The sequence below is a fragment of the Euprymna scolopes genome, chromosome 6 (genome assembly GCF_053919585.1).
Source record: "Euprymna scolopes isolate OS-2025 chromosome 6, ASM5391958v1, whole genome shotgun sequence".
In the NCBI taxonomy this organism is placed as follows: domain Eukaryota; kingdom Metazoa; phylum Mollusca; class Cephalopoda; order Sepiida; family Sepiolidae; genus Euprymna; species Euprymna scolopes.
Window position 1 is genome coordinate 141071678 of NC_136487.1, and position 72089 is coordinate 141143766.

At 34.2% G+C, this 72089-nt stretch overlaps 1 protein-coding gene across 1 annotated transcript; it reads right to left on the reverse strand.

Moving 5' to 3' along the window:
- Positions 1-13530: 13530 nt before the first annotated feature.
- Positions 13531-41453, reverse strand: LOC145278007 (uncharacterized). Its single transcript, XM_080130181.1, has 2 exons — positions 40944-41453; positions 13531-27135 (listed from the first exon to the last, which is right to left on the reverse strand). The coding sequence occupies exon 2, from the start codon at positions 27127-27129 to the stop codon at positions 25747-25749; it is 1383 nt and encodes a 460-aa protein (XP_079986307.1). The 5' UTR covers positions 27130-27135; positions 40944-41453; the 3' UTR covers positions 13531-25746.
- Between the last annotated feature and the right edge of the window lie 30636 nt (positions 41454-72089).

Below are 72089 nucleotides of genomic sequence, written 5' to 3' on the forward strand. Positions count from 1 at the left end.
TTTGCTGCTGACTTTAAATCGCCTACTCTTCTGGTTTTGCCGGTTTTTCTTTGATAAATTTCAAGAAAATAATTCTGCAATCATATGCAGATAAGAGTGCAATAACCTTTTTTGGTCTTTATCCAAACCAAATGACATAAAGTTTTATTATGTACTTGGGTATTAGGTTTTAAAAAAAAACAGTAACCCCAAAATTACATATTGTTTTAACAAGAAAAAATACATTTTAACAGCATAAGTAAAACTGAATAAGTGGCAGTTTTTTTTTTTGTTTTTTTTTTTAAATAATAAAAAAAATACATCCAAGCCTAATCTTTGGGCGGATATTATGTTTGAATTTTTTTTTTAGTTTGATTGTTGGTCCTCTGACAAAAGAGGGATTATACCTAGTAATTCACTCCTGTTCATTTGTTCACACTTTTCTCAATAACCATGCTTTGGATTTTTTGGAAATTTTGCACAAACATTAGTCATTGTGAAAGTAAATTTTTGCCAGAATGGATTTTCTGGGATAACAATAGTTGCCCCCACCCTAGGAGACATTATAGTGGCAAAATTGCCTCCAAATTGTCCATCTGTTCATTTGCTTGTACTTTTCTCAATAACCACGCCTTGGATTTTTTGGAAATTTTGCACAAACATTAGTGAAAGTAATTTTTTTTATTTGTAGTGGGGGACTCTGTATGCTTTGCTTATTTAATGTTGAATTAAAACACAAACACTAATGGCAAATGTAACTAGTTAAGAATTTAGTTCAAAACAATTTATTTTGGCTTACCTAATCATGTGTGACATATTTGCATTAAAAACAATTCAACATTTAGTATTTGATACAAAAGAATGTAAATTTTTTTCGTTAGCTAGAAAAAACTTGTAGCATAAACTTCGTTTTGTATAAAACTATAGAAAATATTATTTTCTTTATTTTTTATTGCCTCATGTGTGGACAGGAGGGTGGGTGGATGGAACCACAAGCTCGTTTAATGTTGCTTTGCTAGATGGCTGTTTGTTTCTTCACTCTTTTGCCTTTTTCTCTGGACTATATATGTGACCTCCTCTCTGCAGGTGCTCTAACCTCAGCAGCTGTGTGTGTCAAATTATTGACCTTTCACCGCTGGCGACATCCATTTGACAACCTGACCCCAATCGTTCAGTGTGTTTTGGCTACCAGTTGTCATGTGTGCGTTTGCAAGTGTGCACCTTCAACATGCGACACTGTTAGTCATTTGTCGGCCATGTTATTTCTTCGGGAAAATGTACTCATATTTCCAATTAAATTGTTTTTTAACATATATGCTGCAAATGATTAAATAGTTCTTCTAGAAGTATTACGGTTACGGCTATCTTATTCTATTAAAATAAATCCACCAGTTACTTTTAACCTTGATAAATTGTTTTTCATTAGTAAAAAACAATCAAAAAGATAACATGGATGATTTCTTAGGTTAATCGATTTTCCCCGGCAAAGCTGGAGCATGAGGAGGTAAGTTAGTTAGCAAATAAAATCAAAAAGAACATGAATGATGTCAGGTTTTGTTATGATTCTGGACACACATAACTGTTGGCGATATAAAAGTTTTTAAAGGAAATAAAAAATAATTTATTTTGTCTTACTTACTCAGGTGTGAAATATCTGGGTTAACTCTTTATGACCTGGTTGAACTATTTTGTTCAGTTGTAAATAAATGACTATAACAGCATAAATGAAGTCGGAATTGATTCAAACATGCCTTGTAGTATTAGTTTAGTATCTGGGTAGATGCCAGATACCTCCAGATTGCAACTGTCCATTGCTTACGTTCAGTATGCCGCCATCTGTCGCAGAGTGGTAAATTTCATTTGTTGTCATAAACACACATTTTTCAAGCACTATGATTAATAATCAAGATAAGTTTATGAAATGCAAAAATTCTCAGTGGTAGTTTAACTATTGAACTTCTATTACGTTATGCTGTAGTTCTTTACTTTTTTTAATGGTGTTGTCTATTTAATCTGTTAAATAGAGTTTCAAGTTCTTGACGAATGTATATAAGACAATAAGTTGTTTCCCAAAAAACACTTGACGTAATTTTATAAAAAGGAATGACAATTTATTTTCTGTTCAATTCTTTCTTAATGTGCTATGGAGAGAGAGAGAGATGGGGCGTGGTGGAGTGTTGTGCGTGACACAAAATGACAACTGGCCGTCTCGGTCCCCGTTTTCTCTCTAACTGACTTTTCCTTGGTTGGCATTTGTTTTTATTTACAAAAACTTTAGATAGGAATTTCATTTTTCCGTGCCGCATTCCACTGGCCCTTATTAAATTCGTCCAAGGCCAAATTTTAATATGACTGTTTTCAAAACTTGTCAGTTGAAGAATATTGATTTCAAAGTTTCTGCACACTTCTTGCAATTGTTATGACTTTTGATGACATTTGTTGGCTTGAAGATTTGTCAACAATATTTGCGTGTGTGCATCCAGCTCCATATGCGTGTGTGCACAACCAGCAATAATTCCGGCGTTGCCCAGAATACTATTCAACACTTCATAATTTTTCCAGTTTGAAGGCAATCATAGTATCATTACCCTTTAAACTAACTAAAATCAACAATATTTTTTTAATCATCTACATCATAATTCAGGTCAGAAAGGGTTAAAATCGATAATGCTTCTTCAGTATAGAGTCGTAATCAAAAGTCAAAAAAATAAATTTTCCTTAAAAACCAATGGTGTCTACTTACTGTTTTGTCAATTTCAATTAAACACAATGTTATGCCGTAATTTAGTTAAATATTTACATAAAACAAGTATTTTCACGGTTTCATAAAAGAAAAATTCCACCATATTTGCGATATGTGACGCAAACACAAAGTAAGTAACTCAGTTTGGAATGTTAATCTGTTTATTATTTAAGCAAAACTTGCAAATTTCTTCAAAAACTATTTTTATTAATAACTAATTTTCTACTTTAACGTTTTTCATAATTTTTGGATATGTTACTAATTACAACATGGCAGTTAAGTGGATGAACTGGTTTTGATTGAAATTCAATATTTTTATTTTCGATCTAATAATGAAAAAGCACCAAATCAATTCACTCTTTAATAGAAAACATTAACCTGAAAATTTTCTTTTAAATATCATTTTTTTAAGCAAACATCTCACACATGATTAGATAAACCAAAATTTATTTTTATTTACTTCCTTACCAATGCAGGAAGATGTGACACAAGCTCAGAAGGTGGAGAGAAGAATTTAAAGGAGGAATACTTTGAACTATTAAAAATTACCTGCATTCCCTGGTAGGTGTGCCTTAGGCAGTAAGCAATAAATTTACTTCGCCCAAAAGATGGGAGACAATGGCCTGGGGCAGTGGACCTCCTTGGATTGCACAGGACTGGGAACAATATTAATAAACAGGAAGAAGACATTTCAATAATGACCTCGATTGTCGGCTTTGATTCTGGAGGGAAAATCCCCGGCTGGACTCTGAGAAACCAGTTGGTACTAAGTTTCCAATTGTATTTTCTTTTAAAATCTTTTATGTTCCTATTTACTTGCCTCCCCACGAGGGCAGAGTTAGACACAAGTAAGTTGGTTTTTAATGTGGGGAAAATCCAGCTCCCAAAAAGGGCACTATCGGTAGAGACAAAAATAAAAATTGTCTTAATACAGAAGGATTTCTCTTCCATTGACTGACGACAGAAAAAGTGAAGTGTAATATTAGAACAGATACTACACTTTGTTCCTTTGCCAATGGATATGTTTGCCAAACTAATAACTGAAGTAATAAAACGATTGTGTAATCCAAGTAAATAGAAAACATTGAAAACATGCAACTCTGTTCATTTTTTTTTTACTTTAGACATATAGTTGTTCTTATTTACTTGGCTCCCCTTGAGGGCAGAGTTAGACACAAGTTTGGTTTTTAATGTGGGGAAAATCCAGCTCTCCAAAAAGGGGTACTCTGGATAGAAAAAAAAAAATTATCTCAGTCATGAAGGATTTCTCCTCCACTAACTGAGGACAGAAAAGGTGAAGTGTAGCATCAGAACAGATACTACACTGTGACTTTGTCCCGAATGCCTCACTCCAGACAAAGCATATTACCACTTCATCATGAGGAGCTATGATTTGGGATCATATCTAACAGGAGATTGTGATAATTTGAGCAGCAGTCTGTTCACATTACATTTAAACTTCTGCATGCCAGCACAAAACATTGAGGAATTCAAAATTCTAGTAATTCAAGGATAGAAACTATTAGAATAGAAGGCTTTCTGGCATCTAGGGACCTCAACAGTGAAGAGGTGGGATTTTGCTGCCTGTCAAGTTAGTTGAGAATATGTACGTCAAAGGGGCGCACGTGCTATGAGTTCATCAGAGCACATTTCATTAAAGTACTTGTAAAACAAGCACAGGGATGCAACACTTCGGTGATGGGACATGTTATGTCTGAGACAGTTACAAGGAAATAAAAAAAAAGGAAGAAATACGACTTTTTTTTTTTTCAGTTTTAACAAAAGGTATTTATTACTGGTGCTTTCCAACAAAGTATTGGATATTGTTTTAAGCATCTTAACAAAATCCTGCCATCTTGACACATCTTTAAATCTTTCATACCACTACTGGGCCACACGTCCATCTCACACCAGCACGCACTTTTTTCTATCCTTATCATGTGGTGCATTTTTTATTTTTATTTTCTTTCCCTTCACTGTGGCTCAGTTATTCGCATGCATCATGCTGTTACTACAGTCTCTCAAACAGCAATCATTTTTTTTATCGAATCATATTACACCTTTTTTTTTTTTTTTTGTCAAAGTATTAAATAGTTTTTATATGGTGTTTTGAAATAATGCAAACAATAGATAATTCTTATTTCTATTTCATTTTTAGTGGAGTTGGGCATAAATTCTACATTTATAAATGCCTCTTGTATTACAGTAACCCAATTTTATATTTAATAAAGAAAATTAAAAAATTAAAACAAATGGTTTAAATACTTAAAAATAGTTTGTGTATGTGTTTTTACATTTAATCTTTTTATTTTTTTTTGTTTGTTTAATTTATGTTTAAAATTTGAATAAAATATGTTCTTTTAAGTCTTTGTTTTGTTTTGTTTGTTAATTTTATTCAAACATAAAGAGAAAAAAATTGATTAAAATCAAGTATTTAATAAAATGTGCAAATTTAAATTTTATTTCTGATTGATAATTTGTGTTATTTGGATTATTCAAACTACTGATTCCATCTTGAGTGTTATTTTCACAACATTTCAGCTGATGTAAGCTCCGACCTTCTTCAAGTGTGTTTTTTTGAACTCCGGAATCTTTCTATTATACTTAGAGAATTTGCACAAAATTTCAAATGGAACCCTTTATTAAATCCATGGGAGTAGCATACTCTCATTCTGTAAGCCATGATCAGGTAGAAGTCCTAAGTAATCTGTAATTGAATTGTGAGTATTGCTCACACTGAAGATTAAACCTCCAACCTCTAAAAGAGTGTCACTTCAAACTGAATTTTACCAAATACTTTATCCATTACACCATCGATCCTTGCAGATTCTAGAGTTCAACAAAATACACCTGAAGGTTACAGATTACATCAGTCGAAATGTTGTGAAAATAACACTCAAGATCAGAATAGAAATCAAAATAATCCAAATTATCAATCTTGATCTAAAAAATGAGGTCAGATTTTAATGTTTTAAAAATAAATTATTTATTATTTGGGATTTACACACAAAAAAAAACTTTAGTTTTTTCACAGATGAATATTAACATTAAGGGAATCTCAGAAAATGCCATTCAACACTATTTCAAAGCACTTTATTCTAAAAAAACATATTTTATTATATTTAATGTATTGACAAATTTGTTTAAAATGATTTCAAAAAACAAAATCATTACAATCACTATCTGAGAAACCATTTTTCAACATGACTGCATCTTATTTACATGCTGACTAATGCATTCTGGTCAATATTTTAAAGTAAAATGAACTTTAAAGTAAATTATAATTTTATTTGCAGACTAGAAATACAATTTACGACCAAGAGTTCATTTTATCCAAAATGTGTGCATACTAAGTCTGTTTCAAGATCTAGTTCCTCCACAAAAAATAAAACAATATGCGATTAGAATACATCAATAAACTTGTAAACAAAACGTAACCATATTGAAAAATAGCCTCTTAGGGTCTATCAAACTGGGGTAATAATATTTTTTATTACATTATTATACCTTTTTTTGTCAAAAACTTTTAATATAATAATTTTATGCAATAAGGTGCTTTTAAATAATGTCAATTTAATCTCACCTTGTCCATATTGTGTATGGCAACTTGAAGATTTCATTTTTTTTTTTAAATGGTTATAGTTTCATCTGGATATATGAGCAAAAATATATTGAATTTAAATGAGAAGATGGTCACACTTATTTTTTTAAATACAATTTAAATGAAAAATTTTGAAAAACCTTTAAGTGTTGAATATAATGATAAAATCATTTTTATTTATTTTTTATTTTGCCGATATTTCGCTAAAAATAGCCTCATCAGGGTAGGTAGTTTGGTCCAAGAGTATATTCTTTTTTTTTTTTTCTTCATTTTGGTGTTATGGCGAAGATAATCCCTTGGAGTAGAAGGGAATAGCAAAGTTCATCTTGTTCAGTAGAACTATGTGTGTTACGCTCCGGTTGTCGAGCGGAAGTTTAAATGAGAAGATGGTCACACACTTTTTGAAGCCACTTATTTTTTTAAAATAAAATGTAAATGAAAAAATTTGAAAAACCTTTAAGTGTCGAATATAATGATGAAATCATTTTTTTTTATTTTATTTATTTATTTATTTTTTGCTGATATTGAATTTGTATATAAGAAGTGATTTCATTTTTTCTTTTTAGTTTTTTTTTTTTTTAAGTTCTCAGAAATCAAGTGACCTCTTCCTTGGAGCTAACACATGATCTTTACATGAGATACATAAATATATAAATATTGGGTAAATGTGAAAGAAATATACCCTCTTTTTTATTTACAAAAATGGTAAATCTTAGAACTGTTTGATCTGCCAAGGGAAATAATTAGCAGTTTTGCCTAATAAGAAACTTCTCATACTTCCCTTAAAGTGACTCAACTTGAGCAGTCTTTTTTTTTTTCTTTACTTCAGTCAAGATTCTCTGAAATCTTTCTGAGGTTAACATTTGATCTTTATATGAGACTAGCTGGACGCCCGGTGTTGCTCGGTCGTACAATACGCTTAAACATGACGTTTTAATTTATGCAGATTGCATATGTATTATTATAGAATCAAGCCTCTATTGATTATTATATATTATGAGGAATAATTTGCCCGGTGGACTAATTCACAAAAAAAAAGAATAAAAAAATAATCATAATGTACTTCATCAAATTCTGTCTGATGTTTACAATATCACGTTAGCTGATATTTCGGCTTGACGATGAATGCCCTGAAAACTTACTTCTGATTTATATTTAGTTTTAAAATATGCAAACAAAGAAATGATTTGTGATGATTTTAAATGGTACTTTTTTCTTTTATCATAAATTGAATTCATTAATAAGAAAAAATTAAAATAAAATGGTGAGATACACCCAGGCTTGAACATGGGATCATCCGATCTGTAGTCGAATGCTCTACCACTGAATTGTTTCCAGATGTCAACAAATCTGGGGGGTTTTCTAAGAAGAAATTATTTGTTGGGATTTTATTATCTCCCTTGCCGGTGCAACCTAAAATAGTTCCCCTGCAAAAATTCTTTTTTTCTTTTTTTTTTTTTTGATCTAAAGGAAAAACTACATTTAGGATCAGATTTTTTTGATTTTTGTTACTTATCGGACGAATTTCTGTATAAAACATATCTAAGAATACGGCCAGACAAATTACCTTTGTGTGAAATTTGCAAAAGATAGGCTCAGCCATTTCGGAACCTATGAAGGAAGTACGTCCAAGGATGGAGTACTGTTGCCACGTTTCGGCAGGAGCTGCTAGAAAGGACTTGAGTTCAAAATAGACTTCATAGCCTCATAGGAAATGTCCTTTTCTCTTCTCAGCAACCTCTATCTCACAGAAGATAGTTGCGAGTTTGTCTCTGTTTTATTGTTATTTTCATGGCAAGTGCTCGACTGAGCTTCAATCTATAGTTGTCCCTCGCCAAACTTTCACAAGAAACACTCATCTAGCTGAAAACACTATCAATAATTCCCCCCACTCTTTATCTGTGCCTAAACCTAAATGTAGATTCCATGAAAAAAGCTTCTTTCTTAGAACTGCACGCCTGTGGAACTGTCTTCCGTTTTCCTGCTTTCCAGCTGACTACAATCTGTCTTCCAAGTCCAATGTAAACAAGTTCTTGATGAGCCATTCCACTTAAGTTAACAAATTTACCAAATTTCCATTACTAACAATTACTATATTGTTTAATTGACTACTGTACACTCTTAACCCTTATCCTCGAGTGGTCTTTGGGCCTTGATAAGTGGTGATGCCTATGTAAAAAAAAAAATTCACACACACACATTTATATAATAGTAGAGATACCTAGTTATTTGAATATTCCATTATAGTTCTCTTTACCTTAAAGTGGTGAAGAACATTAATTTTCCTCTCCCTAATTAACCATATAAATATGTTGTAATATCTTTCTTGTGGTATATTGGTCTTATCAGATTCCATCATCATCATCAAGTTTCATTCTATCTTGAGATCCATTGTCGGGCAGTGTCCAAAGCATTCTTTTTTTTTTAGATCTTGAGAGGCACCACTTATCAAGGCCCGAAACTCACTCAAGGATAAGGGTCAATGAATGTAAAGTGTGTCAGGTCTACATCAGAGGAGACCTTGCTTAGAAGGCAATCTGTGAGGATGTATGCAATAGTCTGCATGTTGGCGCCGCAGTGACACCAAGCACTGTACTGTACATACCCCCAGGTTGATCTGTATTTCGGTAATCTCTTGGGCTTGGTTGAGTGTTACCCACTCTTTCCGGAGAAGTTCAGAGCCTGCTGGGGGTCTTTTTTAATATAATATTGGAATGTTTAGTTTAAATAAACAAATAGATATATGATTACCAAAACAATGACTGACCTGGATCTGATGTCAGAATCAAACATTGAAAGAGAGATCATATAATCATGACACGGGGTTAGTTAAGGAGAGTTAGACAGATGGAGAGTTAAGCAGTTTGCCAGTGGGATAGAGTTGTTTGTCTGTCAGTTGTAGAAGCATTCAACTGGCTAATTAAAGTGATGTAGAAACAACAGAGAAATATATGCAACTCCGGGTTAGGGGTAACTCACAAAAATGATTAAATATTATATAAATAAAATATAATATTGTGTTATGGCGTTTTCCTTCAGAGGAAGAAGTTAATTTCAGAGTTTCAAGTCAAGTACTAACCAACACCAAACAAGTTAGTAGTCTGTTTACCAAACTGTTTGTTTGAATGTCGACATAAGCCACATTATACAAACAATTATATATGCAGCACGTTTATATAGATGCTATATAATATGTACTGTTCTGCATGCATTATACTTGCATCATAGAGCTACAGATATATATACACATCATATAGATGTTAACACAATAGACTCATTACATATACACACCACTATTCAACATTATGCTATCTATATATTAATAGTATAGCATGTGTGTTATTTATTTTGTGTGTCACGCTTACATCTGAGTGACTGTCGTTTAATTGTTATGAACTTCCATTTCTTGTAATAAGTAATTTTACCAAGAATTCTTCATAAGTTTTGGTTTTGGTTTCGATTATAGCTGAAGGAACCAAGTGATATTATCCATATACAATACTGTTTCACAGCTCATCAGTGCGGCTATACATATATATATATATATATATATATATATATATATATATATATATATATATATATATATATATATATATATATATATTTATTTGTATACATATATTTTTATCATAAGCTTTGGTTTTGGTTTCCATTCAGGCTGATGCACCGAAGTCATATAGATATTTATTTATTTATTTTTTTTTTGAAATTGCAACTTTATAATATCTAAAAATTGATAGAACATTAACTCTATAATAATATATATGAAATCTGAAAGAATTAAAATATCATATTTAAGCATACTTATGACCAGGCTATGCCGAACGTCCCTGTTAACTTAGATAAATACTTTCGCAGTTTTAACAAAAGAGCTACAATAATATCAGAGCGTCTCCATTTACACTGAACATCTACAGAATGCCAGCATCAATGTATTACATATGAATGAGTCCCCTGTGGAATTTCCATAGGTCTTACTAGTTATATATTATTAAAATAGATTTCCTTTAATGTAATGTGCAAATGAGGTTACTTCTTGAATGTAGATTTCCTCGAATAAATAGTATATAAGAAATCATATTGAGATAAAAATGTTTAAACGTTTGTTTTCAGTATGCAGATTAATTTAAGTGTGTCTTTTCTACATATTAATCAAATTGTGAACAAACAAACAGGAATGCGACTTTATTATAATAGATACGTAGATATTTGAATATTGGGTAAATGTGAGAGAAATTTTTTTTTTTTTTTTACAAACATGCCAAGTCTTACATATGCACATAATGCTTTTATCACACAAACTGTTGTCATCTCTCAACCTAACATTCTGGTGGGCAATCTCTAACAATTGCATTCCCAAAATTAAGATGGCTGAAATATAGTTTATGTAAATATGGAACACAAATCACTAAGCATGAAACGAAATATGAAACCATATAGAAATATTTGATTTCAAAATAATATTTTAGTTTTAACACTTCTTGTTTTATCATGAAACAAAAAAAAATAAAAAAAATTATTTTTTTACATTTCTTTAAATAATGTTTGTTACCATGAAACAATAAAAATAATAAATATAAAAATTTTTTTTTTTTTTATTGTTTCATGTTAAAAAACATGAAACAATAAAAATATTAAAAAGTTTCTTTTTTTTTCATTTTTATTGTTTCATGGTAACACAAGAAATGTTAAAACTAAAATAATTTTTTAAAATAAAACATTTCTATATGGTTTCGTATTTCGTTTCATGCCTAGTGACTTGTGTTCTATATTTACGTCAACTGTATTCATTTCCGCCGTTTTAATTTTGGGAATACAATTGTTAGAAATTGCCTTCTGCTTTACCAAATGCTTACAAGTATTGTGAAAAACTGTTCTTTGCAACCTCGTTTCCACAAACTGAGCAGAGAAACTTCCCAACGCAACTACTGATCATCATTTGGGTGTTGGTAACATTACCTCTCAGACCTTTACTTTGCTCTTTAACTTAATAAGTAAACCTTCCATTGTTTCACAGACAAATACTACATCAGCAGCATAAAGCATTTTACTGACAACCTGTACAAAACTCCATGGATAATATTTTTAAGACAGAAATACAATTAAGAGCAACAGTCTCAGTAGTAGTAATTTATTATTTTTTTTTTTTTTTTATCTTTCTTGGCAATGAACTTCAATTTCCTACAAAAGTGGGAAATTTATCAAACGTTGATTCATTTTTTACAAAGAATCACTTCTATACAATGTTTTCAAAGTTTAATATTATAATACACTCACAGATGCTCAAAATGTTGTCCATGCAAATCAAAGAAGTGAAGTTTCTTTTGTATATAATCTTTGCGCCTCAGCACTGCTGGAGTTCATACCTTGGCATTAAAATCAACAATCTAGATCATTCTTGTAACAATGTTTTCTCTGTTGATTTCGGTATGTTGTCAGTTCTGCGCAGTTCTAGATCTACCCTACCAAGCTTTATCTTCTCTTTCAGAAAGGATTAATTTACTGCTAATTGCCTGAGGAATTCCTACTGGAAAATGTTGATATGACTGTCCAGCCATTTTTTGTGGGTCAGAGTGCTTCTTCTTGGGAGTGTTGGCTTTTCAATCCCTCTAAAATTCAAACTTAAATAAAATAAAATGTAAACAAAATAAAATGTAAACAAAATAAAAATAAAACTTAAAATAGATTTAAAGAAAAGAAAATTTAAAAGAGTACAATTACGAATTACTCAAAACTTGTAAACCAGTCATGAACGAGAACATGCTAATTCAGTGGATTAAATACAGGGTTCCGTTCAAAATTCTGATTACAACATAATATAACATAACTAGAAAGTCAAAAGTGAGTTTGCAATACCAGTTAAAAAGAAAATAATATAAAGACTAAATCCAAAATAAATCTTTTCTCATCATTACTAGCAGTTCAGCCCGGCTTTGCTCGGGCCCTATGTACTGTTCATAATTTGCCCTACGTGTGAATACACTTTATGTAAGATTTCAAATGTTTAGACCAAAATTTGTCTGAGTAATTTTGTAGAGATCGCAGAGGTCAATTTTTTAAAACTTTGACCCCTTAACATTTATTATTTTGGTCTCAAATCAAAATACAAAGTTTTACCTATGTTCAAGTTACCTACATCTAAATTTCCAAGTGTTTAGACCCAAAATTAGTGGAGGAATTTGGTAGAATCTGCAAATCTTTCAACTTTGACCTTTTGGCAGCAAAATTTTTGCCCCAAAATTGATTAAAATGCTTGCCGCAGGTCTGAATACCCGTTATGTATAAATTTCAAATGTTTAGACCCAAAATTGCCTGAGTAGTATGCTAGACACCGCAAAGATCAAATCTTTTGGACTTTGAGCCCTTGGCAGCTCAAATTTTCGACCCAAACCAATTAAAAAGCTTGCCCGATCTCTGAATACCCTTTATGTAAAATTTCAAATGTTTAGACCAGAAATTGGCTGAGTTATTTAGTAGAGACTGCAAAGGTCAAATTTTCTTTAACTTTGACCTCAATTTTGACCCCATAACATTTATTTTTTCGGGCTCAAATCAAATTAAAAAGTTTGATCCATGTCCAAGTAACCTACATCTAAAATTTCAAGTGTTTAGACTGAAAATTAATGGAGGAGTTTGGTAGATTTTTCAAAGGTCAAACCATTTGACAGCCAAATTTCTGGCTGAAAACCAATTAAAAAGATTTTCCCAAATCCCAATAATTCTTATGTCAAATCTCGAGTCTCTAGACCGAAAATTGACAGAGTTATTTGGTAGGGAAATGCACACACACACATTTTCACTTTTATAGATATATAGATATGTCTTTCTCAATCTGACTAAATTGTTAAAATAATATTACTACCTGATATTGGTGGTATAACCTTTTTTATAATGAACTATTTCAATCTTTTTATTCTGTCTCTTCTTTATAGTTGTCAATAAACAAAGAGAGAGAGCGACAGAAAGAAGAACGATAGATAAGATACAGAATAAGAGCAGATTCTTGAGTTCAACAGAAAAGTTTCCAAGTTGACAAAATACACCTGAAAAAGGCAGGAGCTTGCTATAACTGAAACATTATAGAATAACACACAAGATGAGAACAGTAGTCCAAATAATCCAATAAAATTTACAACCTCAAACTTACCACTTTTCTAGCGACCACCCTGTAGTTAAAAAATAAATAAATAAATAAACAGCCAAATATTTTTCATTTTTGTTTTTTTTTATTGTATTTTATTACTAGTAGATAACATTTTAGAAAACAAACATTGAAATACACGAGTAGGAAGACTTGAATTGAATACATTAAAAAACCACTTATAGTGATTGATGAGATTTATAATCATTTATAACATTTGGAAAATATTAATGAATATCTGTTTATCATATTTACACAGTTGCCACCTACTAGTGTTGGAACGATTAATCGGAATAGGGAAGAAAAAAAAAATCAAAGTTTTTTTTGTTTTTTTTTTTGGAGTATTGAAAAAAAAAAAATGTGTCTTTCCAATTCAAACTGATTCATTTTTTTTTTTTTTTTCATGTTTAAAACTTAATTTTCCATTGCTGGCATTAGTGATAAAATAATAAATATTTATTGATTTTAAATGAATAGTAAAAATAAAATCTATAGATCATCCCCACCTCCAATTTTTATGTTTGCAAAAATATATACCCATATTACTTACATACATATGCCCATACTTACTTACATATTTGTTATGGTAATCTAAGATGGGGGGGAAAAACTATAGCTAAATATTTAGTTTTAAAAGAATTGTAATTGATAATTGTATGAGAATCAGAAATTTAGAACAGACTCGCTAATTGTATTGGAGTCGGGAATATCGAACAAAATCAGTAATTGTATCAGAATCAGAAAAATATTGGAATCGTCCTATCACTAGCTGAAATGGAAATGAATTTCCCATCTAGGAGGCCATGGTTCACTGGTGGAGGAGAGGGGTGGTGGTGGCAGTACAAAACTTTTTTCTTTTTTTTTCCTAAACAACTCCAACCAATTTCAGCTAAGATACACCTAAAGAAGGCTGAAGGGTACATCGGCCGAAACATTGTGAAATAACATCCAAGATGGAATAATAATCCAAATGTTTGATTCTTGCTCTGTAAATAGATATTTGCTGAAATATATTTTTTAAAAATTACAGAAAAATTGTGTTTTTGTAACAAATTAAAATCGGTGAGGTTTGGCATAATATTAGAAAGTCACTGGATATGTATCAGTTTCTTGTAGCATAGGGAAAGGTTTCATTTAAAGTTGCGAAGTAAATCAGCTTTCCACAGTTAAAAGTTAAATACAATTTTGGATATATCTACTTTCAATTGCAAAAGGATTAACAAAAAAAAAAAAAATCAAAAATCAAAAGTAAACAAGCATATTAACATTTTGATAAACTCTGTGTAATGTTGAAAGAATGACACCGGATGAGTGGTTAGTGAATAACCGTCTTTGAATTCAGCTTCAGCCATAGAATAAGTAAAAGGCCGATGCTAAAAAAATTTCTTTTTTAATTTAGGGTGGAAAAAATAGTAGATCCCTCTCTAGAAATTAAAAAAAAAAAAATTTGGCAACGTGGAGTGAGAAAAATAGTAGTTTCCTCCCTTAAAACAAACAGAAAACAGTCACATAGCTTGAGATGTTGGATGATTGCATATATGATATGGTTATTGTTCAAAAGATCACTTCTGGCAAACAAAATGGCTGCCTAATGTTGGATTTTATGTAAAAACGAAAATCAAGTGAAACTGAAATGAAATATGAAACCAGCACACTCATAAAAAAAGAAAAAACGCTTTTAAAATATCAAAAAATATTTAAATTGAATTTTTCAGACCTGTGAAAGAATTACAGTACAAATTTTTTTTTATACTTCAATTTTTTAATTATATTTGTATTTTTTATGTAGTTGAATTATATTTATTTTTTTATGTAGTTGAATTATATTTTAACAAATACTTTTTTCCAAGTTTAAATTTCCAAAAAATAACCATAAAAACACTATTAAGTATTGAATTCTACATCATCTAGTTTCTACAGATTATAATGAAGCAGAATCAGGATACACTTCAAGCTCTGCCAAGGATCAAGAAGATCAAAGTGAAATTAAAACTACATCTCTTTTGAGTCTGTTTGATGAATTAGCTTCAAATAAGTCTACAGTAACAAATTCAAACTTAGAACAAATCGAGATCGAGTAAAAGCTGGAGACTTCAACTGCAAGTACAACAAAAATGCAGGAAGCACAATCTAAATTCAAAAGGAGTAAATGTCTTATTCATAAGTGCACAAAAGAACCTTATTATGTAGCTTCACAAAAGGTGATGATCCATTTCAGTGGTGGAAAAAGACACAAGAAATCTTACCACTGCTGAATAAACTGGTGTCAAATTATCTAAGTACATCATTTTTATCCATGGAGAGTAAGAGGCTCTTTAGTACAGGTGGTAATGTGTATGAACCTTCAAGGAATAGGCTGTGTCTTGAGAATGGAGAAACGCTAATGTTTCTATATTACAATTTTAAATACTGATGAGATTATGAGAGCAGAGAAGACAGGCAGCAAAAAAAAAAAAAAAAAAAGAGTAGAAGCAGGGGCAGAGCAAAGGTAATTACTGCAGCATGCTCCAGTAGAAGCAGGACTTCAGCTTAGTTATTCATTTAAGAATTGGAATTTGTACTTTGTAATTTCATTTAATAAAGCAAAAAAGCAAAAATCCATAATCGCAGCATAGGTAAAGTTAAATTGGCAATTACTGTGTCAAAGCTATCAAATGAGTCAATTGGCAGTGATGAAATGTTTTAAATTTAATTGGAAAGAGAAAAGTAATTAATCAGAAAAGTGGCCGATAAGGTTGATTGCTGATTAATCTGTGCATACCATAACTGAGGGATTTAAAATTAAAACCACATCACAACATTACACACATCTCATGCTTTATATGCTATCAGATATTTTGGTCTTGTGGCTAGGAGCAGAGAATAGTATCTGTTTTGATGCTAGAGTGAAGAAGAAATCCTTCTAAACTGAAGTTTTATTTTTTGTCCCAATCCAGAGTGCTCTGTTTTGGAGAGCCAAATTTTCCCCACTGACCTTGTGCCTAATTCTGCCCTTGAGAGGAGACAAGTAAACAGGGACTATCTTATGTTTCCATGAAAAAGAAATAAAAATGAAATCATTAGTTTGGTCAAATTTCAGGAAGCCTAAGAGTTTTAAAAGATACAGTGTCTTAGCATCTAACAAATTATGTAGAAGGTTTTATTCCATGCTTTAGCAATTCTAAGCATGATTTTTTTTTCTTTTATGGAAATCAATCCAGACATGAGGTCATTTGATGTAAGGAGAAAAAAAAAAATAAAAATAAAAAATGTATACCACTTTTAAGATCAAAAACTAGCCAGCAATAAATGTTACACGGATAGATTCTGAGCTAGAAAACAGTAATTCTTCCCCCTTTGTCAGAAACATCGCTCATGGAATGTGAGCATTAAAGGACAAAACAAGGAAAATGAGAATTACAAGGTTGCCGAAAGTAAAGCCAATATCTGCTTTCTACTCTCTTTTTTTGAAAGTCATGGCATCTGTACTATTTTCTGGCTTTGTAGGTATGTCCGCATGTGTTAGACACAAGGAGATCAAAACGGTGCTCTGGATTGTTGTAGCAAGATAGTTGACAATTTTGTGGGTGTTACCAAGTAAGATATGAGCAACGTATCAAAACCTGAATAATGAAACAAAAAAATACATAAACGGTTTTTTGTGAAAGAAATAATTATAAATTAAGCATAAGAACCGAGAAAAAAAAAAGGGATGAGTAATTTTTGTTATTTATCCTTTTCATACCCCATCATCTTGATCGTTTTTATCACGTTTTATGATGGTTTTGTCCCAGAGATAACTAGAACTTTGTCTAAAGTGTGCTGAGGTTCTAAGTTCAATCCTGGTCAAAAGCAGCAGGACAATTTAAGGAGTTAACTGGAAGAATTGCACAAGAATTATAAAATAGGATGTGGATCGCGTTCAGAAATTACCAATTACAATACAATACATGGTGAGACGGAACACAGGCCTATACTCCCGAGATAATAGTCTCTCAATACACATCATCTCAAGATTTGTAGTCAAAGCTAAGTGGGTGATTCCTCCAATGTTTGTCTAGTCTGGTTTTGAAGGTATTGAGTGACTCTGCAGATACTACTTCTTCCGGCAGCTGGTTCCATACGTTCACCACACGGGAGAAGTGCGCTCGAACAAACCCAGCTGCCCCCTTCCAGTATTGCTGCTTATCCAAACACAAAGAATGCTCACAAGTCCACGTATTCCTTGATTCGTTATTTTAAAGTCTTCCAATATTCAGATTGTTGATTATTTAGAGATTAAAAATTTACTTCAACTCCTAGAATTCTTACAAAACTGACTCTGAATCTTTCTAAAAACTCAAATTCTGCAACTATATGTAACCCAATTTAATAAAGACTCAGGTTCAAAATTTTATACCTCTTTTAGAGTTCAACACAACACACCTGAAGATAGCCAGAGTGCAAAATGGTAAAAATATTGTGATAAAAAGAAAGGGTTATAGTCAGCTAACGTACTTCCTAATTTTCTGCGGAGTGCTACCGAAAATGGTGACAAGGCAAATCAGGCCCTTTGCTTTTATTATGTATTGAATACGTTTTTTTATGGTGTTTGAAATTTTGTTATTTTCATTTCAATAATTTCATTTGTTATTTCGATTTCAAGAATTTTATTTTTATTCTTTCATAAACATCTATTTATTATATAAATTCAAATAAAATAAACTTATTTAAAAAAATTTTTAAACTTTTATTTTTATAATTTCATAAACATATATTTCTAATAAAATTTCAAATGAAATAAAATTTATTTTAAAAATTTTTTTTATTAAAAGTGCAAATAGAGACTACTTCTGTTATTTTTATCTGTATAATTTTGTTAATTTTTACTGCATACTTTTCAATAATTTCCTTTTCTTATATTTTATTTCAATAAGTCACTTCACAATAGAAATACTGAAGACAATAAAAGTGAAGGAACTGATTTGCCTTGTCACCACTTTTAGTAGCACTCTATTGAAAATTCGGAAGTAGGTTAGCTAACTTTAACCATAAAAAGAGTTTTACTAACAAAGAAAAGGCTTCCTTCAGTCTTGACAGACTATGGAGACCCATGGTAAGAGTGCCTACATGTGAAATTTTTGTGGCAAGAGTTGCGCAATCTCCAACCACACTTCTCCTGGGTCGACATTGTTGAATACCAGTGGCAAGTGGAGGTTCAGGGCGATTGAAAACAATGCCGAGATAAGCGGAAAGCACATACAGTGCTTAGAATTCCCAAATGGTCACCTGTCTGGTACTAGCCAGGCTCAATGTTGCTTAACTTTGGTGATCTGATGGGAACTGGTGTGTCAACGTGATTGTCCCGTATATAATATACAACAAATAAGGTACAGACAACTGCTCCTGCTAATTCTCCATTTGTTTGATATATAGGCACGTCATTTAAGTAACCTAGGATCTTTATGTCCAGAACAACAAAAAGCAATCGATTTGAAATTTTAATTTAAATGGACCAGCATGCTGTTTTTTTTAGCTAAAAATATTTGTAAAAAATAAACAAAATTTATTTATTTATTTTTTTTTTTTCCTGACTGATGGGCCGAGATTTGGGGGAATTAAATAATTTGCTAATATATTTATATTTTATTTTCATTTATTTTGGTAAACATTCACTATTAAAAAAAAAAAAAAAAAATGAAAAATACTATAAATAAAAAAAATTTACGAGTTTTTAAAGTAAACATTTTTTTTTTAAACTTAAGGCAACTCTTCTCAACCTTTTCCCCATCATTGATCCCTCGGCTTTATGTATTTCTCCATTTACCCCTTACTCCTATACAAAAAAAAAAATTCATAGCCATCATAAAGTGACAGAAAAACAAAAAGGTCAAAAAGAACCTTTTTATTGTTTAGGACTTTGGATTTTGTGTAAAATTAGTATTATACATTCGTATCACAAAAATAAAAAATTCAAATCTTTTTCTGAATAGAAAATTATGAAGTTTGTATTACATTTCTTAGACATGACACAATCTGAAAAGAAATGATTATTTTTAAATTATCTTTATTTACTTTATTTAACCCCCAACTATATAATTTTTTACCCTCTGGTTAAGAACCTCTGACTTAAGGGAACATTTCTTTTTATGTTTGACATATTGGTCTACCGACTTAGTCGGATGTGGACCTTAGAATTCACCCTTGTCTGTTTGGTCCCCAAATTCTCAATAACTACTCATTACATTTTTCTGAAATTTTGCATGAAGTTATAACTACCCAAGGGAGGAAATGTAACATTCTTGGATTTTTGATAAAAATTCTAGTTGCTTCACAAGGGGGTCAAAATGACTCAAAATAGCACTTTTCAGGACATGATCTTTTCTGGCCATTAGATTTGGCTGAAAATTACCCAAAAGCAAGATCACATGGATATACATCTGGAAACATAATATTTGACCCTAGGAAAATTCTGGGGTTTAAGCCCAAGGGTGTTTTAGAGTTGAAAAACACCTTTTGGGGCTATTTTTTTAATTTTTCTCCTAAAATTCAAGGCATCAGTTGGGGGATCATAGTTTTTGGCTTGTTTTTCTTTTAATATTCCTTCTAAGTCTAAAAAAAACTTGTTTAAAAAATTTTTTTAGCAAAAACAAAAATATTTGTTGTGTCTAAATAATAAAACCATAATAAAAACAAACAAAATAAAAAAATAAAAATAAAAAAATAATATAAAAGTGAAACAGTTTACTTAACATTTTTCTGACTGTTATCCCCATATTTTTTCGTCTTTTTGTTGTCACATCAAGGCTATAAGGCACTCAAAAATAAGGGTTATTGAGATAGATTGACAGTTGAATGATGATGAATATTATGAGAGGATTAGAAAATACTGAATGGAATGAATAAGATTTGATGACCATTGAGAACGGTTCAATGACAAGTGTTCATGATTATGTTGCAGTTCTCAGAGAAGTAAAATCCAGGGCACACACAATGTTTGGGGTTGGCGACTTGTTGGTTGGACCATGTTTGGTCACATCAGGACTTGGATACTTTCTGGAGTGATAGGAATGTTCCCCTATTTTTCCAGCAACTTAAGCAAAAAAATTGGATAGAAGTCTTCCATTTTAGATCAGTCCTAAATTTTGATAAACTCCCAGCCAAAATTCATAGTCATCATAAAGTGACAGAAAAACAAAAAGATGCTTATCAAAACCAAGGGTTTCTCCAAAGAGAAAGAGCCATTCATTTTAACTCAACCATATTCACGTTTCGACCATTGTTCTACCTGAGCTTCATCGCATGTCTTTTACTTTATTTTGGAAAAAAAATAAATAAATTGACAGCACTCCCATAACATTCACGTTATTAGCTCAACATCTTAACTTCGACATGTTCTCTTTGCTGCCAAATATTTGACCCTTCTCTTTCACAATTTGTCCTTATTATAGCCACTCCTCTCATAGGTAAATTATATTTTGAAATTAGAATAACCTTCAAAGAATTTAAACTGAACGTTTATTTAACCTACTGGGGTAGGCAGTTTTTATTCCATCTCTCATGCCTTTTAGATATTTTCTATCAGTTGACATGTTTTTACATTCCATCACCAGGAATTGAACTCATAACTTGCTTTAGAATATTTTTTTAACCACTGCCTTTACCTTGATGAAGATCAGAGAATATAAAAACCGAAACACTGTGAGCATAGCGACGGCATAATCACGTTGACACACCAGTTTTCATTAGATTACCAAAGTTAAATAACATTGAGACTGATCCGTACCAGATGGGTTGGCTGGTTGTTTTTGTTTTACAGCATATCAACCCTTTTCGGGTTATTTAATGCTGAATCCAAAGATTTTGAAGAAACATTTTTTTTAATAGAATATATTTGTTGTTTTCACGTCGGTTTCTATTTAACCCATAGTTGGAACCCTAACAGGTACTACCACTCCGGGTCAGAGTGGACCTGGGAGCAATGGTAATTAAAGGGTGGCTCCACACTCCCCAAAGCCCACAAGCTGGGGCCTCACCACTGGATATAGTTTAAGGTCATATCCAGGACCTCCATTGAGGGACTTTTACCCTCTGCAGAGGAGCAGTTGGCATATTCTAATGCCCCACCGACAGGGCCGTACCAGATGGGTGACCATTTGAGGATAGTACTGTATGTTCGAGAATGGCAACTCATCTCTACAAAAAGAAAAATACAATAAAAAAGAACTTTTGCTTCCTTTATTTAGTCATTCAGTCTTTGAGCGGTGTTTCTGACAAAGGGGGAAGAATTGTTTTCTATGCATCTATCACTTATTGTTGGATAGTTTTTGACCCTGAAGTAGAATTTATTCTTTGGTTCTTTACATTAAGTGGTTTCATGCCTTGTCTGGAGTGATTGAACTCAGAACATCTTGGTAGAACTCACTTTAGAATATCTTTTAACCAACACCTTTATCATGATGAATATAACAGAATATAACAACCAAAACACTGAGCATAAGGACAGCATAATAAAATTGACACACCAGTTCTCCATTAGATCATCAAAGTTAAATAACATTGAGACTGGTCTGTACCAGATGGGTGACCATTTGGGGATACCAGCTGCTGTATGTATACGGCACAATCACATTGACACACTGGTTCTCACTAGATAACCAAAGTTAAGCAACATTGAGCATGGCCAGTACCAGATGGGTGACCATTTAGGAAGGCTAGGCGCTGTATGTACCTTCTAAGAAGGTTGGGCGTAGGGCCAGCACCTTCACCTCGAAAAAAGAACTGCTCGCTATAAAAGCATCTACAAAGTTGTGGATGGCCTATGCCCCTCCAAGGGCTCAAGGCTATGGATGGGTGGGGGTGCTGTATGTGGGAGGATTGCTGCAAAAACAAAAACAAAGAAAAAGCATTCTCACTTTCTGTCCATTACCCTCACATCTGATGAGCAATGTTTCTAACAAGGGTTTGGTACATTTCGGCGCTGCCGTTTCGGCTTGACCAATCGGGAAGAATGATTCGGCGTCAAATTAGCATTTCATTATTATAATCAAAGTTTTTTTTAATATTTTTAAAATTCAGTAAACAAACTTATTTTTTTCTTTGAATAAAATTGAAATAATAATTATTAAAAGAAAAAAAAAATTAATTAGATTTAAAAAAATAAAAAACCGAGTTTATTTAAAACACAACACACAAAAACAAACAACAATATGCTTGCCAACAACGAGATTATATTTTCATATTGTTTTTCTTAATTAAAAAAAAAAGAACTTAAAAATATGAAATAAAATACACATCAAGTGCGCTTGAAAGCCAAATCACAACGTAATAGTAGGAAAATAAACAAATATTTTACTTGTTTGAAATTTATAGCATAAATATATTTCGGAGCTATACTCCATCCTCAGTATATTGTTTTCTTTCTTTTTTTTTTCTTTTCTTCTTTCTTGCCATGTTGTAAAGTTGGAGAAAGTAAAATATTTGTTTATTTTCATAATATTACATTGTGATTTGGCTTTCAAGCGCACTTGATGCATATTTTATTTTATTCAAATTAAATCAACGTTTCTATATGGAACTCACACCCTTGATGAACTTAAAAGTATTTTTTAAGATTTTAATCCTTAAAATATTAATTAGAAAATAATTAACCAAAAAGTTTTGCAAAAACAATTTTTCTTAAAAACAATTAAAGTGATATATTTTCATATCGTTTTTCTTAATTTTTTTTAAAAAACTTGAATCTTTATAAAAAACGTGACTGTTGTGGTTCATGCCGAATTGTCTCCATGCCAAAACATTCCATTCAAACAAAGAGGGAAGAATTGCTGTTTCTTTGGGTCGCAATCTTTTTATCTAACACTTATCATTGGCAAATTTTTTACCTTGCAGTAGTACTATAACTTTTTTTAGCTTCTTACACATTAAGTGGTTTTATGCATTGTTTGGAGAGATTTCCATAAAAAAAAAGGAGCTTCTACATTATTGGGACAAGATCTTGTAGTCGATAAATGGAGTTTTCAGTAATTGTCTGTATTTTTGAGATGTGGGGTTTTCATTTATTGAGATTGTCGGACTGACTTCCTCATCTTGGTTGTTATAGTCACATGTCCTAGTGACATATGGCCGAGTGGTCCTAGACGTTGTATCAAAGTTTACAGTTACCCAAAGATGCTGAGTTCAATCCTGAACAAAGGCAGTGAAAAGTAACATTCAAAACAGAGAATCAGCAACTATGTCCCAGAGCCTAGCTGGAGTCCGAACACGGTACCCCCATAATAATAATAAAGGGTTAGGTTCGAGACTCCTAACAAATGGTTCCCCAGTTCAATACAAAACACCTGATGAAGGCCGGAGGGCAAAACGGCCGAAACGTTGTGACTATAACAACCAAAATGAGGAAGTCAGTCCGACAATCTCAATAAATGAAAAAACACCTCATCTCAAAAATATAGACAGTTACCAATGAACTTTTCGACCAGTTTTTGTTGTTGTTTGTGGTGTGTTGTTTTTTGTAATTTCTTTGTCCGCTTCTGAGTGTGTATGTTCTTGTCTTGGACTAGGAGAAATGTGTAATTGTTCGTCTATGAATGCAGGTTTAAGTCTGTCTATCGCAATAATTTGGACATAGTGGTTTTTTTTACTGCGTCGTTCCTGATAAAAAAAAAGGCCGGAGGGCAAAACGTCCGAAACGTTGTGACTATAACAACCAAGATGTGGAAGTCAGTCTGACAATCTCAATAAAAGGAGTTTTCAATGGTTTCAACTGATTTTTTTTGTTAACTCAGTAAGTTACAATGGCAGCTTCCAAATTTTGCAGGTGAAATTACCTGAATATTACTGAATTATTAAAAAAAACAAAAAAACAACTTTAATCGTGTTAGCTGCCATCTTTGTTTAATTTGAACAGAAAATTACCTCCCTGTTGAACTCTCCTGTGTTTTACGATTGTTTTCATCAAATTCTATTTTTTTTTATTTTATTAAATAAAAATTTTTCTACCTTATCAATTTTCGTAATTTTTGGATATAATCATTTTAAAAATATGAGGAATATGTAGATACCACTATTTTCATGTGAAATTCAGTTTTACGATTTCTGAAAAGCTTGTCCCAATTCTGTAGAAGCACTAAAAAACTTTTTTAAATGAATAAATAAAACTGTATAAACCAACAATGTTATCTCCCCTGACTGGGAACCATCTGTGAATTTAATATTTCCTAAAAACTTCCTTCCAGGTAACAACAACAAAAATGAGGAGGACAGGCTGAAAAAAACGATAACTCGTCTCACAAATGTCAAGAAAGAATGTACACCCGCCCTCTACATACAAAAAAAAAATAATTTTGTATGCATCATATTTCAGAGAAATAAAACTATAGAAAATGTATCAAAAAAGTTACTTGTAGGAAAATAAAAAAAAAGTAATAATTAAAATTATGATGTTTATAAAGGATGAAGAATAAGAAAGAAAGCACAGGAAAAGGAGGAAAGAAAAGACAAAAAAAAATCAAATTAAAAACTGATGAGGGAGAGGGGGTATAATAAAAGGAAAAGAAAGATGAAAGGAAAAGGAAAGAAAGAAAAATAACTGAGAAAAAAAGGGTAAATTGAAAAAATATGGCCGCCAAGTTCGTGTTTTCCATAAAAACTGAAAGAAATCCTCACTTCACATATAAATCAGAAAAATAATTGTTTTGTAAGAAAAGTTGGCTTCATTCAAAAGAATTTTTTTCGTATTGAATGACGAAATCCATCTTTTGAACATTTCCATCTCCAACCATCAACTGACTGCGAATAAAGGTTCAATGCGCATGATAAATTATAGATTTGACACCTCAAAGAACTGGTTATTGACCGACACTTAGCAATCCATTGATCATTTTGAAATCATCAGCCAGCTTCATGACAAGTTGAAATATTGTTATTTCTTCAGTTCGCATGAAATTATTTTCACAAACATCATTTACAAGACTTGTTGGATGCATTCTAAGAACTCAGCGGCCATTTTCTTTCTAGGCCAATGTGTTTACACATTACGAAAAAAGATATGGAAAAAGAAAAGTGAGTAATATAAAGAAATAAAATAAGATGAAAGAAAAAAGATATGGAAAAGAAAAGGAGAAAAAGATATAGAAAAGAAAAAGAAAACAGTCATGTAAAGAAAAAAAATGAAAGGAAAAGATAAAAATAAAAAAAAAACAGAATAAACAAAAAAAAAGAGAATAAAAAAGAAAATATTTTTCCCATAATGCCGCTGAACAAACAATTTCTGATTGGTTACTTTTTATTTTTTATTTTGTTGTTCTAGTTATTTATCTGTTAATTTGATTTTTCTGTTAATTTTTTATTCATTTTTTTCATCCACTTGCTTTGTTGTTCTTTTCTCTTCAAGGTATGGATACCTCGGATGTGTTTGGACAACGTCGACGAATGCGTAAAGGATCGGAGGCAGAGCTTACACTGGAAGGGCCTCTCCCCAGTGTGAGTTCTCAGATGGGAATGGAGGTTCGACGACACGGAAAAACTCTTGAAGCATATTTTACATCGAAATGGTTTCACCCCGGAATGATTGCGCAGGTGCAGCGACAAATTTGATGCCTGTGCAAAACGCTTATTGCAGACAGAACATGCAAATGGCTTCTCACCGGTATGGGTTCGGATGTGACGAGTTAGAGTCGATGACAGGGCAAAGTTCCGAGCACATATTCCGCACTTAAAGGGCTTTTCCCCTGTATGGACCCTTCCATGTTTCCACAGGGTCGACGAGTGCGAAAATGATTTGTTACAGAGTTTGCATTTAAATGGACGTTCACCTGAATGGACTCTAATATGAGCCGTGAGATTAGCAGCAGCCGAGAAACGCTTCTCACAGTAATCACACGAATAAGGGCGATCGCTAGAATGAGTCCTTGCATGCTTCCACAGTGTCGACGAATGGGAAAATGCCTTTGGGCAGATCTGACATTGAAAAGGCTTTTCACCCGAATGTATCCTTAGATGTTGCGACAATGTTGACGAATGAGAAAAGCGCTTGCTGCACACGGAGCATGCATGGGGGCGTTCACCAGAATGCGTTTTCAGATGCGACGTCAGATTGGAGGGTGCAGTGAAACCTTTTCCGCACACCTTGCAAGTGTAGGGTCTTGCACCACCAGAATGAATCGAGCGCACATGTTTTGAAAGTGTGGACGAATGTGCAAATGCCCTTAGACAGATGCGGCATGAAAACGGACGTTCACCTGAATGGACCCGGGAGTGGACGTGCAAGTTAGCGGTCGTTGAAAAACATTTTGCGCAAATAGGGCACTTGTATGGCTTGAGGCCAGAGTGACATTTAATGTGGCGAGAAAGACTCGACGAGTGAGCAAATAACTTGTTGCACGTGTTGCAGGTAAACGGCCTCCTCCCTGAATGAGTTTCGGCAGAGTTATGTCGACCAGCCTCATCATTATTGCTACTCTCATGGTCATAAGCAGGCTTCTTTTTCGGGACATGGTTCTCTAAATGTTTGAGTAAATCAGACGCGTGGGTGTACGACTTAGTACAGGCCTCACAAGAGTAGGGCCTGTCTGTCGAATGGATCCGTTTGTGACGATAAAGACTAGAAGAGTGGGAAAACGATTTACTACAAGCGGTGCACACATATGGTTTTGGTGCTGCACTGTCAGATTCCTTAGACGGTGCTTGCGTTTCTTGGATCATTGTAACCTGAAAGAAAAAAAAAATGTATTTATTCTAAATCAAAAATTATTACTAAAACAAGGGCAAGAAAAAAGAAAAGGAAAAAAATAGAAGAAAAGGAAAAAAATAGAAGTAAAGGAAAAAAATAGAAGTAAAGGAAAAAAATAGAAGTAAAGGAAAAAAATAGAAGTAAAGGAAAAGATGATAGTATGGTGATACTATGGACATTTTTATTTTTTGTTCAAAACAAACTTAGTGTTCACTGTTAAATTTGAATGAAAAAAAATGGCTGCCAATTAGCACTGCATGAGGACCTTTGATAATGGCTCAAAAATCGAAAATTAAACAAAATACTGGTAGAAACTCATCCAATAAATGTCACCAATCATGCAAAAATATAATGTTCTACAAGTATTTTGTTTGATTTTCGATTTTTGAGCGATTATCAAGAGTCTTTTTGCAGGGTCTAAAGACAGTCCTTTTTTTCTTTTTCTAACTTAACAGAGTCGACACTATATTTGTTTTGAACAACAAAAAAATAAATATAAAAACGCTTTAAAATAAGTTAAAACACAAATAAACTTTTCCAGGTAGGTAGAAAAGTAATTTCATATTATTTGGATTTATTGGATTACTGTTCTCATTTTGAGTGTCACAACAGAACAGTAATCCGATGAATCCAAATAAAACGAATAACCAGTCCTCATCTGCAAAATTCAGAAACGTCAGAGAAAAGTAACTTATCTTGCTTTTGGTAACATTTTCACTCCTTTTGTGCTTTTTTTTTTTAAGTAATGTTCATCCCAAACAAGGCATTTTCACTTGGACATAAGAGGTTACAATTTTGGACCATGTTTAAAGAAATGAGCAAGATGTTGGTTTACATTACATTTAAACTTCTGCATGTCAGTACAGTCAGACAAGCAGGTAACAGGGAAGGAATTAAAAAATCTAGCAGCCCGATGGAAGAAACTTTTAGAATTGAAGGCTTTCCGAAATCTAGAGACCTCTAAAGTTAAGGGGGTTCAATTTTATGGCTCAATAGGTTTGTCAAAAGGTATGCACATTGAGGAGGCACAAGTGCTACAAGTTCATCAGAGCACATTCCATTAAAATACTTGTAAAACAGGCACAGAGATGCAACATTGCAGTGATGGGACAGGGGGTGGAGCTTAGTTTACAGTGCGGGACCTATTAAATTCCAGACCCTTTTTTGGACCCTGTCCAATAGGGAGAGACTAATGGTAGATGCACAAGCCCAGATATGGCAACAATACTCCCTGCATGGATGAATACTGGCTTTGTAGAAATACAGGATACTCTTAGGTGTGAGTAATTTTTCTAGCACGGAAGAAAAAGCCCACTTTCTTTGCAGCAGTTTTGGCAATATCCTCAATGTATTTGTTCCAGTTCATGTTGCCTGTAAATGTTAAGTTGAGGAGTTTAAAGGAAGAGCTCTCAGATAAGGTGTTATTAGTCATGGCTATTAGTGGTTGAGAAGGTTTCTTGTAATTGTTAAAGGAAAGAAGCTTAGTCTTAGCAGCATTAAATGTTACCATCCATTCATGGCCGCATTCCACTACAAACTAGGTCATTTTTTTAAGGATTCTGCCATTGTCTTAAATATGTTTTTCCCTCATGTCATTGGCAAATATACCTTTCTCAGACACAATGTTATCTGTTAATTATATTTTAAAAATACCTGGAAAAACAATTTCTTGAATTAGATAGCAATTTATAGTGTAAAACAAAAAAGACTGTATATTTTAAGAGAATTATTAATAACTCGTATTTAATAGTAACTAGCCTGGCTTCTCGGGGTTGCCCGGGTGTTTGGAGGTGTGTGTTGAGCAAAAAAAAGTAATAAGCAGGCTCGAACCCGTATGGTGAAGGAGGAAAAGAACATGAAAAAGAAAAAACATGACGTCTTTGCCATTGCATCCATCGCCAAACCGGAAGTGGAGAAAGTTTAAATTAAGGCTAGTCAGTCGAAAAGAGAGGATAGCTTTTTTGAAAATATCGGCGAAAAAAGCAACCCCATCCTTGTAGAAAAATGTGCAGTTGAGGGTGAAGGAATTAATGTTTTTACCCAATTTTTCGATATTTGTCGTCCGAAAGGCCGATCTTCAAAACAATACAGATCTCATGAAAATCCATCACCTCTGTCAAAAGTTTTAGGCAGATATACATACATACATGATGATTGCAACGTCTTGTCAGACGAGTGCCACTCCCTCAGACACTTAAAGTCCATGAGCCCAAAAATGACTTCTTTTTTTTTGTCCTACCGGTGAATTCATATGCTCAAGCAGGCATGACACTGAAGACGGTCATTGAGAGCAATTATTACATGCTTCTAGCATTTCAAGCCTCCACACGTCATAACTTTTCCATCGCCACAGGACTATTTTTATAGACAAATGTCTGAGGGAGTATCTATACACAGATGATGTTACAGAGTCTTAGCTTTGTACAACAGCTAAGTCTCTCTCTCGGTTCAAAATGTTGAGATCCAGCAACAAGCAAGAGCAAGATAGCCAGCAACAAGTTAAACTGCAGACCAGCTTAATGCAGGTACTGATCTCCTGCTTTATGGCTTTTTAAATCAGAGATTTGCTTCTCCTAGAAAGGTTGCCTTCACCACGGCTTACGGGAGCCCTCTCCACCCCAACACACACACACACACACACACACACACAAACACACACAGTGCTAGTTGGCCGTTGACCCCGAAAAAGGGTTCATTCACCTTTTCATATATACATACATACATACATTTAAAAAGACAGGTGAGATTTATATTCTAAATAGGACGATTAATCAGAATCGGAAAAATCAGAACTTTTTGGTGTATTGAAATTGGAAAATTTGGGCCTATTTTCTGATGTCAAAAAACAGTCTTTTGTCTTTTTTATTTGATTTTGTTAAAAAACAAAATCTTCCACTGTTGGTAATAATAATAAAATAATAAATATTTATTGATTTTAAACGACCAGTAAAACTAAAATCTATAGATCATCCCTCACAAATGTGTTTTTATGTTTGAGAAAATATCTGCACATCTAACATGTGTTTTTATGGTAATCAGGAAAAATAACTCTATAGTTAAATGTTTAGAGATATGTGAAGAATTGGAATCGGTAATTGCATTGGAATCACTAGTTTTTACCGATGGTGACCGACTCAAAAAAATTTTCCAAATGTAATCACTTTTTTTAATATGATTTTTAAAGTTTGTTTTAGTTTTCTTTTCATTTATTTTTTATTTAAATAACTATTCAATTCGAATAATCTATATAAATAAAACAGTACATGTATGTGTGTCTGTGTGAAAATATGTAACCGATAAACTCTTAAACTATTTGTCACATAACACTGAAATTAACAGGAAATTAGTAATCATACACCAAGGATGATTTATAACGAGTAAAAAAATCCTTGTTTAGATGATTGAATAACACATTTCTATTATTTTTGCGCATGCACAAATTCATTCATCGCTGGAAGTGGTTAAATTTTAAATCTTTCTTATCTATGTGTCAATTGCTCAAATGGTAGGGAACTCGGCTGGAGCACTAAATGTATTGGTTTCGATTATAGTTGATGGCACCCAAGTCATTTTTTTTTTTTTTTTTTTAACTTTTGAAATCTGTACTATATATATTAGGTACAATATAATATTCAATAGAGAATTGGTTCTGTAATAATGATTACGAAATCTGCATGAATTAAAATATATTTAAGCGTATTTTACAACAGGGCAAGTCCGCCCCCCCCCTCCCCCGGTAGTAAATAGGAAAAAATATCAGTGTGTATTTATCAAGTTTACGTACAGACGAGAAAAACAGGCACACTGAATCTTGTCTGGTAGTTTTAAATAAAGATACATTGTAAAAATCAACCATGCTATTTTAAAAATCTTTATTCAAACTTTAATTTGTTTTGTGTTTTAGGCTAAAAAAAATATGGTAGTCGCGCGCGTGTGTGTGTGCGTTTGTTTGTTTGTTTTAATGCTAACAAGTGCGAGCAGATAGCGTGAACAGTTCGTGATAGGAAATAGCCTGGAATCTGCAACTATTTTCTATCGACCTCTTCAAACCGACCGATCTTAAACGGGAAGTAGGCTAATGTTGTCCACAACGCAGCAAGAATATTAAGAACTTCGTAAGAAGCAGGCAGCAAGTTTGTCAAGTTCTGAAAAGTTTTCAGCTGCTCTATGCAAGGTCGACGCTGATTGGCTGAAAAAGTTTGAACCCGCCCCCACTCCGCCTCACGCGATTAACTTTTGGCTTTTAATAGAAATAAATAAACAAACAAATAAACAGATAAAAACAAAACCTTAACAACATATCTATGGTGTCCAATCCGCCTGTATATTATTAGAAATATGCCAATTGATGAATAAATACGAACTTATATATAGATCAGGCCTTCATTGGCTGCCAATATTGGCTTGGTAAATCCGGTAACGAGTTTAACAGCCGATCGACCACAAGGCACAAGGCCACACAAAATAAATAGAACAAGACGGAAAACGAAAGGACTGCTTTATTTATATTGTATTTTTTTTTTTTTTTTTTTTTATAACGGTTTAGATTAGAATACAGTTAAGATTTTTCGAAAAAGCGATCAATAGCTCAAAATATATGGTGCTTATGCAGAGAAGGTACCGTGCTGAAATAATATCGTTATTATTTAAAACCCCATTCTTAACATGAGAAAGGAGAGTATTTTGTAACTATTCTGTACAAGTTCGAGCCAAGATCAAAGTGTAGTATCTGTGCTACAGTGCTGCTACACTTCAATTTTTTGGTCTCGGTCAATGGAGGAGAAATCCTCCATGACTGATACATTTTCTTTTTAATTTTTGTTATTCTTCTGAGTGCCCCCTTTGGGGGAGCTGGATCTCCCTCACATTAAAAACCGACTTTGTGTCTAACTCAGCCCTCGTAGGGAGGCAAGTAAATAAAAAAAAAACTTTCACCAAACAATTTAATAAACAAAAGGATACCGTAAAACTTGAATTTAACTTTAAAATACTATGGAACTTTGTTTGCATAAGAACCTATATATATATATATATATATATATATATATATATATATACTAGCAGGCCGCCTGGCGTTGCTTGGTCATAAAATACACGTAAATATTATATTTTAATGGTAAATGTGCAGCATCTTTCCACCTTAAAAAATGGCTATCACTTATAACATAAAGAATTACATTGCTTAATATCCAGAAAACTACTTGTTTGCGGAAAATTTAAATGCGATATTCGTTTTCACACACCGGAAAACCTACAAGAAAACAAGTTTAAGTTAGGTTTTGTGTTGATCTACCAGGCCACAATTTACCAAATAAACACCCTTCCAAAAAAGGTGGACATAAAGTAGGTGTTCATTTTACATTAAATTATATTCATTTTACATTGACCACACCCCTATAAAAAAAGGTGGCCCAAAAGTGGGTGCTCATTTTCAGCCCCCCCCCCCTAAAAAAACTTATGATAGTAGTAATCTTAAAGGACTTTTGGAGGGTAGAAAGATGTTGTACCATCAATTCAAGCAGATTTCTTATTTATTATAAATAGAAATACCGTAGGTATTAAACGTAACGTTACATTTATTTTTAAAAAATGAAGTAAATAAAAACGTAAAGAAACTGAGACATGTGCATGCGAGTATTATGTTTTTTTTTTCCAGAGTGTTACCACAGTCGACCAAGAAGAGAGTCTTTTAAGCATGAATGGTGTAATGTTTGTAAGTTAAATGTTGCCAGTGAGGATTGTGGACATGTGTCGCATGGAGAGAAATAATATAAGAATGATATGATGGATGTGTAATGTGAACCTTAATGATAAAGTGGGAGATCTTGACACCCTCTGAGAATGGATTTTTCTAAATGTGAAAGCACATGGACTGAGGGGAGAAATAGTAGTAGAATAAAGAAGAGGGCAAAATGTCTAGGGCTTAATCGAAAAAGACAGAAATATTGAAAGCAAAATTCAGTGAAAATTTTAGCTGGGGGGATGGGGCTGATATTGTAGAAGATCCTGGCACCCCTTGAGAATGGATTACTCAGTTTATAAAAGACGTTAGAAAGCTGTAACCAGGCCGAGGAGTAAGTTAGTCTTGATACTACGGCATTTATAATATAAATCTCAATCGTCACTTTGTATGAATGTATGTTTGTATGTCTGTCAAAACCTTTCGACAGACGCAACGGATTCTGACCAGATTGGTATCGTTTTGAAGCTCGATCTTTCAGGTGACAAATATCGAAAAATTGGCCAAAAACATTAATTACTTCAACTGGGCAGTTTTCTACAAGGAGGGGCTGCTTTTTTTGCCAACATTTTCACAAGTCATCGTCTCCGTTGGATTGGATAGTTTTAATTTGAGCGCATGTGACTTCCGGTTTTGCTATGGACGCATCGGCTAAGGCATTACGATTTTTTAACCTTTTTTCTCCTTTGTATTACTATCACTTGTTTTGTTAACAGCTCTCTCCACCCGGGCTGCCTACTGTTGTTTGATTTCTACCCTTTTTTTACCCTACCACCCGTGGTTCCTTACTACAACACCTCGACACACCCGGGCAATGCTGGGTACCTCCGCTAGTTCAAGGTATGTTCGAGTATCAATACCTTATTTGTTACACTGTACCATTGTAAAATAAACCTGCTATAACTTACTCTGTGTTTTTTCAATTTATTTATTTCGTACTGACTATTTTCCCCCAGGGATATATCATTTAAAAACAGGCTTAGTTCTCATCAGTGACATGCAGATAACTTTTTTTCAGGGCAGGTGCTCAAGTGAAAAAAAAAAAAATGGCAAAAATATAGTAACGGTGGGGCACAGGCCTATAATACATTCCTCTGAAAAGGACACTTTTAAAACAGGAGTAAAAGGCACCCCTAGCACTTCCCTTGCATGTCCATGGTTCTCATCATGGATCATGGTTTGAATAGGATATAGATAATAGTCAAATCTTTGGAAATATCACAAGGCCAATGTTGGCATTTAAAATGTTATAGTGAATATGAAAGATGGACAAAAACGACTTATGAATAAAAGAGGTCACCATTTAGCAAGTGCTAAATTCACCGAAATGATTTTGTGAATGAAAAAAATAAAAACGAAATTAACAAACAATACAACAAATCTTTGTATAAAAACTCTGTGTGTATGTGTGATGTATATGTGTTTCCTATAGAAAAATTGTATGTGTGGAATTCAGATTTTTTACTAAATCTTATGTAACTGTTTGAGATCCATTTTGGGAGCTAACGGATTGCATACTTACAGCCCCCTCCCTCCTTCAAAAAAAAAAAAAAAAAAAAAAAAGACAGCATACAATAAATAATGAACGGATAGCAATAAAACTTTTCCTAAAATAGAGTATTAGAAGGATGGAGAGATTAATTCCCCTCCCCTTTCTATTTCTTAATTTTATATGACAAACTTACAAAACACAGTAGAGCCCCAGGATAGGGTGGCCCTAGGATATAGTTTTTTTCAGGTTACGATGTGAAATACAATGTTTTTCTGGACCCTGGTTACACTATTTGTCCTGCCTTACGATGTTATTTAAAATGTTATTTGATTATATACATGTGTATTATATACTGTACTGCATTTTGTTATTAATTTTTAATGAAGTTCTATTGTATGTTATAATTGAATCTTACATAATCTTTTCAAGTTAATACATTATTTTCATTTAGATCAAAGTCATTTGAGGGTTTACGAAACCCATAATTACCCCCACCACCCACCTCACAAAAAATAAAGCATGCAATATTAATTGCAATTAAATTTTATATAGAGATTATTTTGCATATAGGAGATTTTTGTGGGTTAGGGTTTTGTATAAAAAATATATCAAAATATTATTGTAAAAACATTTATTGAAAAGTAACCGTAATAAAATATATTTTTAATAAAAAATTTTTTGAATTGAAGCAACATTGGATTTGTTTCTCCTGAAACATTTTTGGAATTAAAGTAAAATTGAATTTTTTAATTTAAAGTAACAATGGCTTTTTTTTTTCCTGAGCAATTTAACGGAAAGTCACTGTAATAAAATATATTTTTAATAAAAAATTTTTTGAATTGAAGTAAAATTTTCATTGTAACAAAATATAGTTTTAATTTTTAAATTATTAAACAATTTGAATGAAATCAATGATATTGGTTGACTTATTGTCACTGTTGAATCAGGCTAAAGTTAGAAGAGATATATTTCTCTTTTGAATTTCCCAAAAAGTAATCGTGCCCTGCTCTTTGACCAATAAATGCCACCTGGCAACAGTTTAGTGAAACACACAAAAAAATGACTTATTATTATATAGCCAATTCTCTATTGATTATTATATTGCACCCAATAGTAGTGATTTCAAAAAAAATTTTAAATATGACTTGGATGCCATTAGCTAGAATAAAAACCAAAACATTTACCTTTCTAACATTATTTGTTATCTTCTGAGCTAACGACACATGCATATCAAAGTTCGATAAATTAACACAAACATATAAATGTATATTTGCGCATGGGTAGTATATACACATTATGTTGAACTATACCTGCCAAATTCCAATTTTGACTCCTGAGCAGCTATTTTTCTGGCTAAAAACTAAATCGATTTTGTTCCACAGGGCACAGCTCTTCTTTAATAATCCCAATTATTTCGTAGTGGCTTATACAGGGTGTCCACAAAGTCTGGATACATTATGTAGCCAGACTTTGTGAGCACTCTGAATATATATATATGTATACACACGCGTATGTGTGTGTGCGCGTGTCTATACATTATATATATATATATATATATATATATATATATATATATATACAGGGTGCCCACAAAGTCTGGCTACATAATCTACAGGATGCTTCCACGAAGTCTGTGGACACCCTGTATATATATATATATATATATATATATATATATTTCTTTTTTGTTTGTTTATATCCGTTAGAAGCGCTGAGTGAAATTTGAAGAATAAAATACGTATTAAATACGTTTGAAGCCAAAACTGCAACGCGAAATTTTTTATAAAATAAACGAGTGTTTATTTTTTAAGAAATATATTTCAGAGTAAGACTCCTTTGTCTATCTTTTTTTTGTATTCTCTCTTTTTCTTTGACATGATGTAGAGTGGAAGATAGTTCGATGAAGAGTCCACGTGATGTTGTTAACTACAGGGTTTTATGAAGCCGGATAGGTGACGCGTGGTCACGCATTTTGAAAATCTGGGTAGTTTTTTTTTGTTTGTTTATATCCGTTAGAAGCTCTGAGTGAAATTTGAAAAATAAAATATGTATAAATACATTTGAAGCAAAAAACTGCAACGCGAAATTTTTTATAAAATAAACGAGTGTTTATTTTTTAAGAAATATATTTCGGAGTTTGTTTTTACTATTACCTACATGTATACTACCCTTCAGATTTACACTTATATGGTGTACTTACTTTTCATTACTATTTACCATTATATCCTGTGTCTTCATTCTCATTTCATATCTAAATGTCATTAAGCAAGTTCTTTCTATATTTGCATTTTGTATAATTCTGGTCCTTCTTCTCTTCTGATGAGAAGCACTTAGCTTCGAAATATTATGGCCTAAAGAGGTTTTTTTTTTTTTCATTTTTCCCTAACTTTTCCTTATTGTTTTGAGAATAAAATTACATATAACTTTTATTTCTCATCTTTTATTTAATACATAAATAATGATAAAATAATATAAACCCTACTGCGTGCCATTTTTTTCTCAATGATTACAGTAAAATTTGGGATATAGGCGGCTTAAATTTTCAAAGTTTTGGTTATGTTTTATCATCCCCCTCATGAATGACAAAGTTGCTAAGATTTTGACACTTTTAACATTTTTTCTTAATCTCGTAAAACCTTCTCTTGCTTTACACACTCTTATAATCCGACCATTATTGAATTATTTCTATTCATTCTGACATATAAAAAAATCTTAAAAAATGCAAAACATGAAGAAACTCTTATTTTAAATAAACAAAATAAAATTTTTACAGTATCTCTCCTCCAGTTCCTGCTCCAACTCTTGCAGTTCCAGCTCACCCCGGCAGCTTCAAGGTCGTGTGGTTCCATCTCACAACTGCAGCTTCTAGTATCTTTTAGCTGCCTCGACCCCAGCGCCTCATGCTCCAGTAACATCTGTTCCAGTGGCTCCATCTGCATCCTACACCAGCCTTCCTGCCTATAGCCTCTAGCTCGCTATTCCAATGCTTACTGATGCTGGCTCTGATTCAGTGTTCAGCAGCATCCAGCATTGTTCCAGTGCCCATCAACATCCAGCACTCTGTTCCAGTAACAGTCGATGCCTGGCTCTAGGCTCCAGCTTTCCCACAATCTATTCTTGTCAATCCAGCTCATGGCCACAACCATAAGGACCGGATCTACCTGAAACATTTCACCACACCTCAGCAACGTCCACATCAATCTCTGTGTGGTATTACTCCCAACTGTCCAAGATTCAGTTTCCACATCTCTAGCTATCCAGTCTCCATTGTTGTCCAGGTGCAATTTTTTTTTTTTTTTACATAGGAGTCACCACTTATCAAAGCCCAGAGGCCACTCGAGAATAAGGGTTATAGAGTGTACAGTAGTCAATGGGATAATATTGTAGTAATCGTTAGTAATGGAAATTTGGTAAATTGGATTACTTAAGGGGACGGTTCATCAAGAATTTGTTTATGTTGGACTTGAAGACAACCAAGTTGTAGTCAGCTGGGAAGCAGGTAAATCGAAGAGAGTTCTACAGGCGTGCAGTTCTAAGAAAGAAGCTTTGTTTATGGGATCTACGTTTTGATTTAGGCACAGATAAAGAGTGGGTAAAATTATTGACAGTGGTTTCAGCTAGACGAGTGTTTTTCATGAAAGATTGGTAAGGGGGTCCAGAGATTAGAACTCTGGTGAGCACTTGCCATGGAAATAACAATAAAACAAAGACAGACTCACAACGTCTCTTCTGTGGGAAAGAGGTTGCAGGGAAGAGAAAAGAGTATTCCCCACTAGGTTACGAAGTCTATTTTGAACTCAAGGCAGGATAAGCTGCTTCTAGCAGCTCCTACACAGATGTGGCAACAATACTCCATCCTTGACTATTTTTAACATGAGACATGAGGCTTTTGTATTTAACAAGAGGCCTGCTGTTATCTTCCTCTGATCCACCCAACAGACTGCAAAAACACAATCAAAATCCAATCACCTCCATTTCTACATAAAATATAAAAATAAACAGAAAACACAAAATGAGAGCCAATTTGACTAACTGACTATTTTTTTTCTTTTTTTTTTTTTTTTTATTCAATTTTCACCCCAAACAAGGCACAGTGCCACTTTGAAGCAGGGGGCTACTATCAGGGACTTAATTAGCGGGGTCATTATGAAGGCAGATGAGTAGAAAGATATTTGTTAACATTACACTTGAACTTCTGCATGTCAGTGCAGTTGGGAAAGCAGAATTCCGGAAGGGAGTTCCAAAGACCCGCAGTTCTGGGGAAGAAACTATTGGAGTAAAAGGCTTTCTTGCACCTAGGGATCTCTGCTGTAAAGGGATGAGACTTAGTAGCTTGTCAGGTTTGTCGGGGGTAGTTACGTCGGGGAGGTACAAGTGTTTGCAGTTCGTGAGAGCATTCACCATTAAAGTATTTGTAGAACAGGCAGAGGGATGCAACATCTCGTCGATGGGACAGAGGCTGAAGCCTAGATGACAGTTCAGGACCTATCAGGTTGGCGACTCTCTTTTGAATCCTGTCCAGGAGCGAGAGACAAGCAGCAGATGCACCAGCCCAGATGTGACAACAGTACTCCATACATGGGCGAATGGTGGCCTTATAGAGGTATAGCATACTGTTAGACTTTAGGCAGGGACAGCTTCAAAGGGACAATGTTGTCTCAGTAGGCTTTCTATTTCAAGCGTCATGAATGTATAAATGTTACTGCACGTGTGCATATGCTTGCAACTATTTGTACTTATATGCATGTGTATATGGATTTTGTTTTTGTTTTTGCATGTGTGTAGTTCGTTTGTGGTACAATTTTCAATAACAGTTTCAAACATACCCATCATAATTTCATCCATTTCATTTCAGTTCATTTTTTTTTTTTACATTGAAGTATTTTGACATTCCTTGAGGAAAACTAATTTTTATTACCGTATATACTTGTGTATAAATTGAATTTCTGGGAGACGATTTTAAGCTTATTTTTTGGGGTCGACTTATACATAAGTAATGTTTTTGAAAATGTTGTTAAAGACCAGAACATTATTTTAACATTAATTCTATTTTGATAAGTAAAAAAAGAAATGTAAATTTTTACTTGGTATCCACGTTAACATTTCCCTTTAAAATGACTTCTTATGGTTTTCGGGTATGCTGCAAACGAATATCGCATTTAAATTTCCAGCAAATTAATAGTATTCCGGATATTAAGCAATGTAATTCTTTGTTAAAAGTGGCGGTGGCGGTGGCCATTGTTATACGTGCAAGCCCGAGCATATTTTGGGCATGCATGCAACCAAAATATGCTCGCGCTGACAACAATGGTCACCGCCTTTAACATAAAGAATTACATTGCTTAATATCCGGAAAAATATTAATTTGCGGAAATTTTAAATGCGATATTCGTTTCCAGCATACCCGAAAACCCATGACAGTCGTCATTTTAAAGGAAAATGTTTAGGTGAAAAATCAAGTAAAAATTTACCAAAAGAAATAAAAAATAAACCGGAAAGTAAAAATATTGTAAAATCCGTAAATATTCAGGGCAGACGGAAAAAATACTGGTTTTCATTGTTAAAAAATATTCAAAGCCGACGGTGTTTTTTTTTAAATTTCAAATGATTTCATTGATTTGTTGATTTGAATTACGTGAGACAAATCCTTATTGTGATTAGTGGCGGGCAGTGCCCAGTGGTGATAACTTGCAATGTTTTAATCTTTATTTCTAAAATTACTGGATGTAAACAGTTTTCCAAACTGTCCATTTCTTATTTAAGAATGACTTTCTATTCGACAGTTTAAACGCTTCTAAATCACTTTATAAATTCGAAGGACCACGAAACATTTTATTTTATTTATTTTTATTTATTTATTCATTTTTACTATTAGCAAAAAATTAAAATGGCCGATTTGTTTACGAAAAAACGAAAAGCACTCTGGTGGATTCAATCTCGTACTTATTTTTTATTTTTCAACAGAATTTTTACAAAGTTATTTTTGACATTCACTCACATGGATGCGAGAAACACACATACACGAAGTTGTCACATAATTTTATTAATAGAGAGATAAATAAAAGTTTGTGAGAAACAGAACGTTTTCAATTTTGTTGTTTGTTTTTGTTTGTTCTTGTTTTTTGTTGTTGTTGTTGTTGTTGTGGAGGAGGAGGGGGGAATCTTGCTGACTTGGGAAATTTGAAAAGATCGTAAAAGTTCCAGGAATCTAAATAAACAAAATCACACACACACACACACATAATATATATATATATATATATATATATATATATATAGTTTTTCGTTTTTTTCTTGTTTTTTTGTGTGTGTTTTTTTTACATAAAACAATGGGTAAAATATGGATGGATAACAATATAGTTCTACTTTTCTCTATCAGAAAAAAACAGACAAAACAAAAATGGTTCACAGCGCAATTCGTACCGAAAAGTTTCTAAAAAAAAAACAAGTTTTTGAAAACTTTCTTATGTTGATTTTGTTAGTATTATTATTGTTGTTTAATAAATTATTATACCAATAGTAGAAAAAATATATAATATAAAGTATTTCCTTACCTCGGGTTAAATTTACGGCGTTTTTACGCTCGGGGGTAAAAATGATGGCATTCGCGAGGCGGACGTAGAATAGAAAAAAAAGTTTTCAAATGCAGCGAAGAATCTGACGTAGCAGCAGCAGCAGCCGCGAGTTCAACAGTTGCTTAAAAGTGACACGTCCGCCTCCAAGACGAAACAATAAAAACAGCAACGCAACAACACCGGTAGCATCCAACGGTGATGGAATAATTCCTTTCCTTACGTAATCATATAAAGTTTTATATCAACACCAGCTTTCGTTCTAGTTAATTTAGCACAATTAACTTTCGTCAATATTAATCCGAAAAGAATTTTCCTGTCTTCTTCCGTGTCCCTAGCGTCAGGCGGAACTTAGTTTCGGAAAAGTTGTAACACTCTCTCCTAATGAGATTTTATACTTTTAAGCGATTATGTGTAAAAACCCTGAAAACCTTTACGGTGGGAAGAGAGTGATATTAAATTTTATCGCTCTCAGGTTCCTGTTCGTGATCGTGGGTTGCCAGCAATAGAGTGTCTCTTCTGCATCAAATGTTCGTAATTGCAACAAAAAGTCGCATAAAGTTTTATTTAAGGAAAAGTTGGTCAATGACAAGTTTCTTTCCAACTCCTCAAAAAACTTTAAAATGATGACTGGGTGGGGGTTTTCGGTGGTGCTGAAAACGAATATCACATTTAAATTTGGGGCAGATAAGTAGTTTTCATGATATGAAGAAATTACTTTTTTGAAAAAGTGGGGGATCACTTTCCTATACAAATTTAACGAAAAACGAGCACCCACTTTCTGGCACCTAGTAATTTCTTCCTATCATAAAACAAATTTAACTGTGATATTCTTGTTCCGCACCCCCGAAAATGGGTGCTGTTTTTTTTTTTGTTTTTTATTTTACTAAGAGATTCGTTCATTTTTTTTCATCCCATAATTTTGAACGCTAATTATACTGTCAGTAAGTTTACAAAAACATACTTTTGTTTTTCGTTCTTTTTTCATTATAGAACTTGTATAGTTGTTAACAGGTGCTTCTACAGTTTAATATTTTACAAAAATTCTGTTTACATTAGGGGGCGGTGGAGGGGCGGGTGGTGTTGTGGCGGCACAACACCACCCGCCCCTCCACCGCCCCCTAATGTAAACAGAATTTTTGTGAAATATTAAACGATTCTTCTGCTTTAATGGTTAATGGCACGTTACTTACTGAAAAAACGGTTAATTAAACTACAGAAGCACCTGTTAAAAACTATACAAGTTCTATAATTGAATACCCACCTCAAAAAATGATATACAGGGTGTCCCAAAAGTCGCACATCATCTAGGTTTTTATAAAAATAAATATAATATCTATTTTCTTGTTCATTAGCTCAACAGATGGACAATTCTAGTACACATTTGAGATGTTCCCGAAGACAAAAATGCCAAGAGGGACAGATCTGGTGAGCGGAGTAACCACTCCACGAAGATCAGTATATGGTGTGCAACTTCTGAGACACCCTGTATAATAATAAAAAAAATAAATAAAAACGAATGAAAAACAAAAGTATATTTTTATAAACTGCTCGTGTAAGCTTACTGACAGCATAATTAGCGTCCTAACTTATGAAAAATGAACGACTCTCTTTAGTAAAAAAAACACAAAAAACAGCGGTGGTTTTCGGGGGTGCTGAAAACGAATATCAGTTAAATTTGTCTTATATGAAGAAATTACTAGGTGGTTAGAAAGTAGGTGCTCATTTTACGTTGAATTTATATAGGAAAGTGACCCCCCACTTTTTTGAAAAGTAATTTCTTAATTTCTACTTATCTGCCCTAAATTTAAATGTGATATCCGTTTTCAGCACCACCGAAAACATGTAAAAGTCGTCATTTTAAAGTTTTTTGAGGAGTTGAAAAGAAACTTGACCGAAAATTTTATAGTATTTTTTACGGCGTAACCCAGCGTTATTTAACTCCTAAAAAAAAAGAAATGGAAGTCTACTTGTTTTGTGAAATACGTTTAAATGGCTTTTAAAAATAATATGAAAGAAGTTTTGAAAAATAAAATAAAATTTAAAATTTTAGAGTGGGGGATCACTTTCCTATATAAATTTGAAGTAAAATGAGCACCCCCTTTATGGGCATTCAACGAGACATGTCACCCCTAACATTTTTGAAAAAGTTTGATGACTGCAAGGGCGACAAAACATAACAAATCCAATTTGGCGGAGGGACGGTGGTGAGGGGGGGGGCATGACATTTGAAAACAAAATAAATTTAAATAAAAAATAGGTAATTGTAGCCAAACACAAAACCTACCTTAAAAGACTTGTTTTCTTGAGGTTTTTGGGTGTGCTGAAAACGAATATCGCATTTAAAGTTTTTCGCAACTAAGTAGTTTTTCGGATAGTAAGCAATGTTTATGTTATATGTGGTGGCCATTGTTGTACACACAAGCGCGCACATATATATATTTTCAAAATTTATTTATTTATTCTTTCCTTCAAGAAAAAAAAATCATATTTTATTTTATTTATTTATTTATTATTTTCCTTTTTTTTTGGCTATTTTCAATAAAAAAATTAACTTCTCATTATCTTGTAATTTCATTATGTCGTTCCCCCCTCCCCGTTTCTGTGCACGGCATAAACAAATATGGCCGCCACGTACATTATTACATGAAACATGTGGAAAAGAATGTTTGTACTATCGTGAAAACTAGTTGTCGGCCCCGATTTTAAATGCGATATTCGTTTGCAGCACACCCGAAAACCCAAAGAAAAGAAGTTTTTGAAGTGAAGCAGAGGGAATAGGGTGAATAATGAAGTGAAATCACTTTTTTATTCACCCTATTCTCTCTGCTTCACTTTTTGTTATCAAGTAAGATCTATGACTTACTTGTAGTTTCATTTAATACTTTTGCAAGTAAAATCCGATCTCGCATTTTGCTAAATCCTACCCTCTGATGAGAAGGAAAGTATTTCTTTGAAACTCCACGGATTAAGAACTATCCATTTATTTAGTGTTTCCTTTTTAAAATTAAATATGTTTTAACTCTTTTTCAAAGTGTTTTTTAACATGTTTTATTAACTACTTGTTCTTATATATATATATATATATATATATATATATATATATATATACTTACTATTTGTTTTAGCATAAGCATTGATATATCGCTATACATTCATGAGCATGTTTCGGTCAATTGTAACAAGAGACCTCTTCAGGCGGTAAAGCTTATAAGAAAGCTGTTATCTACACTAATACCACAGTTTCTTGTAAAGAACTTTCTGTTTTTGGAACACATTAGCACGTGACTGCTTCCCTGCAGACTACAACATGGTTCTGGAGAGGTCTCTAGTTATAAGTCACTGGCTGACCAAAACATGCTCATGAATCTGTAGCGATATATCATTATAAAAATAAAATATTAAAATGCTAAATTTAAACAGGAGGGGTGATAGGTTAAGTGACATTTTAGATTCAAAACAATGGAAAGTGATAGGGGGAAAGAGAACGTCAAGACTTAAAAGGATAAAAAGGAAAAGCAAAGGAAAAAGAAAAAAGAAAGAACGTAGAAACGGGAGAAGGAAAAAAGGGTCAGCATGATTACACTGTCACAAGAAATGGGAAGAGGGGTGAAAACATTTAAAATCATCTTTGATTAAAGGTTGGAAGTTAATGTGTCAAAAACATGAGTTTTGTCTACCATAGAGAAAACATATAGAAGATAAGAAAGAAAGAAAGAAAGAAAGAAAGAGGTTAGTGCAAAGGGGGCGGGGATATATTTTGTTATTTTTTTTATTGAGCACTCTTAATAACCTCATTTTAATTCATGAGTTTTCCCTCTTGAATACCTTTAACTTGGTATATATATGCATATATACATGGTCAGTTTCGTAAATAAATTTAATCTAAAATGATTTCCTATTTCCAGTCCATTCTAACTTTTAAGAGCAGTTAACCACTTTTTTAACACTAACTTTAAGTCGTGGCAAGGTTGTAAAACCACACCTAATTGCCTAAAAAGTATACTTTACTTAAAAACAATCAAAAAAAGATGCAAGATCTATCTCCCATAGACAAAAATAAAGTTTAATTTGTTCTTTCTAAAACGCTAGAAGAACCCGAAACTGGAGGATCATTTTATGCTAAATTTATATACGAAACTGACTATGTTTATATATATATATATATATATATATATATATATATATATATATATATATATAACTACTTCATTTACTCACATAAAATTAATATACGAAAGGATAAATTTTTGCATAAACTTTAAGTATTTACTTCAAAAGTGCTCAATACATAGTAAGGACTAGTTAGTAAGTTATAAAATATATATAGCGATTAAGCTACACTGAATATTCCGCGTTTCATCCATTCTAGGACTCTTCAGGCTTATGCGCGAATTTTGTGGTTGTCTGTCGTTTTTATATACGCACCTTCTATTGAGATTTTAGTTAGCCAATCAGCTTTCTAGTATCCACCGCGCCCTTCCTATCAGCCAATGAACATGATAGGAAGGACGCGGTGGATACTAGAAAGCTGATTGGCTAACTAAAATCTTAATAGAAGGTGCGTATATAAAAATGACAGACAACCACAAAATTCGCGCATAAGCCTGAAGAGTTCTAGAGTGGATGAAACGCGGAATATTCAGTGTAGTTTAATCGCCATATATATTTTATAACTTACTATATATATATATATATATATATATATATATATATATATATATATATATAGTATTGGGAATCCCAGCTTAAATGCTGTATAGGTAGTTTTAGAAATAGAAAGCATGTAAGTATATTTCATTTCCCATCAGCGAGTTGGTAGGGTCACAAAAGATAAGGTTTGACAGGTATCAACCTAGAGAGAATGCACCGGAAATTAGGGGTGACATGCACCGGTAATTAGTGGTGACACGGGAATTGTGATCGTAGGCTTCCGGTTGACAACCACATGGGCTGAGAGTTGGTTTTGTGCAGCAGAGAATGCAAACGAGAAATCTGGGGTCTCCGACAACTAGGGTTCGAGATATAGGCTTGCCTTGAAATAAAAGATTGAAGCTTCAAATCCATCTTGTTGTTTATCGATGCATCTGCCTGCAGTGACCACTCCCCACGAGATGGAGACCAGCGTCCAAGAAGGCATCATCCGCTGGCCAAAGCAACCAGGTATGTACGCATTATACATGGCACATACACGTCTCAAAGACTTTCAAGGCAAGAAACGGTGTAACAATTAGAACACAAACCCACACACACATATAACATTGAACTGCATACACACATACATATATGTAAGAATACAGACACTTAAAAGTATCTGTAAAAGTAAACGATTAAATAATAGTAATAAATAAATAATAAACAGGACATAAACATTTACGGTAACAGATATATATATATATATATATATATATATATATATATATATATATATATATAATATAAAGCTGAATGTCTGTGTGTTTATGTGTGTGTGTGTGTGTGTGTGTGTGTGTGTGTGTCTGGTCACGAATAGGCTCCTATATGGTTGACTATTTTAAAAAACTGATTACATATAATGATAGAAGATGTATCAAGACACAGGAATGGGTATGTTTGATCTGGCAGAACAGTGGTTCATTAAAATTGTGGGGTCTGCGTATGTGCCTGGTCCACAAAGTATGGAAATAAAAAATTAAAAAATTTAAAAAAAAACGTTTACAAGTGTTTTTGATATAGATGTACATAATAATATTTTCATAAGTATGTTTTAACTTAAATAGGGATTCTATAATAAAATTGTGGGGTCTGCATTCGCGCCTGGCTTCCATAGAATGGAAATGAGCACAAACTTTAATAAAGACTTTTCATATCTATCTGCGTAAGTATACTTTGATAATAATATTTCAGTTTGAAGAAATATGGTATAATAAAAATTATGGGGTGTTCGTTTGCGCCTGACCTCCATAGAATGGAAATATATCACAAAGTTCAACAAGGTTTTTTAATATAGATCCACAGAATATTGTGAGAAGTGTTTCAGTGTAAACAGGTATGGTATAATAAATTATGGGGTTTATCTATTTTATTTTTACTTTCACCATATTTTGCTTTGATTTTGATATCCCCAAACTCGAAGCTATCTCTTTACAACCCTTCCTTTTCATAACCTATCATACTTTCATAAATCAGAGTCCATTTTCTGTAGGCTGTTTTTGAACCCAGTCAACGATGGGTACTTTTGCTAGTATATATATATATATATATATATATATACTATAAGGGATTAATCTACAAAAATATCACAGTTTCTTTCAAAGAACTTTCTGTTTGTGGAATACGTGACTGCTTCCCTGCAGACTACAACATGGCACTCTGATAAAAGTGCAGAATACTCAACACTTGAGAACTCGTAAGTCAAACAAAAATAAAAAAAACATAATTTATATAAAATACATTAGAATAAAATTCTCTACAAAACCTGCATAGTTTTTACACAAGGTGTTTTTTTAATATCACAAATACAGAATTGTTAACACTTGAGCACTCAGCAACCAAACAAAATACAGTAATACCTTGAGATACGAATTTGATTCATTTCATGACCACCGACGTATTTCGAAAAAATCGGTTCTCAAAATAATTATTCCTATTTTAATTAAAAGAAACAGAATTAAACCGTTCCACGGAAAAGAAATTTATCCGCACACAAGTTCAAATTATGCTCAAATTACACCCAACAATCACTTAAGAAACATAATTACAACAATAATGACATAAAAATTGATATATAATAATAAATGTTAATAAAAATATTTAAAAAATAGTTGTACTCACCACCTAGGCGAGTGCTAACGTATGAGATGCATGCAAGGAGAGAGGGAGGGAGAGAATCAAGGCTACCACACTTTTCTTGTTTTGCATTATGTATTGGGGGGCGGGGGGTTCTTTCGTTTTTTAATTTGTTGGCGTCATGTGATTTTTGAAACTGTATCTCAAAAATATCATCATATCTCAATGGAATAACAGTGAAAATAAGAACAATCAAGTCGAGGTTTGGTTAAGGAACAAGTGTATTAACAATAATGTACAAAGATAGGGAAGCGTGGATATCTGCTGGGCACTCAGCTAGCAGTTGAAGTGCAATCGCATCTCTCTCACCGATGTTGGAATTACTAGCGCTATTTATAGTGCTAATCGGTGTAAATTCCTCTGTTCAAAGAAGGCCGGTATAACACCCCCTTTCAAAATATCCCGTCTGGGAGTTTTTGTTTTGGCTTCACTTAAATCAATACTGTTGATTTCCGTTTTCTGTTTGATCTTCTGTTCTCCGGAGCTGTCTCTGATATGGACACCTGAAAAGTATCAAACACTGTGTCCATGATGTCCTCCTCGGGCGATCTGGTCACCTCACTGTTCGAGTATCTTTTCCGAATTTGGTTAGTGTGACGTTTGTACACGAAGTCTGGTCCATTAATCATGTAGACCATGTTGCCTATTTTTTTCTCACCAATGCCGGACTCCCAGAAAGTTTTATTATTTTTGTGAATCTTGTAGAAGACTCTTTCGCCAACTTTATACCGTTTTTTTGTTATCGTTTTTTTGAGGTTTGGCCTATCCTGGTTTGGTACCAACTTGTGAAAAATTGATCTAACCTTGCGTCCGAATATAACCTCAGCAGGTGTCGTCGACATTTCAATGTTTGCATTCAAAGTGACTCTGTAAACTTGTAAAAACTGTTGGATTGACTTATCCGTCGGCGACCCACTAGCTTTTTTCAGAGCTCTCTTGAATGTGTCAACGAATTTCTCTGCTTGTCCATTACTTCTTGGGTGGTATGGCGGAATTGTTATATGCTCGATTAGATGATCTTCGCAAAAATTTTTAAATTCGGTAGACGTAAATTGTGTTCCATTGTCTGTAACAATGCAGTCTACTACTCTAAACCTAGTGAATAGTTCAAACAGGAAGTTGATAGTTACCTTGGATGTGGGATTTTTACATTTTAATACTTCCGGCCATTTAGATAGGCTGTCTGCAACAATGAGATAGTAGAACCCATCTAGCGGTCCTGCAAAATCTAAATGAATCCTAGATCAAGGTCGGTCCGGTTTTGCCCACGATCCGAATTGAGTCGGAGGAGCTTTCATAGCTAATGCGCATCCTCTACACTCCCTGGTTTTTCCTTCTATATCCTTATCCATATTTGGCAAATAAACGAAAGAGCGCATAAGGCGTTTTATTCTTGATATACCTGGATGTCCTACATGGAATTCCTTGAGCATTCTTTTCTGTAATGTCGCAGGAATTACGATCCTGTTGTTATATAACATGACGTTATCGCAAATTGAATAAATTTCTTCATTCAGTTTGTTATTGTTGATCCTTTCTTTCATGCGTATAATAAATTCGTCCACCTCTGTCTTACTCTTAATCTCATCTAGTGTTACTGGAAATTCTCTTATTGTGTCACATAACGTATTTTTTACTTCAACTTCCGCTTGAATGGCTGCTATTACCATATCCTCCAATGGTTTTGTCTGCTTAGGTATTAACCTCGATAACCCGTCTGCATGACCAAATTTTTTAGATGGTACATTCTCCATTTGAAAATTGTAATTTAGAAGTATGGTACCCCATCTTTGGAGTCTATTCGGCGTATGTTGTGGTAGTCCCTTTTTCGATCCGAAAATCATTAATAATGGTTTGTGGTCTATTTGTAACAGAAATTGCTTACCGTGCAGGAAACGATGAAATTTCTTTACTGCAAATATAATGCTTAGTGCCCCTTTTCCAATTTGTGAGTAGTTCTTTTCGGCTGGCAAAAGTGATCAGGATGAATGTGCTATGGGTTTCACTTTTCCATCATCCATTTTGTGTAAAGTGCATGCTCCTATGCCATAGGAGCTGGCATCGCTTGCAACTATAATTTCACGCTTGGGATTATAATGTGCCAGAAACAAGTAAGACGTTAAAGTCTCTTTAATTTCCTTAAATGCTTCTTTGCACTCTTGCATCCAGACCCATTTTTGGTCTTTCCTTAACAGTTCATTTAAAGGCGACCTTAGTTTATGCATGTTTGGCACAAATACATTGTAGTAATTTGCCAAACCTAAGAAATTTTGTAAAGATGCAATATTTTCTGGAGCAAGCATATTCTTTATTGCACTCGATCTATCTGGATCCGGCCTTCTTCCATGTTTATCAATGATTTGCCCCAAGTATTTTATTTTCTCCATGAAAAATTTACATTTTTCCTGTTTTACTTTAAATCCATAATCCTGGATCCTTTTGAATACTTGGTTTACATGAGCTTTGTGTTGTTCTTTGCTGGCACTTTTCATTAACACATCGTCCAGGTACCCTGCTGCGAAATCCAACCCATTTAACATAATGTCCATAATTTGCTGAAAAGTCGCAGGGTGACTTCGACCCCAAAAGGAAGTCTGTTAAACTTGTACAATCCCTTATGGGTATTAATACATAGCAGTTTTGAACACTCCTCATCGACTGGAACTTGTAAGTATGCGTCACTGAGGTTGATTTTAGAAAAATATTTCCCTCCACTCAGTTTTGCAAATATCTCTTCAGGGCTCGGAAGAGGATAATGGTGATCTTGTAATTTCCTGTGTAAGCCTGTTGCGAAGTCGGCGCAAACCTGAATCTCCTTACTCTTCTTTTTGATGTAAACCGTTGGTGCAGCCCACTCACTGTGATCAATTTTTCCGATGACACCCATGTTTTTGAGTCTTTCTAATTCACCGTCTATCTGTTCTATATTGGCGTATGGAACATTTCTTTTCTTTCTGAACACTGGCTGTTCATTTACTTTTATGTCAAATTTTGCTAGCGCTTTTGTACACCTTCCCAAACCGCCTGGAAATATGTCTGGGAAATTCTCTTTTAACTCCCTCTTAAGTTTTTCTGTCTCCACATTCGAATCCTCAACCTTTTGGCAAAATGAGTTTAAAGGCAGATCCCATAGTCTAAACTTTTTGAACAGATCAGTTTCAAAGAGGTTGTTTGATTTTTGCATGACAAAAATTCTTCCTTTTTTGGCCCTGTTTTAGAAAAAAATATTTGTCAATAATTCTCCTTCGAAGGTAATTTCTTAGCCACTGACGCTTCTCGCCTCTCCCATGTCTGTACATTAATAATGGAAATGTCAGACCCATTATCAAGCTGTAGCCTTACTTTCTTTTTAAACATTTTGACCTGTACATATTTCCGGATATTTTGTTCCTCAAGTTTAATTTTCGTAAGTTCAATGGATGTCTTTCTACCAGATTTTTTTCTACAATCCGATGCTCTATGCCTTTTCTGGTGGCAGTTGTCACATTGTTTGAATTTGTACGGACACTCATTGTACCAATGTTTATTTCCACACCTCCAACATGGTCCAGGTGGATCTTTTACCTGTTTATTTCTCTGGTTGATTTTTGAAGAATTTTTCTTTTGATAGATCTTTTTAATATGCGACACTCCGCTTTCCTCTATGTCATGACTGTCTTGGTTCAACATAATAAACCGTTCACAGTCTTCTGCTAAGTTTTGTAGTTTTAAATTTAGTTCGTTTTCGAGTTTATTTAAAACACGGCGCCTGATTTCAGCGTCTTTATTTAATACCAGCTCTTACACAAATATTAAACATTTTAAATTATCTGCTGATAATTCCTCCAGTTTAAAATCGTCGCAATGCTTGTTCACTATACTTGCATAAGTAGTGTAGTCGTCTTCCTCTCTTCTAGTAACATTCATACATTTATATCGCCTATGGAAAAGAGACGTTTTTGCAGAAAACAGTTCTGTAAGTAGTGTAACTGTTACTTGGAAGCTCAACTCACCGCTCTTTTTTGGGAGAATAAAATTCACAAACTTTGTATGCTCGGCTGTTCCCAATTTCCTTAGCAAAAGCCTAACTTTTTTCGCGTCTGACAAGGTACTACAATCTGATATAAAAATATCCTCATATCGTTCATAGTACTGGACGAAAGTGACATGGTCTTCTGGATTATAATTGAAATTTTCAATAGCGGCCCACACAGCTGTTTGAGAAAATGCGTTATGATTATCGTCCACTTTAGTTAACTGTGTCGCCTCCAGAATTTTTCTTTGTTCCTCCTGTGTTTTCATCAGTATTTCCTCAAAGTGTTTCTGTTGTTGAAGCATTTTTTCTTCAAATGCTTGTTTAAATCTCTCTTCTCTTTCTACTTGTTGTTGAATTTGCTGCTTTTGCAACACGAGATTTTGCTCTGCCTGGAATTGGAATAATTCCAACAGTGAATCTTTGAATTTCGCATCCATTATACGAATTCAGTTTACAATTTACACTTGTATTAAAGAAATATTCCTTAGTAAAAAAAAAAAATCAAGCAAGTTTTCTTTCCCAATTCTTTTGTTTTAAGAACAACAGTTTAGCAATCCTTTTGTAACTTAATTTGTTGAACGCTATATTTCTAGTCTTACTAGAAACAATCCAGTGAAATAACATTTAACATTTTTTATTTGCACGCGTTTTTACGTAGCAAAAATAAAATCTGTCACTTTAAATATACGACGAATTTGTATGGGAAACTTTTAGGTTTTGTTTTGGGTTTTTTTCCTCTTTGCTTTTTGCAAAAAATGACTTGATTCTTTACGTGTTTGCTAAGCACAAATGACGTACGCGAATAATTATTTTTCATGGTCTGTCTCTTTTTCTCTTGACAAAGTCAAGCATGTTTTTTTTTTCAAATCCCAAATGTTATCGAAATAACAATAAGCTTACACAGTATTTGCTAGCTAGTTTTGGACATTTAACTTTGCAGAAGAAAATTCTTACCATAGGAAAAATGGCTTCTGTTGAAGAAAAAAATGAACCCTTTTTCCCTTTCTAAAACACTTGGTAAGTGTGTTCAATTATTAAATAATTGACAGCATTCGCATTTTTCGCTGTAGATTTTGGTAGCAAGTTTTTTCCCGTTGCCAAATTACTATTGTAGTAATTAATTCGCTGTTAATCCTTGCATATTCAAATATCTGTTGAAATGACAAAGGTGTTCTGCCGTAAAGATTTTACGAATCTTTATTCCAATTGATGATTTTCTGCAGTGACGGTCGTTTCGATTCCTTGTCGCCAATCTGTTGTGTCATGGAACAACAGTGAAAATAAAAGCAATCAAGTCGAGGTTCGATAAAGGAACAAGTCTATTAACAATAATGTACAAAGATAGGAAAGCGTGTATATCTGCAGTTGAAGTGCAGTCGCATCTCTCTCACTGGTGTTAGAATTACTAGTGCTATTTATAGTGCTAATCCTCAATGTTCAAGGAAGGCCGGTATAACAGATATGTTGCATCATCGTCTTTAAAAAAAAAGTTATTTACATACATTTAAACAACATGAATTCCACTACAGTAATACTAGTGAGGCAGATGGCTGAAACAATCTTTCACTTGGTGATGCAAATTGAAATTTGTTAGGTTTGCTTCTGCAGCTATCTTGAAAACTGGCAGCCATCTTGAATTTTCTGATGGCTAACATTCTTTTCTTAAAATGTACTTTCTGAACGTCATTTGTGCCAATTTTGATGCTTTATCACTAAGTGAAAGATTCTTATGGAATATTGAGATAACCTGCCCCACTATACCTTGAGATACGAATCACTTGTAAGATTTTTCACATGATATTGATATATAAATTGTGTATTGATTTATTCTTGATCTATTAATTGTTAAGTGTTTACTATTCTGTATTTTTACCGGTATTCTTCAAGTTCAATGTCAACAATATTTCTCATAAACGTTGTTAATTCCATTTGTTAGATGATACAGATTTTTCATCTAGAAAATATAATTAAAAGAGAAAATAACTTTGTACCAAAATTTATCTCACTTGTCTCAAAGAGATTTTAACCAGAGTTATGTCCCTTGCATAAACAGACAGGCTGACATTTTGGATCAGATGAGTCGCACAGTGACTTTCAATTAATATGTCTTAATTAATAAGTAATTCTTCTGAAGTTGTACATATATAATAAATATTATTTGTTGATCTATACCATTATTTTTAATCCTCTCATAATTTTCTTCAGCATTCTAACTGAAAATCCATCCATTTCATTAGCTTTTATCCTCAATTGACTTTTAGTTTTTATAAGTGGTGACTCATTAATAAAGAAATAAAAGAAAATTTTAAAAAAACTTTTCTTATAAAAATTAATGAAGAACTTTGTCAAGGCTCCATGTTTCAAAGTTTTTATTGATAGACGCTTTCAGCTCATCCTTTAGTTAAAGTAGAGATTCCCAATCACATGGCCTCGTGGCACTTCTTGAGATAACAATCCTTAGTAACTACAGTAAATACGATTTTAATTTATCTAATGGTAGCAGGTTTACCTGGCTTTGCCTAGGACAAAAGTGTAACAAAACTTCTATCTTTCTACCTCCTTCTATCTTTCTCGTTTTCTTCCTTACCCATTTTTCCCTCCTTTTTCTCTGCCATCAAGCCCATTCCTCTCTAGCTGCACACACACACACACACACACACACACACACACACAGAACTCTCCTTTATATACTAGATTACTCATAGAATTAATTGGCATTTTCTTTCCAAATTAGTACATAAACACAGCACCCCCCACCTCCACCCGACGAAACCCAGCTCAGTTGACCTTCAGAGAATAAAGGACTTTTTTCTAAATTTTAGATATTAATCATCCAGGGAAACACCGATCAAGAGTATACCAACTTTGTGGGTGTTTGTTTTGTACTTTTTTACTTTTATCCTCAACCAACCGATATTCATTTCGGTTCTTATTATATAAGCATTTTTACCCACTTGAAACACCCCTTTTAAGATGATATTGTCACTGTAGCCACAACCCAAAGGCTTTTTATTTGGCCAATGTTGTTTCACTAGATTGACCTGACTTTGATTACAACTGTGTAACATTTTGCTGAAGATGATCTTTCACAAATCATACATTTCACATATCTTCCTTTTGACAATTGATCAAGTTTGTTGCTTCTTCACACAAGTGCCTGTGTCAGGTTTATAAATTTTATTCAAATGACCTATTGGTACATTTGATAAATATTTTATTGTTTCTTACATTTGTCACCAGGTGTACACTTTTGTCAGAAACATTTCTTGGTACACACATCCTAGATATTCAACACTAGGTGAAAGAAGCATCATTTTGTATGCAAGAAGAAATTTAGTACATGTGTTCATTTCGGCTGGTACCACATGTTTATCTGTGTGTAAATAGGATAAGCATAAAGATATGTGTATGTGTGTGGGTATTAGCATAGCTTTTTATTAGTGAAAAAGTGTATGTACAAACACACACCAAACAAATGCAAAGAGGTTGGAGTGGACGGTGTCAGCCATCATAGCAAGAGACGGTCGAGTCACATAGGCAAAAACCCACCGGAGTTTGATGGACATAACTCCCACACGCTACATGGGAACCTGAAAGGGAATAAAAGATTTCTAGCTCTTCTTGATTTGTGTTCGACAATAACAGATGCAATGCGACATAAGTCGAATGGTGTGGCAAGGAATTTATAGCAGCCACATATGGAATTTTTGAAGAAGTCGGCACCCTAATGATGTGACACAAGGCAAACAGTTGGGAGTACTGAGATAATGGAAACTTGATTCATGTTCAACTGTGATAGTCGCTAAAATAAGATGCCAGTCCAATAGCATTGCAAGGAACCTATAGCAGCTACATATGGAATTATTGAAGAAGTTGGCTTCCTTAACTAGATGGTACAAGGCCATCAACTGAGAGTACTAAGATCATAGGAAAAGGAGAAAACAAAAATACAAGGCAATGTCTATCATCTGAAAAACTGGATTTGTTGCACCCCAAAACAAACAGCTTGCCTTCCCACAAGGGTCAACAGACACCTGCTGTGTCAGACTCTTACAGTGTTTTGCATGAGGACCACTGTCAGATGAACTCTACTTGAAAAGGCTCAGGATTGCCTGCCTTCTATGAACTACTTACATATATAAGCTTGGATTAAAACCTTCTCTGTGGATTACCTAAGGTCAGGTTGGTGATTTTCTATTTCGAACTGCCTCCATTCTTAAAGTGATTCTAAAATGATCAAATGAAACCCAATATTGTATCCGATGCCTATTAATTGAATTTAAATGACTTTGCTGCTATTATATTCAGGCCATATCTTAGATCCCTCACCCTCGACTCATGTGAAGTGTTCCTCCTTGCGTTATGCATAGCTTATTGGGAAACCATTCAGCCCAAGGGGCTTACTTGTGTTTCAAGCCCTGACTGGTCTTCCGATGAACATTTGGCCTGAGGAGCTTTCTTGCATTTCAAGCCCCGACTAGTCTGCCAATGAACATTCAACCCAAAGGGCCCACTTGCGTTTTAAGCCAATTGGGCCTTCTGATAATGGAAATATTGACGGACTGTTTTCCGACACTGGCTTCTTTTATTTCTTTTTGTCAGTTACATGTTTTTATTACAGCATTGTTCAGTTGTTAATTGTTCTACAGAAAAATAAAAAAAACAGACCTCAAAAAATGATAAAACTCAAGTATCTGGATTTTTGTGCACTCCTCCCCATTTTTCTCACTTTGTTGAATCTTTCAGCTTTCCACTAATCTGTCGAACCTCCGCCATTCTCACTTCAGTTGTTAACCGTACGCACAGAAGATTTAACGAGGGTGCAGGTATTTGTTTTCTTTCTGTTGTCTATACCTGACTCAATATCATATGGAAGCCTTTGCCCACATGGGTCTGACATTTGACAAAAGATAGTTGGGTGGCGCATCTTTGATGCCCGTGCCTTTGACCAAGCCAGAGCAGAGCAAACTAACCACAAGTCCGGGTGTAAAGACTAAAGTTAACCCAAACACTCGAAACCAGATCGAAGTAATAGACTTTGATATTTCATTAGTTTTTCCCTTTCAACTCTGTTTAACCCAGCATCATTTGGGTACACAAACTTCTACTAAGGTTGCTTCTTTCTCCTTCTTATCCCATGTCATTATGTTAGGTTTAATAGCTCCATTTTGTAGGTACATAGCTATGGGAATTGCATAGTTATAGTGGATAATGTTTGACTTATTTCCAACAGTTCTTTCTGGTAAACATGTTCCCATGACTTGCTGCGTCATTCGATATTCAACTTTTTACAGATCGTCCAGTGAAGATATTTACACACTCCATTGTGTCACGTCGTATCATAGCCATCCCCCATCAGAAGAATAGGAATACAAAGCCCTCATTCTAATATTTTAAAACAATTTTGTTGAGAGGTCTTCGTTAACATGTAAATAAAAGGAAAATGTGGGAAAATAGTGTTTAGTATAGTGATAGGAACACATCCATAATATGCACAAAAACAAAGGGTTAGAAAAACAAAAGATTAGAAAAACAAAAGGTTGTGATACTATAAAGTGGACCTGGGGTGGATTTGAGCCACTAAGTGCTTAGAGGGGGGGGGATAGACAAAGAAATCGGAAATATCATACAATAGACAAAGGGATAGGAAATGGCTTAGAGTAAACAAAGAAAGAGAAAATATCCTAGAATCAACCATAACAATAGAAACCTAATGATAAAACAGGGAAGGGCAGCTTCCGGTAGCCAGGATGGGGTGGGCGACCAGTGATACCAACGTAGAGGGGACAGACAGTTGAGATCGAGATGCGCTTGAGAGCGGATGGAAGTTGAACAGTCAGTTGACAACTAGATGCGCTAGACGTCGTATGGGAGTTGATAACGACTACAGTTTGACATTTAGAATTGATTGTGAAACAGAGATAGACAAATGTAACATCGATAGAACAGGGGAAAACACACACACTCACAAGTCCAACAGTCAATTTATCTGTGAACATTGGCGTTTGTGTTTTTCCTTTGTTTGTTCATATTTCTATTTTGTGAACCGCGTGTGTTCTCATTGACAGTCGCCAACGGGAAAAGGACGATCCGGCCATAAGAAGAACAGTCGAACGAAAAATCCATGGTACACGATGTTGGGAACCGGCTATCTGACGAAGGAGCCACACACACATCGGGTTACAAGGTTAGAAAAACAAAAGGTTAGAAAAACAAAAGGTTAAATAAATGTTCCATCAGTAGAGGCCGCATGATCTCCATCTGGGGACGTCACACTGCTGACAGCGAACAATGTTTTCTCTTTGGCATTTAGATAATTTATTTTTCCTGTAAAAAAGAAAGACATGAATAAGTTCAATTGTCAATATCATAAAAAACAAGAAAACAACATTTATATGCGATGTATCTCTACTATTTTGTGGCCCAATAGTAAGTAATTGCCATTCTAGCTTAAGTCCGAAAAATATTATTTGTTATATTTTACAAAAGAAAAAATCTAAACATTATTAGCAAAGAAAACTAACAGCATGCCAGCTTGTCAAAGTCATCTTTATTACTTTTGACATAAGAATCACAAAGAACTATTATAAATACGGTTTTAATTCTATATTGTGCACATGTGATATTCGGTATAAGAAAAAAAAACTATTTCAAATTTTAGAGAAAATAGTCGTTTGATTACAAGACTTTCTAATTTTCGTAATTTTTCTAAATTAAAAGTTAAAATGCAAAAAAAAAAAAGAGGACATATTCTCATTCTAATATTTTAAAACAATTTTGTCGCGGCGTCTTCGTTAACCTGCAAATAAAAGAGAATGAAAGGGATAGTGTGTAAAGGAATATGTCTATAATATGGACGAAGACAAAAGGTTAGAAAGACCACATGTCCGAAAAAAATTACCTGTTAGTAGGGAAGAGATAAGAGTTCATATGTAAATAAAGGATGATTGTCCTGTTTGTAATGAAAGAAATAGGTTTCATACATACAGAATGTTTGTTTGTACACTGGTGTGAAAGACCGTATGTATTAGTGATAGGTGTGTGTGTGTGTGTGTGTGTGTGTGTGTGTGTGTGTGTGTGTGTGTGTTATTGAGTAAGAAGACATGAAAAGAAGTCTCATTCTAACATTTAAAAGCAGTTTTATTGATTATCTTTGTTAGTAAGAATAAGGAAACGGTTTAGTCGTGGAAAGAGTTTCTGTGATGGTTATACAGGCCTGTTAAAAGAGAGAAGAGTTCATGTATGTTTGTGTCTATAATAGTTGTGGAAACGTGCATCACAAGTGATTAGAGACAGTCCTGTAGCATGAGAAAGAAAGTTCGTATGTATACCGTATGGAAGTCCATATGTGTAGGTAGCCATGTTGGCTTGTTTGTATTTATATCTTCGTCGAACCCCAAGCCCAAAGGGTGGGTGAATTTTATTGAGTCCCAAGAAAGAAGTTGGGGGCAACAGGTCCATTCCACATGGAGTTGTTGTCAGTCCACGATCTAGGAAGAAAGTGTGTTGCCAGTTTAACGTTTTATAAACTCGGTCATGTGACTGACAGCTGGCTTTTGATTGGACAAGCCAGGAAGGAAGTGTATTCGAAATCTTCAACTGTGAGGATTCGTTCCTGCTTATGTTTGTTGCAATTTCGTCTGCTACAGTGTGTGTGTGTTTTGTCTACATATCATGGTAGTAACTATGTTGGAGCTTCTTATCAAACCCCGGGGTTAGATGGCCCAGGGGTGGTTGCACTCCAAGAGAGAAGTTTGGTTGTTGGTCCGAGTTTCATGGATATGTTGACAGTAATCTCATGAGTAAGAAAAAGGAAACAAAAAAGCGAGCTATCCCTTTTAAAATCTCCCATCACGTGCTCAGCTCGCATTAGAGACAGCCTCTGATTGGGAAAGCCAGAAAGGAAATTAAATTTTTGCACCAATCAACACCGAACTTAGAAATTTAGAACTGATTCAAAATCGTAATGATGGGAATCCCAGCTTAAATGCTATATAGGTAGTTTTTAGAAATAGAAGTTATATAAGTATTTTGGATTTCCCATCGTCGATTAAGCAGGGTCAGAGAAGGTTAGATTTGACATCCATCAAACTCAGTCACCTTTAATGACCTAGGTTAGATGCACCAGAAATTAGGGGTAACGGGAATTGTGGTCATAGTCTTCCAGTCGACGACCATATGGGCTGAGAGTTGGTTTTTGGGCTGCAGAGAATGCAGACGGGGAGATTAGGGTCCCTCCGCGACAACCAGGTTTCCAGATGATAGGCTTGCCTTTAATAAAAGAATTGAAGCTTCAAATCCATCTTGTGTTATCGATGCATCTGCAGCAGTAAGTACCACTCTCCATGAGATAACAGCCTAGCGACAAGAAGATATCATCTTCTGGACAAGGCAAGCTGGTATGTATGATTATGTATTTGCACGTACACGTCGAGACCTTCCAAGGCAAAAGAACTGTGTAAGGATAGAACACACACACACACACACACACACACCCATATATGTAAGAACACACAGACTTTAGAAGTACCTTAGTAAAAGAAATGAGTAAACGCAATCATAAAAAGAGATAGTAACAAGAAAACATAAAAGAGAATAGCAACTGGAATGCTCAATAATAATAGTAAATAAACAGGACGCAAACACCATTTCAGAACAATGATGGCTGTTACAGCTTTTTATTGTGGAACATCATTCTTGATGATTTTGTTTGCATTCGTTCCGCCAATATATTTTTGTCGAGAATTCTTTCAGGAAGGATATCAGCTAGTTATGGAAGGGATCACATGGAGGTTGTCTATATCACTAAGTGGAAATGTTTCTGTAAAAAGACTGGATTTGAATTTGGCACACTCAGGCCGTCAGTCCATGTTATTAACCACTGAGCCACCATCATTTCTCTATTGCTACTGCTTGTAGCACTGCTGCTACAAACCCTTACCCTTAGATTGCTTTGGGGCCTTAATAAGGGCGATATATTCCCCTGTCTTTTCAACATGTATAATCTTAAATGTACTTTTAACAATCGTCTTGCGGCTCAGTTCCTAAAATAGGTTTTTCCTCTATAAATCTGGCCCTTATCACAATACCCTCATGCTCGTCAATGGCAATATGTCACATTTGGAGTTAATGAAAGTAAAAAAAAAAAAAAATTTAAGTATCATTTGTTTATTAAATGTTTTATTTTTCATGGATGACATTTTCTTTTGAAGTTCAATTGGCGTCTTAAGATTATGAAAGTATACCCACCTGTTAAACGATAAGAATTATATGTCGTTTTTAGAGGCAGCAAACTTTGAATTAAAATAAATCACAGAAAAATATTTTTATAGCACAGATATATTCCAAAGATCAATTTTTAGCATTTATAATTTAAATACAATTTTGGCCATATGGCCCCTGAGGCTGACGGAACAAGAACATGATACCCCTACAAAGTAAATAAAGGGTCGCATTAGAAATTCTGTCCAAATCCCCAAGTTTGACAGAAATATTCCCGAATTTGACAGATACACCTGAAGAAGCTCGGAGGTTACATCGACTGAAACGTTGTAAAAATCACTATCAAAATGAGAACAGTAGTCCGATGAATCCAAATAATAGGAATATCATATTACTTTCTTTGTTTTTATTGGCCTCCCCCTTCCTTCCGATTTGCTCCTAATTTGGAAGAAACTGAAATGTTGGCTAACTCTCTGAAATAGCATCTTATATATATGGTTTGGATTTCATTAGAATCGAATATACGTGTTTGAATTTTTAATGGAGTTCTACCACCATAACTCTCTTCAGAAGTGAAGGCATGCAGATATTTTGTACATATAGGGTAATATTGAGATTCGGAGCAATTTTGATTGTCTTCCTTGTAGAATTTTATACATAGCATATAAATTTCACCAAATAAGATATATTTGAAGTTTTTAAAGGTGGTTCGACCATCATAGCTCCTTTAAGTTAGGTGGGCACCACTTCGATTGTCTGTTCCTGCAAGTTTTACATAAGGATACACTTTTAGATTTTACGTAGATTCTCTAGCTTTTTTATATGGAACACAGATTAATCACATGCACACAAACATTGAGTTTTATATAGAGAAAAAAAATGAAAAATTAAGAACCAGAGCTACCAAAATAGCACATATATATAGGATTTTTACATTTTTGTTTTGGTACTTTACCTGCTTTAACGTTTGAAATAAATAAATAAATAAATAAATAAATAATAATAATAATAATAATAATAATAATAATAATAATAATAGATAAGTAACGTAGTTGTGAGAAACATACTCACTACAAAGTGTTCACACATTGAGGTTTATGTAATTTAAACATTGTACAGTTTGACAATAATAGTAAAGGGAAGCAATCCTCATGCTTATGCTAATGAGTTATTTCCCTTGCACTATGATAATTAGTAATGACGAAAAGTAGATGTGACATAATCGCGTACTATTTGTGGAAAAAAAAACCCAGCAAAGTGCTTGATTATATAGAAAAGAATATCAATGTAAGAGCATAATATTTATTTTTCAATTTTTTACAAGTTTATATAAAATAATTTTATAAAAGAAACTGTACTTCCAAATGCATATATAATAATAGACTTAAAAAAAATAACATAGACCCATGTTTACACATTTTCAATCGCATTGTACGACTGTACGATTGCCAAATTTTTATTAAGAATTTTCTTCTTTGAAATCTCAATTGAAACACCCAATCGTCGTCGTCGTCGTCGTCTTCTTCTTCTTCTTCTTCTGTAAAACTTGCGGAGAACGTTCTGTTTTATGGTTGTTTTATAAATGGAACGGAAATTTAAATTTCATTCCGTTTTACGCCCAACTCACCGTTCACATTCGACATGTCAACTTTTCTAGGTTTTCACGTATGTTGACAAGGTTGGGGTGTCTATTCCGAAAGCCGTTCTTAACATGAGGAGGTTGTTGACCCAAAAACCTATAAAAGCTTACATTTCCAATGTAAGCAACGGTGAGTTGGGGCTTGGGCATGTAAAAAATACCAAAAATTTTACCAAATTGACTTTTTTCGTTTAAAAATTAAATTATTTTGTTTTTGTTAATAAAATTTTATAAAAAGTTATATGTATAAAAACATCTTTCGTTTTTTTTTTTGTTTTTTTTTGTATACAAAAAGTACGATTTCGATTACTTTCGATTTTGGGGGGCGTATGCGCAAATTAAAAAAAAAACATTAAAATGGAACAAAGTGCGCAAGCTTTTTCTAGTCTCACACAAAAACATGCGTTCACATTTCAAGCCATATGACTTGTCATATACATACGCGCACACAAACATACGTGCGCACGCCCACACACGTACATATATTCACGTTCGCGTACATACACTCACATTCACGTGTATACACACACACACGCTAACGTACACACATGTACTCACACGCGTGCACATGTACGCACACAAGGACAACGTCACTTCCCCTTTCAAAGGAAATCCACACATGCGCAAAAGACCACTAAATAAAGTATAAAAGCAAGAGCAATAAGCAGCATCTTCCTTTTCCATCTCGCCTTCCGAGGTAGTTGGTCGGCGCACCAGCCACTGCTGTTTCGGCAGGCACGCGCATGCACGTACCTCACACCACAGGCTGCTATGTGGGACAAAGAGCTAAGAGACCGTACGTACACTTTATATGCTTTCTATCTCCATGAACTTTTTTTTTTTTTTTTTTTTTTTTTTTTTTACAAAGGCATCACCACATTATCAAGGCCCAGAGGCCACTCAAAGATAAGGGTTAAAGAGTGTACAGTAGAAGTTGGTCAATATAGTAATCATTAGTAATGAAAATTTGGTAAATTTAATAACTTATATGGAACGGCTCATCAAGAACTTATTTACCTTAGACTTGAACACAACCATATTGTAGTCAGCCGGAAAGCAGGAAAACGGAAGACAATTCCACAGGCGTGCAGTTCTAAGAAAGAAGCTTTGTTCATGGAATCTATGTTTAGGTTTAGGCACAGATAAAGAGTGGGGGAAATTATTGATAGTGTTTACAGCTAGACGAGTGTTTCTTGTGAAAGTTTGGCGAGGGGGGACCATAGATTGAAGCTCAGTTGAACACTTTCCATGAAAATAACGATACATCAGAGACAAACTCGCAACATCTCTTCTGTGAGATAGAGGTTGTAAGGAGGAGAAAAGGACATCTCCTACAAGGCTACGAAGTCTATTTTGAACTCTATCAAGGCAGGACAAGTCCTTTCTAGCAGCTCCTGCCCAGATGTGGCAACAGTATTCCATCCTTGGACGTACCTGGCTCTTATATAGATAGAGAATAGCATCAGCAGTGAGATATCTACTGGATCGATAGAAAGATCCCACCATTTTTCCAGCGGCCTTGGCAACAGATTTGATATACGTGTTCCATTTAAGATCAGGAGTAATGGTCAAGCCCAGAAGCTTGTCAAAACTTGAGGCCTCCTGAAGACGAGAGCCATTCATTTCAATTGATGACAAATGTGGATTAAAATGTTGATGATGTAAAGAGAGAAGCTTGGTTTTAGATGCATTAAAAGTAACCAGCCACTCCTTTCCCCATTGTACTACATGCTCAAGATCAGAGGAGAGAGAATTGGAGAGTACTTGCTCGTTTACTGTCTTAGATGTGGTACCATAAATGGTAGTGTCGTCAGCATAAATGTCTACAAATGATGTAAGGATATGATTTGGAAGATCATTAATGTAGATCAGGAAAAGAGTTGGGCCCAGGATGGATCCCTGAGGGACACCGGCATTAATACTGTGAGCTTCTGATTTTTGCCCCTCAACTACTACTCTTATGAACCTATCAGAAAGAAATGATTTAATAATTGAGAAGACTTTTCCAGCTATACCATAGCTAGCGATCTTATGAAGTAAACCTTTATGCCATACCCTATCAAAGGCTTTAGATATGTCCAGAGCAATTGCCCTAGAAAGATTGCCACCGTCGAGAGATTTGCTAATCCTATGCGATATAACTGTAAGGACATCTGCTGTAGATCTAGCAGAACGGAAACCATATTGAGTGTCACTAAGAAGGTTATGACATTCTTACTCTTTCTCTCTCTATCTACTACTTGTGCCAGAGAACACCACCGCGTAGCTGACGGCTAACATGGCGCACAGTTTAACTGATGTCAACCCTCTATCCTTTGTCTTTGTCTACACGCTGGACTATCATTCCCATTTTCCACTACATCACTCAATTCTCTTCCCACGCGTAAACAAACGATAGTGAGATGAACACACATTTCCTTTTCTTTCTACACCACCAGTCCCGCAACAAACGATTGTTACACCCGCATGGACATGAACACATGTTATATCTAAAACATTAATTCTTTCAACAGTAAATAAACGACACGCTTATCTTATCCATCAATTGAGTTTTTGTTTCCTTCAATTACATACGTTCCATTCTTTCTACAAACGATGGTGACCACATTATTTGAAAATGAAATGGATGAGTTTGAACGAAACACTCATACACACAGAGACTCTTTCTCTCTACAACAATAAACTTTCCCTCTCACCCGCTTACAATGAGAGACGCACGCCAAACTATACACTTTCCTTCTCACCAGCTAACAACGAGAGACGCACGCCAAACTATACACTTTCTTTCTCACCAGTTAACAGCGAGAGACGCACGGCAAACTAAACACGTGTAGTACCTTTTTCTTTCATTTGTTTCTTCACAAAACAAATTCCTGTTCGTTTAATTCAATTTAACACGTAGTTCGTCTCTTTCTTAATTCAATTCATTAGTCCTAATTTTCACCACCACAACGAACTGGCGCCCAATTGACGCGAAACGAGCAAGCATGGTGACCCTTTTTTTCAAATTAATTGTTTTGAGCGAGACGCGCGTTTTATTTGATAAAGAAAAAAAACGTATTTTTCAACAAAGAAAAACAGGTGAACTACCACCGACAGAAATAACTACTACAAACAACAATGATGAAACCTCTCGTCAGACTCAGCAGAAAACAAATACGGAGCTCTCAACTTCATACCGAATTTAAAGAAAAATTCGAGCTCGACAGGCGTTTTTCACAGTTTCCTGACATTACCCTGCAACAAACGCGAGGAGCAAAATCACATAGGCCTATACACATTCCCTCCCGCACATCAGACGCAACAACAAAGAAACAATTACAGGACATCCCTATTAACATATAGGAAAAAGTTGAATCAACAATACGAGTTGAGATGCACCACGCACGATGATAAATTCACAACTTGGAAGTTACATTGACAGCCGGCAACCACTCTCACAAATGCACAACAAGTGCCCATACAGACAATGTACACACTCTACCGCAGATTCACTTGCGAGGATACCGTCAACTTGACACACGACATCGATAAGGAAACAAAAATTTTCCTTCCAAACGAACAATTCCCTTCACTGTCCAAGCAACTCGTTGCACATGTCAGCACACCAAAAAAACAACCAAAATATCACCCTAAAAAAGAGTAAACGCCTTTCCATGCGTAAGTGAATACTTTTTTTTACAAACACACTCCGTTTTTGACGTTTTGTTTTAAACAACCACACCAACAGCAAAAAAACAGGACGAAAAGTCAATTGCCGAAAACATTACTTACAAAAATATATATATATATATATATATATATATATATATATATATATATATATACACACTGCATATATTTTTTTTCCTAGGAAGGGGAGTATTGCGCGAACTTTTTCTAGTCTCACATAAAAACATGCGTTCACATTTCAAGTCATATTACTTGTCATATACATACGCGCACACAAACATATGCACGCACGCCCACACACGTACATATATTCATGTTCGCGTACATACACTCACATTCACGTGTATACACACACACACGCTAACGTACACACATATACACATGTATGCACACAAGGACAACGTCACTTCCCCTTTCAAAGGAAATCCATACATGCACAAAAGACCACCGGAAACAAGTATAAAAACAAGAGCAATAAGCAGCATCTTCCTTTTCCATCTCGCCTTCCGAGGTGGTTGGTCGGCACACCAGCCACCGCCGTTTCGGCAGGCACATGCATGCACGTACCTCACACCACGGGCTACTATGTGGGACAAAGAGCTAAGAGACCGTACGTACACTTTATATGCTTTCTATCTCCATGAACTGGATTGACATTCTTACTCTTTCTCTCTCTATCTACTACTTGTGCCAGAGAACATCACCGCGTAGCTGACGGCTAACATGGCGCACAGTTTAACTGATGTCAACCCTCTATCTTTTGTCTTTGTTTACACGCTGGACTATCATTCCCATTTTCCACTACATCACTCACTTCTTTTCCCACGCGCGAACAAACGATAGTGAGATGAACACACATTTCCTTTTCTTTCTACACTACCAGTCCCGCAACAAATGATGGTTACACCCGCGCGGACATGAACACGTTATATCTAAAACATTCATTCTTTCAACAGTAAATAAACGACACGTTTATCTATTTCAGCAATTGAGTCTTTGGTTCCTTCAGTCCATTCGTTTCATTATTTTCTTTTGTAACGGGATTAGGATTTATATGTCCTAGTCCTCTACACAAAGTTTAAATTACCGTTCCATTTTTATAACAACCGTAAAACAGAGAGTTCTCTGCAAGTTTTATCTCTTCTTCTTCTTCTTCTTCTTCTTCTTCTTTCTTTCTCTCTCTTTCTCTCTCTCTCTAATAATAATAATAATAATAATAATAATAATAATGGAAATTACACGGACTCAGAAATATATTGAATCAACATATATTTAAATTGGTGACTGAAAAACATGAATGTCTTAAATGGGTCACCAGTTAGCAAGAGCTAACTCAACAATATGATTTTTGGCATGAGATGGAGAAAGCATGAATTAACAAAGTATATTTTTATGAACAATTTTACAGAGATGTAAAGATATACTGTGAAAGTCCAAAGTTTGTTGAGAAGCTTTAAAATTCTTTAATAAGAAGTAGACGAAAGCGTCAAAATGTTCGTTTCAAAATTCTGTTGTGTGTGTGTGTGTGTGTGTGTGTGTGTGTGTGTGTGTGTGTGTGTGTGTGTGTGTGCGTGTGAGTTTATCTTCTAGGTGTGTTCACTGAAGAAATAACAGCAAACTTAAAGGCTTCTGTCTCATCAACAAAATATTGCATCTCTCTGCCTGTTTTACAAGTATTTTAATGGTAGATGCCCTGATGAACTACAAGCCCTTGTACCCCATCGATGTAAACACCCCCGACAAGCAGCCCACCACTACACAGTAAAAATCCCCAGATGCCAGAAAGTCTTCTACTCTAATAGCTTCTTTCCCAGAACTGCTAGAATTTGGAATTCCCTTCCAGGTTCCTATTTTCCAGACTGTACTGACATGAAGAAATTCAAATGTAATGTGAATAGACATATTACTGCTAAATTCCCTAAATAATGTCCCTGCGATTATGTCCCAGATAAGAGCCCCCTACATCAAAATGGCACTATGCCTTGTTTGGAGTGAAAATGACATAAAAAAAAAAATTAAATGATGCGCATTTCACTTTCCTTGGATGGATGTTGTTGGTGTTGAGAGTCAAGGTGCATCGCATCATAGGTGCACCCCACTATATCTATCAGCTTTGGTTCCTTTGGATTTATGAGACTTTTTTTTTTTTTTTTTTTTACCAGCATTTCAGCCCGGCGTTGCCCGGGTGTTTGGAGGTGTATGTTGAGCAAAAAAAAAAAAAAAAAAAAAAAAACTGTCAATTTTTTAAAACTTTGACCCCTATTATGACTCCTTAACATTTATTGTTTTGGGCTCAAATCAAGTTATTAAGTTAGACAGATCCATGTCCAAGGAACCTATATCTAAAATTTCAAGTGTTTAGACCTACAATTCTCGGAGGAGTTGGTAGAGTTCTCAAAGGTCAAATCGTTGAACTTTGACCCCTTAACAGCCAAATTTCTGGACGAAAATGGATTACAAATGTTTTCCCAAGTTTCAGTACCTTGTATATCAAATTTCAAGTCTGTAGACTGAAAATTGACAGAGTTATTGCGTAGGAAAATGTACACACACACAGACACGTTCACTTTTATATATATAATAGATTTCCTTTTACTCGTGACTGCATTCAAAGATTTTCCTGACTATTTTCGATGCTTTCATCATGTGGGGCATTTTATGGTGTCAATTTTCCAATTTATTCAAAATTTTTCAAGACTTTTTGTTGGATTGTCGAGTGTATATAACGAGTGTATATATTCTAGTGTATATAATATGCATGCATATGAAACTGATGCTCGTGGATCGTCTAGTGGTTAGAAATGTTTGTTGCATGTGCGTGTTTACACATATTCGGACAGAGTTCACAGAATATGGACAAGGTAACAGTTATTTGTTTGGGACAGGTTCAACAACCATGACACATAAGCACACAATGGTCATTTGATAACGGACTACTAGCCTTAGATTGTGGCTCCCTTCGTCTCTCGGACGGTGCAAGAAAACATTTCACTGTGAGCAGTAACAACAGGACTTCTTTATGTTTTTCCTCGTTTGTTCTCATTTTTACAGTTAGGTGTTTCCCTCAGGGATTTACAATGCTTCCTCCCTTTAGTTCTTACATCGTATCTTAGTTACCTCAGTCGAATATTTCTATGACTGACAAAGTCAACCTCTTCTTGTGGACGGCTCCCTCATTCTTCCTCTCTTATCTAGATATCAAAACCTACTCTTTCTTTGTTGCCAGGTCAATTCGATTGTTTGCTTATAAAATGAATTCTTAAATCTATTTTATTACATAAATATCTCTGTAATATTTTATTGCTTATAAATCTAAGTTAAAATTCCTGTTAGAATTTTAACATAAATATTTTTGCTAAACATTCCTTCCTTTCAAAACATTCTCTCTGCATATCTTTTTCTACATAACAGTTAAAAAATCAATAATCGTTCATACCTTTGGCATTTCCCCCCCCCCCTCATAACACAGATACTAGTTTATGATCATAACCAAAAGTTCCAACATAACATTTTTCTTCAGCTTTTCCACACTGTTCCTAGTACTCCTAAAATTATTGATTTTATAGTGATTTTCTTCTTATTTCATCTTCCTTTCAGTTCTTTGGCAAGTTCTATGTATTTTCACCGTTTTTCTGCCTCCTTAGTCTTTACTCTTTACCTTGTGGTCTGCTGGGACAACAAAATCTATGATTTGACAGTTTTTTCCTTCTTATTGATTACTCGCAAGATTGCCCGACATCACATATGTCTATTGAAACGTTTACCTCTTTATCTCTCTGTATCTATCTATCTTTCTCTCTTTTTTCCTTCTGTGTTCCTCTCTTCCTCTTCCCAAACCACTCTTTCTCTTTTGCCCAGCCTATTACTCTTTAGCTGGACATACATACATACAAACATACATACAGCTCTATATAGTAAATTCCTTAAAGAATGAGTGAGTATTTCTTTTCAAAACTAGTACATAATATCACTGAAAAACCAACCTCCTCCCTGACAAAACCTGATCCAGTTGACCCCCAGTGAATGAATAATTTTTTCTAACTTTTAGATATTATTCATCCAGGGTAGCATCAATCAAGTACATACCAACTTTGTGAGTTTTTCTTTTGGAGTTTTTGACTTTTAGCTGAACATACATGCACAGACAACTGCCTTTTACAGATTATATGACCATCACACCGGATTTCATTGTTTGAGTGCATTTGTCTGTCTGTACATCTATGTCTCTTATTTTTATTTGTACCATTTGTGTGTGCGTTCAAAGTATAGGTACCTGCTTAGTTCCCAACGGACTGCCTTTCCCATGCAGTTGTGTCTAATTTTGTATTCTTTTGTGGCTAGTTTGCTGTATTCATTTGTTATGTGGTTTATTATTTCGTCTCTTTGCCTGCAGAATCTACATCAACTATTTTTCTGTTTTTGTTTATTTTTACTTTGCTATAGTTCATTCTGATCATGTTGTTTTGTGCGACTGTCAAAAATGTTCTTATATAGCCAAATTTGACTGCGTCTTAATTTGCATAACGTAAATAAGTTCTTGATGAGCCGTTCTATATAAGTTATCAAATTTACCAAATTTTCATTACTAATGATTACTATGTTGTTCAATTTCTACTGTACACTCTTTAACCCTTATCCTTGAGTGGCCTCTTGGCCTTGATAGGTGGTGATGCCTATGTAAAAAAAAAAAAAAAAAATCACCTTTCTGTTTCCTATTGGTCGTGTTTCGAGTTCGAGTGTCGATGACTTTTTACAATACGCACACGCCACTCTTGGACGCTTGTTTCCATAACCGTTGTCACAGTTTATTTGTTTTGTTTTTTTAAGAAGTTCTCACGTAGGTCATCATCAGAGATTGCTCATTGGCAACAACCAATGGTATTCTCTGGAGTCTGAGTGACAACAAGTCTCCCCAGATTTCCAGTACTCTCCACCTCTTTTGATAACATCTGAAAATGAATTTGCATGATTGCAACAGTCGCTTCCCATTGATTTCTCTCTGGCAAGACCATTGGTCATCACTGGAATTTGAGTGGTTGTAAGCCTTCCCAAGGCTTCCTCTTCACACCCATCCAGTGGAGGTCTGGTTAATGTTTTCCCTCCTGCATCTTTCCATCTTCCTTGACCCTTCTTGACTTTTTGGTATGGTGCCAGTTGATGCTGATTTTACAGTTTACTTATTATTTTTTGGAGGGGTGGTCAATCTACAAGTTTGTGGTTCTAGTTTTTTTGGTCGCATCTATTTGTTCCACTTCTGTTGCAGTTTCTATTTGGCCAGTTAGTGTTAGTTTCTGCATACCAGGGTTTTCCTTAAGATTTCAACTGTTTTCAGCATTAACGTCCGTTGCATAGTTTCAGACTTCCCCTGGATTCCAATTTATCCTACTTTTGTTTTTCTTCAAATTCTTGGAAACTGTTCTTAGTATCCATTCAATTAATGGTATTATATTGATTTTTTCCATCATCATTATCATTATTATTATTATTATTATTGTTATTATTATTATTATTATTATTATTATTATTATGTTGTTGTTGTTGTTTATTACGGTTTTCTTCTTCTTCCTCCTCTTCTTCTTCTTCTTCTTCTTCTTCTTATTATTATTATTATTACAAACAAGTTCTTAGCGATCTCTCATTGATATAAATAGTGCCCCCTGTATTCTGAATGACCCCCCCCCCCCGGTTTTCAGTACTCTGCTCTTTATTCCATCATCATTATAACTAATTTAGTGTTTATTTTTTTTTTATT

What these genes read in the sequence shown, in the direction of transcription:
- LOC145278007 (XM_080130181.1), bottom strand. Translation starts at nt 27,129, where the DNA reads ATGATCCAAGAAACGCAAGCACCGTCTAAGGAATCTGACAGTGCAGCA.